Genomic DNA, 65343 nt, shown 5'->3' with positions numbered 1-65343 from the left:
CAGTGAAACCCACCACCCAAACTCTGCCCTGCCAGGTAAAATCCTGGGCTAAGTGGTCTAAGAGATTTATGCCAGCAATTTGGACAGAGACAACTGGAATCATGCCTTGTGCAAGGCATTTGACACTATCCCCCACAATATCAGTGTCTTTAAACTGTAGAGGCATGGGTTTGTGGGATGGGCCATTTGGTGGATAAGGAATTGGCTGGGTGATTGCACTCAAAGAGTTGTAGTCAACAGCTCTATGTTCAAGTGGAGAGCAGTGACAAGTGGTGTTCATCAGGGGTCAGTGTTGGGACCGACGCTGTTCAACATTTTTGTCGGCAACATCAACAGTGGGATTGACTGCACCGTCAGCAAGTCTGCTGATGACACCAAGTTGTGCGGTGCTATTGACACACTGGAGGGAAGGGATGCCATCCAGATGCACCATGACATGTGTGAGAGGTGGGCCAATGCCAACCTCATGAAGTTCTACAAGGGCAAGTGCAAGGTCCTGCATCTGTTTTGGGGCAATACCAGGCACAGCTGCAGGTTGGGTGGAGAATGGATTGAGAGAAGTCTTGATGAGAAAGACTTGGGGATGTTGGTTGACAAGAAGCTTATAATGACCCAGCAACATGCACTCTCAGCCCAGAAAGCCAGCTGTGTTCTGGGCTGCATCAAAAGGAGTGTGGCCAGCAGGTCAAGGGAGGTGTTTTTCCCCCCTCTACTCCATTCTCTTGAGACCCCACCTGCAGTACTGCATTCAGCTCTGGGGCACCTAACACGAGAGATGTGGACATGCTTGAGTGAGTCTAGAGGGCCACAAACATGCTTAGAGGGCTGGAGCACCTCTCCTATGGAGACAAGCTGAGAGACTTGGGGTTGTTCAGCCTGTAGAAGAGAAGGCTTAGAGACAGCCTTCCAGCACCTAAAGGGAGTTCACAAGAAAGCTGGAGAGGGACATCTTACAGCGGCATGTAGTGACAGAACAAAGGGGAATGGCTTTAAGCTGATGAGAGATTTAGTTCAGACATTAGGAAGAAATTCTTTACTATGAAGGTGGTCACGCACTGGAACAGGTTGCCCAGAGAAGCTGTGGCTGCCACATCGCTGGCAGTGTTCAAGGCCAGGCTGGATGGGACTTTGAGCAACCTGGTCTAGTGGAAGGTGTCCCTGCCCATGGCAGGGGGTTGGAACTAGATGAGCTTTAAGGTCCCTTCCAACCCAGACCATTCTGTGATTCACTGTCTGCCAGCTATTTTTATTTTCCAGAGGTAATATGCTGTTACTGTGAAGAGAAAGTACATGATGTGTACCTTATGTAAGTACATTATATCAATGGTAGGCAATCATACATAGCATGAGCATTAAGCTATAGCAGTGGAAGTTTCATTGCAGAAGAGGGAAACCAGCTGTAGCCTACTTCTTCCTTCCAAACCTGGACCAACCAAACAACCCAAAGCATGATTATAAACAACCTAATGGCAGCAGGGGTATAAGAGTGCCTCCTCTGGCACAGCACTGCATGAAATCTGGATGCAGGATCTATACTGTGAGGTGAAACATCCCAAAACTAGATAAGGCAGCCTTCCAGTCACTGTCTGACTCCGTAGCACTGCAAAGCATCCTTGAGTTTTGTCAAACTGCACTATAACCTGCTCTAGTCATAATAATGTCTGCTGCAAAATAAGTAGCTGCAGTCATAAAGACTATATACAAACAGTGTTTGGGGTTCCTTTTATCTTTCTTTTTAATGGCTCAATGCATTTGCGTAGCTTAAGAAGTAAGGAAAAATGAGAGGGACTTTAATTAAAAGAGGCTTCTTGGCATTTTAGTGTATCTGCCTTTTTGGTCTTTGAAAAATTAAACATAAAATGAAAACAATGTCATCGTAGATACTCTAATGTTATGCTTTATTTCCATTACAGATGCCAGGCACTAATTACTGCAGAGTTATGAAAATACAGAGCAGCAGCTTGTCATCCTGTGCTTTGCACAGTTACTAGGAGGTGATAATGTTGGCTTGTGTGAGGCCAGTTCAGTCTCATTTCTATAAACAGTTCCACATGAGGAAAGCTATTACTGCAGATTGCAGCAGAAAGAGACAAGCTAAATTCTTGCAGTAGGACTGCAGTGGGATTATGTGCAGGATGGGTCAAGACCCTCAGTCACAGCCTTGGTGGCCAACATGTGGAGAAAACACTCTTAACAGCCAACCTCTCTCATCTACTTGAAGGATCTCTCTTCCATTTTTAGTTTGAAGTATACGGGTAGGAAACTGGGAGGCAAGTTTACACTACTGACTGTCATCAAATAAATAGAGAATTTGATGGGAGTTTGGTCTTCTGCCTTTTTGAGTTGGTCTCTTTCACTTTCTTTGACTCTGACTTGATTCCTCAAAGCAGCATTTGTCTTTTCCTACTACTGTTGTTTTAAAATAAGTGGTTTTGGCTTGGTTTGGTTTGATTTGGTTTGAAATGGCAGGTGTCAATATAGTCTGATATCCAGGGATGTTCTGGGGGCAAAGAGGTTGTACCACATCTCATAGGTCCCTGTCACAGTAATGCAGTATTTCTAAATGCCTCTGGATGTAAATTCTTAACACTGAACACAGCTGCTCTAAAGAGTTGGAAACCATATTTTTTAAATAAGGGATCATCTCATAATTATAGTACAGACCCCTTTGTCAAGTACCAAAGTCCTAAACCAAACTGCAAAATGCTGTATCACTAGAAGCAGATACATCCTACCATGGAATATTAATATGCATAATAATGAAATAATTAAAACAATTTAGACTGACCTCAAATTATACCTCACAGACCAAACCTATGTGTTTTTTAAATGTTTTATTTTATTTGTGTAGTATTAGGAATTTACAGAGCCACAGTTCAAATCCAGCAAGTTCTAGTTACTAAGGATGCATCAGTAAAGTAAAAATTAATGGTTTATTATCAAACTACTTTGTCAGTACACATGGCTTAACTCCCTCTTGCTTCCTCTGGACTAGTTGAAACTGTCATTGCTACAAGGAACACCAAGGAGATGGAAAAAATTCAAATAAAAGAAAGAATAAATAAGCCAAAAGGGACATAACCTAAATAAAGGTTTCTCCATTTTCCTGGAAGACAATTGCAAGATACCATACATTAACACTTGTACTCAGGTGATCTGATCAGAATTAGTAATTGGAGAAAGTTGACTATTTTGAGGTTTTAGCTTGGGTTTCTTTCTTTTTACAAATCTAACTAGAAAAATAAAAAATAAAAAATTGTGCAACAAACATTAGGGCTAAAATTTTTAACTAATGCCAGGTTTCTGGTATCCAGCTTTTGATAGAGTTTCTGGATTTTTCCGTATTTCAGAGTTAGGTTTAAGTTATGTAAAACAAACTCTGAATAACTTTACTTGGTGTTCTCCCAGATATACTATTAATGATTCATTTTGAAGAGAATTAGCTGCAAATAGAGTAATATGACTGTTTTCTCAGGAATTCAAAAGCATAATTTTCACTGAAATCTTAGCATCAAAAACATGATGAAAGAGTATATAAAGTAATGCTACCAACAGATTGGAGCAAAAAGCTCACAGATTCTGTGCAAGCCTTCACAGATCGGTACTACTACAATATTCCCCCCCAAAACGTTCAAGAGACTATGAGATCTCAGGATTGTCACACTCAAAAGCATGTATCTTTAAAACTTGAACTAAATAAGTTTTCGGATGGCAGTAAAAAGTTCATGTCATGATGAGGTTTCATTGCTGTAGGAAGACATGATCTGGCATGCTGTATGAACATTTGGAGGCAGATTTCATTTCATTCTCTTGGGGTTCAGCTGCTCATAAATTTTGCAAGCGAGAACTGCGTAACTTTTAACCAAATCTGAATGCCAAGAAAATCAGTTGTCTACCTAGGAATCTCTAACAGTAGCCATACCTCAACTCCAGAGAGCAGCTGTAGAGCAATGAGCAATGTCTCATAACAACCACAGAAAACTTCAAAACCATCTCCCCCAACTCTTCCTGCTTTTCAGTAAATGAAGAGACTGGATAGAAAAAGTAAATCCACTGTCTAAAGTCATCACAGTAGCATGTAAAATGCCAGCAATAGAACACATCTTTGAAGTCACTGATTTCTCCTTTCAAATATTAAGAAAATTCAAATAAAGCTTTCAGTTCTATTCAACTTCTGCTTGACAGAAAAAGAAATGAAAAATGAAAAAAAAAAGGACATTAAAAAGAAATGGAAGAAAAAGAGAAACATGGAAAAACAGGAAAGGAGAACAGAGAAAGGGAAAAAGAAGATGAAAGAAGAAAAGAAAAAAAAAAGAGAGGAAAATAAAAGGAGGAAACCTTAGTTTAAAAAAATCCATCGATTTTGGGGTTTCTCTGTGCAGAGTTTTCTGTAGTTCTGCAACTCATCACAAAAGCCTTTGTTAAAACACTTAACATCACACTTGATATCCAAAAACCTTGTATCTTCCAAGTACACATTCATGTAGATGTTCAACTCAATTCAGTACAAATTTGGGATATAGGTTTGTATGTATTTCAATCCAGATTATTTCAGTTTCACATTCTGAAAGCAGGGTGTATTTCCCCTCCTTAGAATAGAATTCAATGCCAAAACAGTAAGTGTTATCAACAGTAGTTTAATATGCATAGTTTTATTATGCCAAAATATATTTAATGAAAATCCATAAACAAAAGAGTGATATGTCTGTGTGAACTGACAAGAGCAAAAGAATGTTGGATAAGTTCTATAAATATTAAATTGCTTTTAATAGACCCATGAGTGGCCTTTTGCTTTTTTTTCCTCTGTTTTTCAATATTTGAAATAACCACAATAATTGCAAAAAGACTTCAGGTTCCTTTATGGTCTTTCTCTGACAGACAGTATTTCTCTGGTGTAGAGTTAAAACATTCAAAGTTTATAACTCAATAGTAAACATATCAGGAATGACATCAGAAATGCAAAAAAGTTATTTTAGAAAGGGAGAAAGGTAGGGAAGAAAGAGATCTTCAGAATTCCTAGAAAAGAAGCTAATTAAACCTCTCCAAAGGACTTTGACTAATACATAGTGATTGAGCTGTTGTCTGAAGTTTAATTTCACATTCTTTTGAAATAATTATTACTGCAGGGAGGAAAGAAGAGATGAAATGGTATTTCTTGGTAGCAGCCAATCAGGTCTTCAATTCTGAGCTAGGTTTAGAATAGTTTGTCATTATTCTGAAGCAAAGAATTAGTTACCAGCCTGTTTTCAGACAACTTTCCCAATAAAACCTACCACCATTCCAATTTTCACAAACTAATGTTAGTATCAAAAAAGAGCTGGAGACTGAAAGGTCATGGTGTTTAGTTTGCTTCTGTAGCCCTTGAGTATTTCTTGGGGTTTTACAGATGGCTGCAGACAGAAATGCAGAAGGTACTGACCATACCCATAATACAGCTGGCATGATGTTCTGCCATGCATCTCCCATGTGTTGCCCCGATGTTTTCACCACCAAATTCTGGTCTGGTTTAATGTCTTTGTCCTCTTCAAGGAAAAACCTGAAAATTGACAATGCAAAAAGTTAGTGATTTTGGGGTGGTGTATTTTTTTCTTTTTTTTTTTCTTGTTTTGTTTTGTTTCTAAATTGAAACAATTAGGAAACATTTGCAAAAAACACACCCCCCACATTCACTTTAATTTAGATATTACTGTGAAGAACTCAATGAAAATATCTAGATAGCTATTTCTTACAAACACGTTAAGAAAAAAATATCTCTGGGACAACCATTCCAATCTTTCTTGTGAGCTCATACACAGTTTGGTTTACTCTATAGTTTTCTAGTGTTAACTTCTGATCAGTAGGCCTCTTATTTGCAGACTTTCTTGTGGACTCCCATAAACCTTTATTAAAACGTGTTGCTTGATTAAAATAGCTGCACAGAGCAATGCCGTGCTCTCGTAGATCATGTGAGGAGTCTGAGGTTACTGACCACTGGTCTAGTCAATTTGCCATATACAAGGGTTAGTAAAGGGAACAATAATTATCACATCAAGGAAATATTTTTTTAACTATTCATTTTCTGTTTTAAGTCTCTGATGATTAAGATATTTACTATTGAGTTTGGGTTTGTTTTTTTTTTTAGTATACTGAAATGACTCCTTTAAGGTAAAAGAGGTTGTGGAGATTTGTTGACTGAGATTCAAGCTGTTGGAAGGATAAATAAAATACAGAGGTCAGAGCCAATATAATGCACTGACAGATCATAGTTTTCTGTCAGTGACCACAAGGAAAAAGCAGTAGCCATGTTCCCAAAGCAGTTCCTATATTTCAGATGGAAACATGCCACATGCTTTGGGCTCCATGAGTTGTCCCTTCTGCCTGTCTCTAGCCCAGGCCTCATGTCAGAAAATAAAGTCTATATTGTCCAGAGCTCATTTACATCCATTCACACCTTTAAATGTCTGTTTCCCATTTAGATGACAGCCTTAAGGCTCTGTCCCTCTCTGTGCTTACTTGGGGAGCAATAGGGGAAAGTTAGTTGCTGACCTCTCCATTACCCTCCTCAGATTACATGATGTCACCTTGTATTAACACAGCTGAGGATGAGGCTGGGCACCCCACAGCTCTAGGCACTGAGGAAAGAGTGAACAGCACCCCGAGCCTCCAGAAAGAAAGATTTCAAATAACTGCTTGCTGTATCACAAAGTCTCTAATGCAAATGCTGACTGAGAAACAGCACACGACCTCAGTGTGGTTTTCAAGCCTCACATCTGTATCAGCATGGAGCTTTTATGTGGCTTGACAATACGTGTTCTTGGCCATGCCACTCAGCTGACCAACAACTCCAGCTGCAGATGATGTCTCTTAATCAGTCATCTGTGCTCGATTTATAGCCACAGCATGCATTTCAACTCAGAGGCTATGCACTTTTCACACATGGTTGTTTATGGATTTGATCCAGTTGCTTCTGTGACCCAGTCTGAACTTCGAACACAAAAAGCACAAAAAGTGTGGTGATTTCGACATGGAATAATTGTGGCTATCAAATTCCAGGAAGGAAATAAGCTGCTTCTAATTACATGAACCAAATATTTACCAATGGCAGACTTTGGTAGTAGTCAGGAAAAGTTTTCAGAAATAAAAGACTGGTGAATATATCATTAAAACTGCTGAGAGGCACTTTTCTGAATTGATTTTTCTTTTCAAATACAAAAACATGCAGTGGGACAGGACTAGAAAACTTAGCAATTCACTGTTTAAAGACCTGCACTAAGGTTAAGTTCAGTTTTCAGACTGCCCGAGACTTTTGATCCTCAGCAAATTAGTTAAGACCTGTTTCATAGTTTACAGAAGTTAATAAAAATCACTATTTTCAGGAACCTTGGGATCTGAATCTTTACCCTTAGACTTCTCATTTCCATTCTCTTAGTTGCATGCAAGGGATAACAATTTATTAATCCCCAATCTCTTTTCATATTTCTATGGTATATCATGATAAATATCTATATAACTCTTGACATACTAGGAGCCCAAACTACATCTTGGTGACAGTAAGCTGTAAGATTAAAAATAAACAGCAATCAATCATCTTATCTAAAAGCCACAGGGAATCCATATCAGACCAGACATGATTAAGCCTATCTGATTGACCACCTGTCTTTAAAGAATTGATGACTTTATTTATTAGTGGATAGGCAGTGATTTGTAAAAGCTGTCAGTACAGTTCTTGTGAGATCAGTTTCCTACCAGTTCCATGACAGAGGAGTTTTCTTGAGGTCTTCTGGATCAAAAGAAATATTTTAGCCTTTCATTGTCACAGGTTTTAACTCTTGTGACCACAGAAAGACAAAAGGATGACATACGTATGCATGAAAACAAACAATAACATTGCCAAGGTGATTATTGAGACTACCTTAAGACTTTTACAAAGCTTATGTTCAACTGCTGCATGGGTATGACAATGACTGACATTTACAGGACACACTAAAATGTGGCGACTTAGCTCAGGAAGAGATCTTATTTCACATCTTGAAAATAAATGTGTACTTCTGTATGTCATCACTAATTAAAGTAATGTGATGGTATTGCATAACTTGAACATACAGACATGCAAGTACCAGCTGATAAAAGCATTTTCAACTGACTTCTTTCTTTTACATGCATAGGGTATTCTTTAATGATAGTGTAGCTTGTAGCACTGGAGAGGAGAAGGAACACCTCTTTCTAGAACATGATGTTAGCTCAACTAGATGTCCCAGCACCCTGTCCAGCTGAATCTTAAAAGTGACCAATGTTGGGTAATCCACCACCTAGGGAGACTATTCCAATGGGAGTGACTTGAACCCATTACTCCTTGTCCTTTCCATGTGATTCCTTACAGAAAGAGAGTCTAAATACTGGAACATGCTGACAAGGTCTCCCCTAAACCTTTTCTCTAGGCTGAAGAAGCCCAGCTCTCTGTGTTCCCTTATATGGCAGACTCCCCAGTCCTCTATCATTCTCATGGCTCTTCTCCAGACTGTCTCCAGCCTGTCCACATCTTTTTTTGTATAGCACCTTGTATTTTTTCATGACTCTTGGGATTAAAAAAGAAAATAGAAATCAATAAAAAACTCCTATCAAAACCCAGTGTTCCTTCCTCTGGACTAAATGAAGTGAAAGAGATGTAGGGTAATCATTCTCATAGAAACAATATGTGCTCATAGAAACAATCAAGGTGCTTATTCAAAAGCAACTATTATTTTTCCCTAATTTTGTTGATTTAAAAAAAATCATGAACATTGACAGTACTACAGTAGATATGGGGGGAGGGGGGAGGGGGGGAGTTGACTCGTTTTGGACGCACTAAGTCAGCCAAAGGTTTTTGTTAGAAATCTTCTCCTAGTTGTTCCTCCCTGTTCAAACACCGGAAGAGAGATCCATACCATATTAACCTTATAGTGGTGCATTCTTTCTGCCTACTTCGATACTCTAAGTAAAGCATGAACTAAAAAATTACACACTTGGTCATTCCTTGAGACCAATCACATCCCTTTTAAAAATTCATTTATAATGTTTCTAATAGGAATAACAATAAAAATTGTCAGTACTGACTTCAAAGGCTCAAAAAAGCAACTCATGCTGAGCTACTTTTTCACAAAGCCTGCCACCATTTTGGGTCCATTAATTTGTTTTGCACTCTTCTATCTAAACTAATAACACCACTTAAGGTCTGAATGTTTTCTTTCTCTGCCGTTCTGTGTAGGCATCTTCTCCCTTCCAATTCAGTCAAAAAATTACATACTTGCCAAGTCAACAACCATTCTTTCCAAGATACTTACCAGAAGAGTTCAAAGTATGCTACTTAAATCAAGTTCTTTGGCATTGAGAGATTTATTTTCCCTTCCATATATTTCATCCAGTATTGAGCAAATAGCTAACACCAGACAGGGCTAGAGCACTAATACTTGGCACACCTCAAATTTTGGCATCTGTGCAGAAGAAGTCTAAAAGAAAATCTCCCTGTTGCTTGTTGCTTCTCTTTTCATCTGTAGAATTTTCCTGTGATGGCAGCATGCACAAATTTGCATCACTGCATTAGGGAAGTGTATTTCCTTATTATCACTCACAATAATGGGAATCTACCCTAGAAAGGGCTACAGAAAAGGATAGCTCTAGAATTAGCATCTTCTTATCACTATTTGTTGAAAGGAAAAGGATTGACTAAACAGAGAAAACATTTATATTCTTACCTCTAATGCCAGCTGTTTCTGGTAAACAAGAAAGCCTGTTGTCTCCAGTCACTGTATTTGCTGCTTCTCCTCTGACAATTGCTCCATGTCCATAGGAAATCAGTTAACCATTGAGCAAATATTACCTTGTATAATGCTTAACATGATTTCATACTCAAACAAAATTCTTTTGTGTTTTGGAAAAAAATAGTTGACTGGTGAGGGGAGGAGTGTAAGCCAAGTGAATTTTTAAATATAGCATGTTGAAAGTGAGCTTTGTAGCTTTCTCACTGAAATCACAGTTGCCCCAGTGTTCTTCTTTTCCTGTCCTCAGTGGACAGGAAAAGTCCTTTGCCCTAAGAAAAATCTTCTTCCAGACATGACACTGCATGCAGAGAACAGAAAATACACCCAATACCACATCTTTTCTCTGTCCTAATTGGCAGTGCTGGAAATCATATTGAATTGGATCCACAGGTTCATCAGTCTGAGAAATCATAATAGCTAGAATAGCGGTGGCTTTTTTTCCTGCCCTAAGAAATGACTGATGTTTCTTTTTTTCAATTTACATATCTAAAATGACCTAGTACATAAACTACTCCAGTGATGATTTACAGGAACAGTTTCTCAGCAGAAGGGAATGGATCTCTTTACAAGTTCACCTATAGCCACTAAGAAATATTAAGGAATATACCTGGGAATTGACAGATCAGGATTCTGCTTCAGGCTGTGCTGCAAAACTTCTGCCTACATTGGCATCAAGTTCTGACAGTAACTCTTATCGACCCCATCAGTATTCCTGAGCCTTAATTTATTGGGGAAGTTGACTTGCATGGTTCAAGTACACCTCAATCACATCCTCTGACATATATGTACTGTTTATTGGAAATGTAGTCTCTACATTTTGACAAAATCCAGGGAACTTCACCCTAGAAGGCCGAAACTGCACGGTTATCACACACTGAAAAGAGACTGCTCGCGTAGGTCCAGATTATTGGGATGAGGAGACCATAATAGGAGACATTATGGTCTGCTGCCATGCTTCAAAACCACAGAGGCAGGTCACTAGAGGTGAAGGTAAATGATAAATGTGTCTGTGTTGTAGTTACGCTGGCAGCTCTTTTTGGTACACAAGGCCTTGACAATTTTACTAGACAATAAAAGAAAGACAAACAGTCCCCTCCTCTTGCTCTTTAAGGTCAACTATTGCTTTTATAACTCCTTGAATCCCACGTGAAACTCTATCATGGACATCATTTCCACTATTCCCTCATATATATACTTCAGCTCTTTAAGCCCATTTTTTATTTTTAAATAGGGCAAATAACGTATGCCCTTATTTGACATACATATGTAAAATGTGTTTGATGGCAGGTTAGAAGTATTGATCAGAGCCACTCAGGAAAGATAAGAACTAGGTCAAAGAGCTTATACCTGGAAAAGTGACAAATATTTAGAATTTCAAACTTTTATCTATGAGAAGCCTTCTTTGCCAGATATATTTCCAGACTATTTTTATAATGCCATCAGAACAACAACAAAAACAAAAAAGTAGAAAATTCTAAGCCTGAGATACTCACCCAAAGGAATCTTTATAAACTTAGAAGGTATTTTCCTGAACTTTTCTCATAGAGAATTTTACTATGGTTGCATCTTTTAAAATATAGAATAGCATGGCCAGCTCTTTGATGTATGATGAAATAGATTTTACAAGAATTCCTGTCATCTTGAATATTTTCTAAAGGAAGCAGCAGGAAGAATTATGGCTTGAAGAAGATGCTGACATGATCAACTTTCTCTTCTGAATTTCAAAACAACAATGAACAGACTCTTTGGGGCCTTCATTCTCCTTGGTGTAACTCCAATGAGGCCCAGAGTGCTGAGCACACATAATTTGGCAAAAAAAAATGTTATTGGTCAATGCATGCTTTGGAGGGTTGGTGCAAGTTTCAGCTTTCTACCAATGCAAGAATTGTGTACTAAGCTTGCTCACGTCTGTGTGGTAGCAAGGTTGCTAAAGGAATAGCCAATGATGTTTCTGTTCCAATGTCCCTTTTCTGGAATTTTATTATTGTCAGAGAATGGTTCAAAACTGCGGAAAGCAACTGGAATATAAACAAAATTTCAAATGTTACAGCTGGAATGTGTTTCTCCCATGAGTTGACCCAAAAGACTAGGTCTGAACGTCCTTCAAATTTGGATCCTTTTCAGATCTAAATTCTGTAACAAGGTCCAGGTCAAGCAATACGGATACCTGGACTCACACGTCAGTAAACATGTAAACTAAGCAGAGTTCGAAGTCCAGGTCCGCAAATTTCCACACTCCTACCTTAACCAATTCCTTCCTCCCTAGCTGTTTGAACAGCTCTGAAGATTATATTGCACTGCTGAAGTAGCACAAAAGAGCTCAGAGATATAATGGTCATGATGGAGGGACTATGGTCAACAGGTTAGCTCTCACTTTTAAGAAAAAGGCTTTAGAAGGAGAGTAGAAAAAGCAAACACTAAAGAAAATAATTGGTCAAGAAAAAGCATTTTTTTTGTGGATTGTGAGAACAACCTAAAATGGCTTTCCCTTTGGGACCTCAGATGCAATGGCATTGCTGGCTGCCCCAGAGGACTCCCTTACTGAGTCTGGGTCATAGAGCTGCCTTCTGGGAAACAACTCCTGGAACCAGAGGGGAGAATGAACCACAGGGAGGAAGAAGTTAGCTGAACAGCCTGCTTGCAACCTTTGCAGAGGAAGGCAATACAGCAGAGCTCAAAAGATCATATAAATTCAAACCTTGGTACCTTCAGAGAATAGGATATCAGAGTAGATTAGAAAAACAAGTTTCCCTGCATATAATTAATAGTAAAATCAGATAATGGAACACTGCATGGGTAGACTGAATGCAGAGAGAATGGAGAAAGGAACAGTCAAGCATTCTTGGCAGTGCCTAGAAAGGGGAAAAGAAAACTAACACTTTTCCATAAATGGTTTCAGGCCTGAAGATGCCTTTGTTTTTTGCCAAAAAGTCTTAAAAAGTAGAGCAGTCTTTCCCCCGAAAGATGCATTAAAAAAAAAAAAAAAAGCAGAAAAACCCATGTACATTCCCACATGCCCTTTTGCTGACTGCTGTCTGAGCTGGTTCTCAGCAAAGGATACATTGGAACAATCCATCTCTGGTATGTACCCAAAGAAGTCAATAAAGCAACCCAAAAGAAGATAATTTTTCTATTTTATGTAATATGAAATATGTAAGTAGCCTACTGGAGAAAATGGAAAGAGAGGAAAGATCACCCTTCACTTCAGATGTCTCATTTAGATTCCGTGGACAAATATTTGAATATTTGCCAGCGTCGCTCCTGGATATAACTTAGATTAGGTTATAAAATAAAATTGAAGGAAACAATAACATTCTGTATAATTCGTTTCTTAAATCATGTTACTTGAGAAAACAAACTTACAGATATATCCACCAGCATTTGACTGGTTATGCATCTTGAGGATTCAGGATATCACTTCCAAAGTTCATTGGGTTTTCAAAATTCAAAGTGAAAAAATACATCCGCATCTTTCTGAGACACAGTATATTTCTGGTGAATTAGAAAGAATACACTCAGTTTGAGAAAGGTACAAGACACCAATTTAAAATTGTGCTGAAAACTTTATGGACCCCAAAGCACGCCTTTAAGCGTTTTTTATATGGAATCATTTCCACAGTCAAAAAAATGAAAAGACAAGATGACATTACCTGACTTTATCAGATCAGTTTATGGCTGAAAAATGGTTATGAATTTAAAATTGCCGTTTTAATTCTGGGACCCCCCTGCCAATAGCTGTTCCCACCAGTCGGTAAATCTGAGCAGCACTACCACCTAGTGGTATGGCGTTCTGGTCAGGGAGGTGGCCAACCATCAAAACTCGACAAGACAAAATGCTCTTCTTGCTGTCACTCAGCAGACTTTGGGGTGCCCAGCAGACAGTTCCCTCTGTTACGATTTGGTCCAAAGCCAAGTGACATCCATTTGTCAGTCTGGCCATGGACAAACTCCAGAGTGCCACACATTACAGCAGGCTCACACATCTGCAAGGAATAACGTAGGAGGTTACCTTCCAAGAAGGAAGTGAAGATGACATTTTTATAAGCATACAAAATGGTAGTAGATGGCATATATACAGCAGATGGTCCTGTAACAGGCTAGAAAACTTTTCAACATCTTGTGTAGGGAGCCACAGGGCTCTACATGCACCGCACTTAGTGCCAAAGAACACAGACTGTGTGAAAGTTAAGCAGGGGGGGAAATGGGATGAGGGAATTCCATCCTGAAAGAAATAAAATTGACAGGAAGTGAAAGAAATAGTTGACTTAAAAGTAAACTGAGTAAAGTCCTGCAAGGGTGCCTTAAAGCTAACCCCCTAAATGCTACAAAGGTAAAGCTGATGGATTGGAAGTTTGAGTACAAAATCTGAGCCAGAAATAAGGCCTTTTGTAATTGAAAAACCCATCTAGCAAAGTGAGGAAAGTCCATGTGTGGTAGCCCAGAGTCAATGCTGAATGCAGGTACATGTCTGGGATCAACACCCTCCTTCTTCACAGCACAAGAACACGTAACTACCTCCAAGAGTCCTTTAAACAGACATTACCGAAGCTAATGGGAACTCTGATCCTCTTAACACCTTACCGAGAGAAATACAGCTCCAGAGTCCTCTGTTACTCTTCATGAAACTTCCACTTCATTCTAAACAGGCATACAACTTCAGCAGCAAGGACTTAGATGGGGGAGTTCAGAGGCCAAGCCACACAAATAGATCCACAGGGAATGAGCCCAAACTGCAAACAAATCAGAGATAAATTGTCACCCTACCGATCCACACCACAACTGAGACTGGATGCATGAGTGAGGCAACACACTGCAAGGGACTGATACCAGTGGGACATGCTTAGTAATTAATTCCATTTACCTTTTGTTGCTACTTCTACTACCTTTCCTAAGACCCAATTTGATGACTGCAAACCCTTTCCCCTGCACAGGTTTTCTTGTTTGCAAACATAGCTCCACACACACCCAGCAGTGGAGAATTCCTGCAAGCTAGAGATCTCTAGCGAGATGACATAGTCAGTCTGAGCATGGTGGCATACCAGATTAGCTGATTTCAAAGGCACTATAGACAAGTTCAACACAGTTATTTAGTTGAATTTAATCACCTCATTAAATGTTAACAATCTGCACTATAATATGTATTAATAATAAGAGCAAGGCACCCATTTTTCTAGGAATACAGCGTATGTCACAGATCCAGTCACTGTATGATAAGATAGATAAGAACTCCTATGCACATTTCAAAGAGTAATCAAGAGGATGGGGGGGTGTCAAAAAGGTAATTTGTTCCACAGATATGAACAAGCACCAGTTATCTGCAGTTGCAACTAACTCCAGAAACGAGATTAAGGACAGCAGAAAAAAATAAGGTGAGGTAATTCCAGCTGAGCAGTAGGTCCTAATCTAAGCTTGCTATGGCCTCTTGCTTTTTAAAGGAAGAGTATACAGGTAGAAGATAAATCAATTCAAGGTGCAAAATACATCTCTGAAAAACTGACAGTTTAATGCTGCACTGAAAACTGAGCTGGACTTCATGTACTTAAAAGGCATCAAAAGGAGAAACATTTGCTCTGGCCACAGAGGCAAAATGCAAAAATGAGAAAAATGTCCACATCGGATTTACTTCGCATCAGATTGACTTTGTAGAGGAATGGGAGGGATTTAAAGAAAGTAAAAGGCCACTGTGAGTTGTCATCTGACTAGTTTCCAAATGGCAACTGAGGTCATGTCTAGTCAGCGTGTGAATAAGAGAAGTCAGTGAAGAAAACTGATGAAGCTTTTGTCACTGATGCTTGACTACTTAAGGCAGCACTCACTTCATTGAGGGAGAGTTGTAGAGGCTGTTCCCTCATCTGAACCCAAAAGTAGAGGGTTAGTAATTGAGAAGAGGGGTGCAGAAGACCAGTCAAACTGCAGCTTTCCTGTTTCTCATCAGACTCAAAAATGGTAGCTGCCTTAAAAGGCTTTTCCTTTTCACATACACAATTCATGTTGAACCTCTGCAATGTACTATATCTCACTCTTTTGACAAACACATTTTACTCCACGTTTCTAAAGTATGAAGAGCCCAGAAAGTAGTTCTGCTGAGAAGATGATCTAATGAGACAGTCAGCAAAGTTCTCTGGGGAACTGAGAAACAGTGACAAACACAGTGAAATGAAGGGTTGCCACACATCTACAAAATAAGAAGTCATGTTCGTCAATCTCTTGCTATCAAAACACTCTCACACATACAAATCTCTTTGCTTGCTTTTTTTGAAACTGTTTTAGTGAAGCATGATAAATGCTAGAGAGTAGATAACAGCAGGGACTAGGTGGCAAATTCAGATGGTGCAAAGCACATATATAATTCACAGAGACCCAATGGAACTATCTAATCAGAGTTTGGCTGAAGTACAGGCTGCAAATAACTACCCTGAGAGATCAGTTTCATGGATGTAGCTAGATAACCGCTGTAGTTTTGTTTTCCCCATTCTGCCTTTTTATTATTAAGGAAGGACCTATACACCTTACCATTTTGTAGGCAGTATGGATACAGCCTAATTTTGTATTACAAAATACAGATTTCTATTTGTTGTACTTTGGTTGTGGCTTGCCTTCAGCTAACCAAAAATGCTTCAGCTTCTAGCACATATTCTGCTGTCAACGTCAGAAAAAAACCCTCAGTTTGAAGTTTCCTAAAGAAACAGCATCACTAGCACATTGAGCTGCAGCAGCTCTGGGTGTAGAAAGACACACATTAAGCCATCAACACCACTTTCCTCAGCACCTGGGTGTTCTTTGAAAGTTTCACCATCCAGCTCTGGATCAGACCTGCCCACCTTTACCTTTTAAGCTGTGATGAATTTGCCTGAAATGTGGTCTGGCTTTTGTCCAGTACCTATTTGCAGTTCTACAACTTAATTGCACTCCTCCACTATCTGGGGACTAAATTACAAGTGCCTGAAGAGATACCTATCGGTAAGTACTGGATCAAGTAAATGGATCCCAATGCACTCCCATGCAGAAGGCAGACTGTGGAGATGAAAACTTAAGAAACTGAAGTACAGAGAGCATTTCTGAGTAATAGTGACATTAAAATGCTTTACATGGCAGTTTTACATATATATATAACTTTTATACATCCATATATATAAATATATATAATGATGAACTTACACACACAGACACACTTACATGGTTTCTAGGAAGAGATTCTTGGGAAAACTGGAAAGGCTAATCTAATTCAGGCATATTTTTCACATAGGTCATTTTAATTAAGATTGAAGTACCATTGTGTTTGCAGTATCTTTGGATGGTTTGGGGGGAAAAAAGGAATTGCTGGGGAGTCAGGTATGCTCTGGTTTGATAAGAAACCAAAACAAAATAACCAAAAGAAACACAACAAAAAAACAACCAACCAACCAAACCCAAAACTAAACACACATGCCCAGCATTTGCAGCATTTTACACAAGCTTTCCAATGCTGTGTCTATAACTGTTTCATAGAAGAGTTTCACAGCAATTTAAGCCTTTATTTATTCATTTATAATCTGTGGTTGTTACAACAGATGGAAGAATCATGCAGAGCTGGAAGCACATAATTGCTATACGTAGCTATGCACAAAGCCAAACTTTGTTAATACTAACCCTGCAGTCCAGAGGATACAGAATAACTTCTGTCCCTCTGCATCCTGACACTGGGCTGTTCTCAAGTTGTTAAAGAAACACTGAGGAAAACACAGAACCAAACGTTCTCCAGAAATGCTCTCATGCCTCAACAGCTCAAGTCAAGCTAAAGAAGGAAAATCCTCTGTGGTTTTAACACTTGTGTGGTAAGTACACCTCACACCATTCCCAGGGTGATGCTAAAGGAGCCATCTGAACAGGGTGAGAGAGAACCAGTAGTCAGTATGCAGTAGTAGAAAAACAGCACACAGGCAGTAGTCATCCTAGGCCAGAAAGAGCAGAATCCTCTACACCCCCTCTCAAATCTGCTCCATTGTTTATGTAAGGAAGGTTAAGGGATATGGGGGTGGAGACTTGGGTGAGTGCCCTATTAGAGATCCTGCCTTTGGCACCATATGGCTTCCATGACTTTCAGAACACTTATACAAATTTTAATATGAAATAGACATTTTAAGTTACCTTTATTCCTCATGCATCCTATACTCTGGGCTTTTCTGAGCTAACATCTTTAAGGGAAAGAGATAGAAGCTATAACCCTACAGTTATTTCTTTTTAGGCACACCCTAATGGAATATTGTTGAGCAAATCAACCATCCCTGACTCACCTCCATAGACACACACCAATTACCTGCCTCTACAAAACAGGCACCAGCACACTCTGTCATTAAATCAATCAAGCAAGAAGTATTTCCACAGTTTCTGTTTGGAGTCTGCTTCTTGACAGCCTCAGTTTTCCTCTTCCTCTGCTTCATTTCATTATGTGAAGGCTCACCTTTCAGGCCACCTCAGTCTCCACTTCATTATTGTTCTCAGATATTTTTGCCTTAGTCACCACCTCTGCCAGATTGTTGAGAAGAGCAGCCTTAACTGTAGAGATCTCCCACTCCCTTTCCCAGCCACTGTGGAGAAGATAGGTTTCCTTTTCTAACAGAAGCCCTCTATAATTTCAGCCTGCATACAAGCAGATTTACTTCTCTGCCTCTACAACTGAGGACTCCCTGGAAGGACAAGTGCAATCTTTTCTTTCCAAGTCAGCATGTAATTACATACAGTTCAGACATGGTCTGTAGCATCTTCACAAGTTATTTTTGACCTAGAAAGGGATTAGGCTGGGTACAGTACCATACAATGTATTCTAACACGGAGTAGGATCAGAGCCAAAAAGCACTGAAATAGAAGCCTCTGACTACTCTCAGCTTTAACTTTACCCTAGAGTCCATGGTAATTTTGCCACTCCCATGTTTCAGCTACCTGGGTTCCTTAAACTATTGTGCATTAGTGTGGTGCTTCCCTGTGAGATAGGAGCTACTAACATCTCTCTTTTGGAAATGAGCAGCCAAGGGACAGAATGAACAAGGTCTCTCTGTGAAACTGAACTGTAATTCCTTTACTCTTAATAAGCCATAACTAAAGTCCAAATGCTTCCACCACTGTACAGGAATCAGAGTCCTAAATAGTTACGTCTTGTGTTTTCATGGGTACTGCATTCATAAAAATAAAACAAACCAGCCTCTTCCTTCTCCCCTCGAACTGAAATGATTAACCAAAGAGGAGAACACTTGTATACAAAGCAAAGTACATTTTGTGCTCTTCTTTGATTTGAAACAGTTCAGACTGTGAATAGGGTCTCAAAAGGAAATCTAAAGATTAGTCTAAACCTATAATAAGAGATTGTTAAAAGCAAATTAATGTGAGGAGCAATACATATGGATTTCTGGAAGTATGGGAACTTCTATATTTCCTGTATTCTCTTTTGTTTAGAAACTTTCCCATCTCCCACTCCTTCTCCAGCTTTTGCACTATGTTTTCAATTTCATCAATCCTGAAATGTTACATGTTCCCATGTCCTCTACATAATTTTTTGGTTCTTAACTTAACTCTTGATTACAAAAACTGGAGCTGGGCACTGGTACCAGGAGCACTAAATCAACCCACTTCCAGTCTGGTCTTTACAGCTGGCATGACTGGAAAAATCATTGAATGTTTTTTTAAGTTACATCCTCATTTAAAATGACAGTGCTGCAAACAAAGTAAACCATGTTTCTTCTGCAAAATGGCTGGCGATCTCAACGAAGTTACTGAGGACATTCTGCTGTTGGGAGGATGTCTGCAGATCTAGTAGCAGGAACAAATAACCCAATCCTGGCAAAGGTGGTAAGACTAATAAATGTACATTGTTGGTCATAATTTGTTGCTATCTGATCAAGCAGCAGTTTCACAAAGAAATTATCATATTCTAACCTGGTTGTCAAGCACAGGTAGAACAAGTGCTTCATATCTTACTACGGATGCCAGGCTTTCATTGCTCAGAAACTACCCATGTGAAGACAGACCTTTCCACTCAGCAAGAGATCTAACTGCACACAGGGTCCCTTTGCACACAGAGCTACCAGTTTCAGCAAGATCATGCCTCAGCCTGTACTTCTTCAACATGCCGCCTTCCCCTTTCACCCTCTGGCTCTCTTCTCCTTCCCACGCTCTTTTGCCTCCTGTCCTCCCCACACCCTCACCTCCCCCTCAGGTATCAAAGCACTATTCAAGACAGTAGTTTATTTTGCTGACCAACTTGCTTTCTCAGTTTATCACTTCCTGTGGAGCTGCAGCTCCAAGACACTCTTTCTCTGGTGGACAGAATGTGGTCTGTTAGACCTAAGCTTGTTTATGCAAAAGCAGTATAACTGGTATTTATCTCATCAAAGGAAATGCCTCCAAAGTCTCATTTCCATAAAACTTTCGACAGGAACTCCATGTTACCCTCCTCAACTGAAGCAGCTCTGTGATACAATCAATGGCAGAAATCATCCAAGCAAAATTAAACAGGAGCTGTTTGAGTATACTTTTTCTTACGCAGTAGCAATCAGGCATATGCTCAAGAGAAGGTGATAAACCTCTAAACTGGCAGCCCTGATAGCCTCCTAAATAATAAACTATTTTTACTCCTGGCTGAGAGTAGCAGCACTTTCAGAAAAAGAGTGTGTGTGTATTTGTTTCACATCAAGACTGAATTAAAACTCCAGACCCAAGTGTCCTTAGACATTATGCCCACAGCTTCTTGTTAAGTAAGAGCAATGCAGCAAAAGAAGCATCCTCCATAACCTGGACATTTGTACAAAAACAAAGGATGAACTGAAAAGCCACAACAGACTGTGGTGGTTGGCAGTTCTATTGCTACAGACTCAATAAAGTATTTAAGGATTTAAAACACTTTCAGCCTCTCTTTTCTGCTGCTTGTGGTCAGTTTGCAGCAACAGCTCTGACCTGACAGCAAGAAACATCCAGAGCAGCTTTACAGCGTCATTGATGAAGAACTAGTTTCACCAGACAGCAAGCGGCTGCTCAGCCTAAGGTATGCTTGGAAATATGGTTTGACTTGCATAAAATGTGCTTCTATGAGAAGACAACCCATGTAAACTGTATAAAAAAAAAAAAAAAATAGGCTGCCTGGTGTGGATCCTGGAAATCCATTCAAACAAAAGAGCTGCTGTTGCAGCAGAGGCTCAGTACTTCACCCAGGGTTGTATGCGGATCACTTAACCCAAGCATTTCAATAAATGTAGAACATACTGAAACAAAAACCTTGTGCTATCCCATTAGTTAGCATTTAATTCTAATTTCCATTTACTCACATTTCTAGACCCACTATAGCCAAACCTGACACAGTGTTTGACTTTCTCCAGCATTTTCTGCATAACATATAAATGCCAGCCTTCTCACACTCAAAATACTCAAAACTAGGATTAGTTATGCCAGGCTGAAGAGCTAAAATACTGGAACTTGTGCAGATGAACAAGCACATTCATGGTCAGAGGCTTCCAAGAGTTTATTCTGAGACTTGCCACAGTTTTCAGCACTATCAGCGTAACTACCAGACTTTTTGAGAGATACTGCTACCGTTTTAAAACAAGGTTAATAGCTATTGTTGTTGCTTAGACTTTCAAACCAGATGTTTGCCATTTGCCCTTTAGTTAAATATAATGTACAATATTGCCGAGACTACTGTTTTTTACAGTCAGAAATACAAGGGAGATCACATCTATTGTATTGTCACTGCAATCTTCAGGGTAGCCCTCTCCAGCTCCTTCAGATAAGAAAGGGATAAGGACCAAACCACCTGGCATTAAGTGTACCTCTGGAATAAAGCTCACAATCCAAAAGCTATCTGACTTCAAAACTAGTTAAGAAATTTGCCGTAGCCTCAGGTTGAAAGCATTCTAACATACTGAGCTAGTTTCATGGAACCTCTGATTATTTTCTAAGGCACCTGTACATATAGTTTATCACAGAAGGAGCCACCTCTAGGTAGACTAGGATGCCTGAAGCTACTGAACAGAATTAACATCTGAGTTGAAGTGATCTGGAAAAGATTTATTCAAAGTTCACTGAAACCAATGCAGAGTCTGAGAAACAAGGGCATTCACAATCTAGTCCTGTTCAAGGTGGGGAATCTCGTGCTCTGAATTTCAGCTATTCTTAATTTATTAAGCACCTGCAGAGCGCATGTATTCAAATGCTTTAGAAACATGAACTCTCAGAAACCTATTGCCATTAAGAATAAGGCCATTGCTGTCACCCTGCATTAACAATAGTGCCTCCTGCAGTTCTAATGGCTAGCTCTGACTTCATCAGAGCTGAAATGTTAAAGTTTACTTTGAATTGCATTTTGAAATTCAGTGGACTATCTGTGGCTTCATCCATACACTAATCACCACAAATCACCATGTGTCAATTCTAAGAACCTCTTCAAAGAACATGCTACAAAGCTGCAATTCTAATTGTTTATTCTACACGCTTTCTGAAGAGAGTTTCTGAGGAAAAAAAAATGCAATTCGATAATGATAGAGATAAAGGGAGAAAGTCATTCCTCCCAATTACTTGCAAAGAAATAATTATCCTTTGGGTACAGCAGGTGCTAAGGAGAGACAGGAATTTGGTTTTTTTTTCTATATACACCCACACCATCTGTCCAGAGCACAGTGGAACATTTCCATTAATTTCCCTGCAGGATCTTTACTACTACACTGACTTTGAAGTCACAGAAAGAATTTTTAATGCATTTCATGCAGTAGTGCTGGAAATAAGACATATATTTTTATAGCTTGTCTATCTGAAGCAATATAAAAGGTCAGGACGACCAGCCAAAGAAATAGGGTTCTGGATGGAGGAGGAAAAAGGAGGTGTTGTGTTAATAACAGATGGATCACTGCCAGTCTTTGTAATACTCACCAATTACATGATGAGAGGTGGGAAAACTGTAAAATAGCCCTCTATGCAAAATGAACAATTTCTGTCCTAACAAATTGAACTGGTATTTAAAGCCAGTGATCACTGCTGAGCCACCTTGGTGACACATAAGCCAGCATCAGCTGTCTCCAGGCTAATCCAAAAATGAAGTTGTGTTTTACCACATCATCATGTAAAAGCCTATATGATTATAAGTGTAAAAGCCTATTGTGGTTAAGACATAATGGTGTACTTCTTTCTTCTTCACGTGATATGCCATTCTTTTAATTTCAGATTCAGCAACTAAATACGTCAGTGGCTTACAACAGTAGTAACTAAGGTTTTATATATGGTTCATCCGTGGGTTTCTCCTTTTCCTTCAGAAGCACTGCTTCCTCCACTGCAGCTGCTGCCAGAAGCCAGCCTAAGTCCTGTAACCAACAATATCTCTTTCAGAACTGGCTCATTTTCCATCAACAGAAAGAAAAAACTCAACCAACCAACCGCCACCCCACCAAGAACACAGAAAAAATAAATTAATTTTCCAATTCAAATTCTGACTCATGGCAAAAATAAAACACCTGAAGAGTCTGACAATACATACTTCCAAGCGTACTGCATATGCATACTACATACTGCATATGCATACAGTATGTATACTGCATACTACTGTAGCTGCCAGACCAAACAGCAGAGGAAACCGGTTTTAATTATTAGAGGCTTCTATCATCAAGAAGACAATAGGAGAAATCCAAAGGATGAAAAACAAAAGAATAAAAATGTAAACTGCCTCTGGGTAGTAGATAGTAAATGAAAACAGTCACTTATTTGGACTCTTTGCATTTACTAGCATCTCTCTAAAACATACAGATGTTAACTAGGACACATTAGACATGATCTAGAGGAAGAGCTTGTTGCAGTGCACATTTGCCAAACTGGATGACATTAATGAAGAATCTATGCTCTGTCCATCCTTCTCCTGCTCATCTTCCCCAACTTTGCACCTATAAATAATTCAGTTGAGAGGCAGTAAGGTTAGGTACAAGGCTGAGAGAATAATTAGGTTAGTTTAGGTTGTAGGTTAAAGAAACAGGTTAAATTGTGAGTGCTAACAGGCAACAGATGGTTGAGTTTGTGCTAGCGGGTAGGTCAGTGAGTGTCCAAAACTGAACTTTGGAACTCTCCAGCAGAAGCCTGATAACTTGCTAATTGCAACAACTACAGGCTATTGTAGATTTTGAAAATACCTTGACTAAACAAAAGTGTCACATCCCAGATCCTTCACTTAAGAAAGAAGCATGAGACAAAACCACCAATTCGGAGGTTGACCATACATTATGCTTCTTCATACACACTGTTTAGACTGAAACAAACAGGGATTTGTGGTTTCAGAAAGGAGTCCAAAAAGAAGAGTTTCTGCAGAGAAACAGTGATCTTGGAGAAGAGTGGTCTGGAAACAGAAAGGTGAAGATCCCAGATGAAGGAAGATCTTAGAAGTGGTGGAAGATCCAGGAGACCAATGAGCTGTGTGGAAACAAATGCTGGGGGAGGCCCAGGGAAGCTGGCTGGTAACACCTAAGACTGTCAACTGGAAGCAGAAGTGCAGTGTGAAGCACCACACACTTTCTGCCCAGCCCTCCCAGGTCAACAGCAGCTTCCTCATTGGGAAGGGGAGTTAAAACTCAGTGAATGTAACAATGGTGGAGAGAGCATGTGGGGGTGTAAGATAGTCAAGGAGAGTAAAAGTTTAAGTTTGTGGGTTTTTTTATTAACTACTTTACCTTTTAAAAAGGTAAAATTTTAAGAATCTTGGCAGTTCTTAAATAAACCCTAGTAAAACGCCACCATGGGATGTCGCAACAGTGATGTTCAATGTTCACTGTAATGTAGAAGAGACTCATCCACTACAATGGCTCATACTGGACACACAGGTTGTACCACAGGGCTGCTGGACATATCATCAGCATTCTCAATACTAGTGAGACTTTGACCTCATTTTCTTTCCCCAAGGCTACTCTGCCCTTTTTCAGCAATCTCAGGTTTCCAAAAGCTTTCCTTTCAGATCAACTGATCAAGTGACATGCGACCCCCTGAAGTAGCACAGACCAAAGGAAGGCAAGCACAGAAATCTGCAGCTGTGATATGCTGCTCCCTCCCCTGTCAGCAGAGATTTCTAGGACAGCATATGAGTAGGGGAGAGGTAGAACTACAGAGGAAGTTTGCCACTGGGGTGAGAATCCAAAATCCTATGACCATCTCCATCTTCTCTAGGGTAAGGAGTAGAAGAAAGCAAATCTCTAGATGGAATTGTGTATGTTGCTAACAACATGGCAGAGGAAACAGAAAATTTAACCCCTTTTTATCCTTCCCTCCTACTGCCCAGTGAATCTGCAGTGACTAAGATCATTGTCACTGTAATCATAGGAAAAAATTACATGTCAAATGAGTACGCCACAACTACAAGAGGACAGTAACAGAAATGCAAACAACTCTTAGGAGGTGGAATGCCTGATATCCTGTTCCAGTGCTAAGCCACATACTTGGGAAGAGCAGACATGATTGAAAACCTCTCAGATGCAAGCAATTCTCAGACTCCTACAATAAACCCTCGCACAGCTCAGCTGGAAAAAAAAATAGACAAACACCCAAACTACTGATGCATTTGCAGTGAATCATCTGGTTACTAGTCACTTTTCTATGACATAATTTGCATGGTATTCATAAACTGCTTTTTGTTATCTGATGTTCCAAGCCAGCAAACTTACAATGAGCAAAGCCTTCCGATTTCCACAGAAAACTTCCAAATTCCCTCACACCGTGAGACATTAGGTAGTGAGTGAGAAGATTCTGTTTTCCAGATGAAAATACCACTGCCCACTTTCCAAGTCTCAGTGTCTCAACCTCCATACCCAGTGTCCTTTGTTGGCCCTTGGGCGTTGATCACAGTCCACAGTTTGGCTAGCATCTGAGCCTGCCTAAATTTGCTTTTCAACCTGAAAAAAAATGTTTTATGCCAAAAATAAAAGCATATTACATTGCCTGACATTCTAATGAAACTTTGCTGCATACACACTATATTCACTTTGCATAAATTAACATGGAAGAAAAATAAAGTTGAGTAATAAGAAAGGATGTACCTTGCTGAGAAGCAAGATCAGCAAAAAACCCACTTCAAAGCAAATTTCTTTGTGAGTGCCAGGTCCTTACTTTCCTGTAAGCCTATTTAGAGAAAACAGCATTTGAAATAGAATCACAGATAGTCAGGGTTGGAAAGGACCTTAAGATCATCTAGTTCCAAATGCCCTGCCATGGGCAGGGACACCTCACACCAGACCATGTCACGCAAGGCTCTGTCCAACCTGGCCTTTTTAGACAATCTTGAATACTGAAAGATTATGGATTAATGTGACTTTAGGATTATAGGCAATATGCTAACCTCACAAAATACAAACTTCAACAGATAAGTTATAGCTTCCTTCACTGACGAGCTATTTATAAAGCACCCTGAGAAATAGGGTTAGATTTTAAATTTAGCACTGTTCTACAAATTTGGCCACTTGTAAACTGAATTTGGGAATCCAAACTAGTTAATTAAGTCCTTCATCAAAGTTCTAAAACATAATTGGGTGAGATTAATTTCTTAATAATTCAGGATGCATTTTTTATATGAATGCCACCAGATCAATTAATTCATGATTTTAGAAAGAGGTGACAGCAACCAGCATGTTTAGAGTGTTACTTTAATGGAGACAGAACTGCCTTTTTGTTGGTTTGTAGGCTAGTTTCTTTAAGGAAGTTGAAACAAGAAGAAGGGAATTTAACTCCATCTTAATACTTACCTACCATCAATTCTGGAGAACCCAGAATCAATTCTTGTGACACTGGCTACAAACAAACAGCTAAATAGATTATGCTCATAGACTGACTCAAAGCAAAGAAGTGCTTTTTGACTTCCATCCACCCCATATGGGATCAACCCACTGCATCACACAGTTGTCTGCAACACAGTTAACTGAAACAGCCTAAACCAGAGCAAGAAAGAGTGAATAGTCAAGGATTGCTGGGAATCAGAGGGTTGGAGCAAGAACTCCCTCTCTTTTGTTTAACTGTATACACATACCCATATCCTAGGACTCTCACTCTGATGCTTAGGCAGGTGGTGCTGAAAATAGGTAGCTTGTCTGTATTTCCCTGACCATTCTTCTGCTAGCTGTAGTGTAAATAACATCAATAAAAGTTTCTTTCAAGATATGCCCAGGCTGCATTAACAAGAATTTCAGGGAGACAGTGGCTGCCACACAGCAGAATGGTGAATCAATATATTGAACTGTCCAGAGCATTTATATCATGTGGGCTGATGATAGTAACAGAATAACCAATTTTGCAGAATGTTTTCATGTAACAGGCTGCAAATTTGACCACTGTTGCAAATAAGAGAATTGGCACTAGGATTTTAACCCCTTTGCCATAGCCAAAACCATAAAAGTAAATTCATTCCAATTTTCCCTTTCCAGTAACTGAACCATAACTAACTACTAGCCCTGTGCATAATTCCATTTCATGGTCCATGCACTTATTTGTACTCCTACATGAAATGAGGAAGAAAGAAAGGACTTCTGCAAAGCAGTCACTTCAGAGCTGCTAGCTATGCACCATCAAAGTAATAATGGGATTGTTCCTTCCACCTGCAGCTATGGGAGATGCTTACCTATTCCCCCTGCAATTTCTTTAACTCAGCAGCCAAAAACATTAGGGTTCATTCAAGCTTCAGCATAGTCAAAGGCAAAATGCCACTGACTCTCTGGGGAATGAACAAACCATTAAAAAGATAGTATTTATGTCACATGTAATAGGTATATGCCCGCTATGTGGTGTTGCCTGGAGGTTATCACAATTTAAAGCACCCTTGGAAATTCTGCTGCAATCAACTTAGAATACATTAAACAAGAAAAGGATTCACTGGGTGGAAAGGGGTAGAAAACCACTCCTATGAGCATTTACAAGCAGGATCCCTAAAAAAGCAACCAAGAAATACTCCAATTTACCTGAACTGTGACACTAGTGCTCTTTCATGTCTCTTTCTGAATATATGAAAGCTTTTGTCCTCTTCTGGTGAAAACAGATACTTTTGAGACAATTGTATGTGACATACTGGACACTAAATGCTTTCTCACTTTCTCTCTTAAACTGGACTTTTGCCAGCTCATGTGTAAAAAAAAAAAAGGAGGATCTCTGCTTTGTATTTTTCAATATGCATGTAAATACGTATGTCTTTAGTGTTTCTTGCCCCATAAAAGTTTGAGGTGTTTTGGGGAGAGAGGCAAACAGGTAAGAGTTACATACGCTTCATATCTGTAAGTATTAATAGGGATAGTAATGGGGATAGACAGATAAGAAACACTTCTTCTGTGGCTTGGAATGTGTTCATTCCCCATCAGTCATCAGAGTACCACATAGGAACACTCTCCCTGAAAAGCGCCTCTGTAAAAAGATCTTTCTAGATCCAGCCTTTCCGAAGTCTTGTTTGATTTATAAATGCAGCATTCAGGTTATTTAGAAAACAATCTGTTTCCTATCTATATCTAAATATATTTCAAAGTTTAGAAGTTAAAAACAAAAAGGGGGCATTTTAGTGTATTTCTTTATCCTATTTCCCCTAACATATGCTGTCTGTGCTGTCCTCCCAACTTCCAGATGGTAAGCCATTTCCAAAAACATATAATTCTTTCTGGATGTCTTTCTAAAATCCAGCCCAACCAAAAGCTACAAGTTTGATTCAGCTATTAGTGGCTGGATTCTTTGGCTTGAGTTATGCAGAAGATCTGATTAAATTATTATAATGGCCACTTTTGGCCTTAAAACAAAAACAATACAAAACAACCTATAACATCTAATTCCCCTTCCAAAGACCACAAACAGCTTGGGGCTAACTTTTTTCTACCAAAAGAACCCTAACAGTATATGTTTTGGGTACTCCAACCCATGCCAGTGAAGTAATCTGATTTGTTCCATCCCCAGTGATTGCACAGTGTTTCTGGGAAGTGGAGCTCTTGGCTTACAAATCAAGACCCACAAATGTTATTCTTCCTGTTACATGAAGCTCTGTGCAATATGTGATGGTCAGAGTCAGCAGGACTTCAAGCTTGCAGACTGGTTTGCTTGTTGTACCTGCACCTTTACTTCTACAGGAGGACATGAACCAGTTTTCTCTGCTTTCAGGTCTAACTCCAAGTGTGATTCAGGTGTTCTGGGAGTAGCTCAATGAAGAATCTAAAACACTTGAAGAGGACACCTGCTAGGAGATGGGCACCTCTTTTCTCTGACAACCCACCTGAGATGAAGTATAAAAAGCTGTCAGCTTCACCTGCTTTCCTGCCCCATTTCTATGTTTAGGTTTCATTAAGTCTGTTCATAAACTCAAAGTCACTCTGCCTGGCATTATTTAGCACCAGCTGTATCATTCATGTGGCAGTGTGGTATCTGGGGATTAATATAGAATACAGTGCCTTAATGCATGCTATATGAACATCCAGACAGAAGCATTTTGAGAAACTGCACAGAGAAGCAGGTTATTGTGAAATGTTGTTAAAAGCAGCAATCCAGGATTTAGAGAGCAAGTAAAAATTAAGCCCTTGTGTAAGGCAGCTGGATTTCTTTATTCAAATGGCCAGATTTCAATTGGGCAGAAATCAATTAAAGTCCATTTTGTGGCCCAAAGCTTCCCAAAGACAAAATCTCATCAAAGCATTTGCTTCTTCATAGGACTGAAAAATGCATCCTGGCAATTGCAATGCTGGAAAAATACCAAACAAACCTCCTGCTGACTCCAAGTCCAGCTCTGCACTTACTCCAAGACATTGCAGTTACTAATCAGCATCAGTTTGATTTCACACTGATATCCCAGTTATCTTCATGATTTCAGTTGCTGAAGACTTGCTACCAACTCTGGCGTGCATACAGTGGCTGGAAAGGCATAAAATCGGTAAGAGTATAGGATAAACACATAGGTGGTCATTTATTATAGTATGTCTTACCATATCCATAACAAACCACTTCTTGCCAAAAGTAAATGCATGTAGCACTATGCTTTCTATATCTTGCATCTGATTTTGTCTTCACTAAATGTTATCATCAAAACCATCCCAGAAGGGCAAATTTATTACTAAGATTTATACCACAGGGCGAATTCTCTTCATTAAATTGGGTGCTGACTGGATGAGGTTCAGGGGAAATGTTACTTTTAGTAGCATCTTTGGATCTAGCACAAGCATTTGACTGACAAACAGACAATTCTTAGTTCATTTTGATCCCTCAGACTGAGAAAATAAAAAGCTTTTTATAAGCTGCCAGGTTTATTTAGTCAGGAGAATAGATTTACCTTACAAATATTTATAAAGGAAAAAGCTCTTCTTGCCATTCTTCCCTGTTTTCTGTGCCAGCACTTTCCTGTTAACTGGATTTCCCAAGACAAACAAAATTTATTAGAGACAGAGGGTGCATACACATGCCTTTTACATGCAAATGTGCTGGTGGGCCACTATGCCTGGTGAAAGGTGATCAACCCACAGCCTTAGGGAAGGGAAGGAAGGCTTTGTTCTTTGAACCATAGTGGAAGAGTTTGAGGGACTTTCAGAGAAAAGGAAAGCCTTTCCCAAATAGAGTATCCAGACCAATAGGAAAACTAACCGAGCAGCAGGTGAGCTTTGTCAAATGAGAAAATTGTATTAAAAGGGGGAAATATTGACACTATCCACTATACATTAGTCAGTCAGATTCAAAGAAAGGAAAAATTGTAACTTAGATACAGTGTCCTTCAAGGTGTCTACATATTAGCAGTAACAGATGTAGCTGGCAATTTATATCAAGCTGAGCTGGTTTGCTCAGCTCTGACAGAGTTAGCTGTATGTCAGAAAATGAAATAATTAAAACCTCTTTCACCAAAAGTTTCCTAGTTAATTTTAAGTAAGTACATACATAGATTAAGTCTTTGCATGAAGAGACTGGTTACAGATCTGTTAGTTGGATGGCCTCTGTGAAGTAAACTGATAATTCATTTACTTGGCAAGACCCCTTCCACATAGTGTTAATATACTCACACTAATCTAATCCCAAGTATCAGTTTATAATCTGCATTATGTTTACTGATGCAGTTGACAACATTTCAACCAGAAAGATAAGCCATCTGCTGCCAAAGAGAGTGTAAAAAATTTAACATCCAGCAAGGTGATTGGTGAGAAATGAGCACATCTCTCTTGTACTGAATTTGTTGATGTTAGAGAAGTCCTAAGAATGGCAGAACCCAAGCAGATAAATTCAGGACTGATCAATCCTTTTCTCTTTCATGAAATCCAAGATAAAATGGTTTCAAGGTTTGGACTTTGTCATTTATTTCCACATGATTCTCTTATTTTTTTGGCTCTGGCTGGGACCAAGACCAAGGGCAGAATGCTCTCATTTTTCCAGTCTGACTAGAAATGGGAAATGACAGAAATCTAATGAAAAGCATGTCCTCTGGAGATTTCCAGCCGAGTTTTGCAGACGCACCTGAAGCTCAGGTAATCAACAGGACTTCCGAGTGCTTTATTTAATGGAATTATTTGGTTGCTCTGCAACACTAATTAAAGCATATATGAGATAAGGTTGTTGTTGTGCATTAAAGGAATCTGTTGCTACCTAAAATCTGTATTTTCAGTTCAATTTATAACATGCTAGTACTCAACACACTGATGTCCCCAACTCTCACCAGCACCACTCATTCTCTGAATGATCTGGCCCCTAGAGAGCAGCACTCAAATAAGTTTGTTTTGCTTAAATAGACCCACCATTGAGAGAAACTGCTCTTTCATTTATGATCTTAGAAAAGCTGTTCAGCAGGCAATTAACCTATGCAATCCAGCTTGTGTTTTGCTACAGTTCTTTACTTCCCTGTCCCCTTTTCTACTGCTAGCTCAAGTATCTTGTTGCCTGGCTAGATTGTACAAGATAGGCCAACATACTGTCTGTCTCTGGGAAATGAGACAGCTCCCCTTTTGTAGAAGCCTCCAGTGCAAGCAGCCCAGTATCAATTGCAGAGTCTATGGCTGCATTGTGCAGAAGGATTCCACTGGAATCAACACATGCACTAAACACAGTGTCAAATGGAGTGGAGAATTTTGCCCTTATTTAGTGAAAAAAGCTTGGACACATGTTGAACTGATGAGCTCAACTGGGTGTATAGCAAATAGCCACAGTCATTTGCCAGGCTTTACTTAACACAAACAGGTTTATTTTGTCAAAGCTGAGCCATTCTAAAGCCTTTTGACTTAGGATCCTGTGTGCAAATCATCTTTAAGTACAGAAATATATGAACAAAAAATCCATACAAAGTATCTGTAAACAGATACTAGTGATAGCAGTGTGATCTGTGATTATTTAAATGGATTCTCTAACACATTCTTGCCTGACATAATTATCTGTTATTCTGTTATACTACATTAACTATCCATATGTTAGCTGGCCCTTTTTTTTAATTACTATTCTTTTTAATTGTTTAAATCTAATACAAAACATACATTACATGAATAACTTACCCATATATTACCATAATAAATTGATATTTAGATCTAAACAACACAGTAACTTTACTAATTAAATGTCAAATATGCCCAGGAGTGCAGCTTTTCAACACTGTAAATGTCAAAAACTGGTAAACAGGCAGAATCATCTACAACTGCATTTCTCCAGATTGCAAGCAAATTCTGCCATGCATCTCCCATGACACAGTGGAGAGAGACAAGAGAAAGGAGATGGAAGAGAGAAAGCAGGTGGTAGGACCCGCCAGCAGAGAGGCAGCCTGTTCCTGCAGCACTCTGCTAACACTCATTTTCCCTTTATTCCCTGATGGCCATTTGCACTGCCAACTGCAGAATACAGACAGGGGACTTAAACCTGAGTATGCTGTTAGAGTTTGACACCTTTGAGCTCAGCATCATCTGCCAGTGAGATTGCCTAGCATTAGAGGTCTTACATAGTGGTCCTTACTTATAGCCACCAATCTTGATTTTAATGGGTTTGAGTTATTCTTTAGTCCTGTTGGGTTTTGGGTGGTTTTGACAGTGCCAGGTCTGTAGCAAAGAGAAAAGCCTTCTGTCAGTCACTCCCTCCCCTGAGGAAGAGTAGGAAACTTCTTAACAGGGTTTGCTAACCTTTTACACAGGAATCCACCTAAGGTTTTGAAAGTAAAATTTGCTATTTCTTTTCACACTCTTTGTTGAAGCAATTCTAGTTCCTCATCTTCTAGAGATAGCCTGGTCTCCATTTCCATAGAGCAATTCAACCTCAACAGTTTCTACTTTTCAAAGTTATCTTTGTACTTCTTGGTCTTAATCCTCCTGAATCCACCAGTGTTAAATCCCAGCATTTTAATGCCAGATCAAGATGATAGATCAGGCCCACATAAATTAATAAATCAAGATGCATTCAGCTGACAACTCTAATTGAGTAAATTGATATATGATTTATCACTTACTCCGTGGCGACATTGGCCAGATTTTCCACTGCCATTATTGCTGAATTTTTTTGCTGTTCTGTCTTCAACGTGCCTTTAAAAAACTACTTATTTGTAAAACATAGACTTGTGTAAGAATAATGTCAAGAAAATGTAACTTTATGCTGTAACTGTAGGAATTTTTAAAGTTTCTCCATTCTCAACACTGATTTTGTGGAAAACCTAGCACTTAAAGAGTCACCCAGAAATCACAAACTTCCCTGCGACAAAACTGCCCTTCAACTAGTAAAAGGGGCTGTATTTGCAAAACTACTCTGCACTGCCATCTTGTGACACAGAGGAGTGCTCAGCGGGAGTTCGGCTTTGCGGGCTCAAATCCGTCACCACAGCAATTGTGAAAAATGAAAGATAATGTCTGCAGACACCTCAGACTAAAAGCTGCTTTGCATGTTTTGATGAGACAGGTCTTAAAACACTGCAAGGTAAGGCTCAATTTCTCAGTGCAGTGCCAGCTTTAAAAGGCATACGTAGTTACAGAACGGTCTGCAGAGTTATCCTGGCTCCTCTTTCTGACATTGTTATTAGATATTATTAATTTGCAAAATGAACTTTGGGAAAGTCACCTTTTGACTGTGTCTGTCCTCCAAAACTGTAACTACTCCAATATACATCCCTACAGAAAACTTCATCAGCTCTTGCCTAATCCTGTAGAAAACCAACCTTAGAGCTTCTGTGTTCTTCCGTAAGCACTTGAGTTGCCCACGCTGTATCCATCACGTCCAATACGCATTCTTATGTATAAAACAAGTTTTCTTCTACTCATATTCCATGATCCAACGGGTCTTTGCAGAGCACACAAAATGGAGTGAGCTCTGCCCCAGATAGTTTTGAATCAGAACTTAAGGTTGCTCCTCTTTGCCCATGCAAATAGGGAGAATTAGTTACCTTCTGTTTCAACTTTTCTCCTTATCTCAATTTAGTTATTTTTTGACCTAAAGGAGAGAGTGAACATGACTTTTACCCAGTTTTTAGAGAACTTACTTGGTACACAGGAGGGTTGTGCTGTAGTTTCACTAAATAATCAACATGAAATAGTGACACCAGAAGTCTAAGAGAACCACTCACATAAGGCAGGAGTTCAATCATTTTTCTCAGATTGAATTCAAAACACAAAAGAGAAATTAACTTCTCTAGCAAATGTATCTTCATTCTTTCAAAGAAAGCTATCCAAATCTACTAGAGTGCCCAAAACTAACAAAAAAAAAAAATCTAGTAACGTAACAACCCTTAATATCTTTTACTAAATAACTAGTGTTCTACTGTTGGAATTTGCTCTTTTTTTTGTAGGAAGCTTCACACCTAATTTTGGATTTTGGAGTACACATTCTGCTAGGCAACCAGATTGACTAAAAGTGACCGTCTCTTCACTTCACCACTTTTGTGATGTTTGCAAACTCCCCCAGCTATAGGAATGACCTAGTAATATTCTCTAGCCACACAGGAGTATAAAGAAACTCATGTCTTTGCTTTATCAATAAAGAGGCTTTGAAGACTTTAATGAAAGATACTGCTCAAATGCAAGTCACTCTGCAGTGTACAAAATTAAAATAGGATTTTATTAGGAATGATCTTTGGGGGAAAAAGTTTATGGAAAATGCTTTAGTGCTTGTCTGAAATAAAATGACAGGAAAATAATTCAGGTTTGGCCTTCTTTGATACAATCAAACTATGACATTTGACATTAAATACATTCTAGGGTAAACATTCATTTCCTCATTATAATTTCTATAGTTACAGAAAATAAAACTATTATTGATTAAACAGACTGAAATAATTTAATAGCTTCTCTTGTCAAGAAAAAGAAAATAATCCAACTCTTCCTTTGTCATAATTCCTTGAATAAATGTTAGCCATCTGTGCTCTGGAGAGAGAGATAGGGAGATTCATGCCTGTGATAAAAACGCCCTTAAAATAAATGAAACAAGACCTGCAGGCATGACACTACAGTTGCTGGAAGTAGAACAATTCTGCTGAAAGCCTTATACCACGTCAAGGCCACTTAATGCAAGTCATCAATGGAAACTGGTTTTGGTCCAGCCCAACAAACCAGTAAGCAGCTACCTGTTCTCTCTTAACAGAGGGACAGAAATTAAAAGTGTAGCTTTTCTAGACAAAACCCCTTAGATTTGAGGCACGTAGTTTTCAAGGCTTAGTATTGCTTTATTTTTCAACTCTACAAATACACATAACCGAGTTCACAATTTGAATGTGTTACACTGCTTTTGGGGCTACATCATCCCTCAGGTAAAACTTACCCTTCAATGTCTACAGTAACTTCCCACAGAAATTCCAGCTTCTGGTACTATTGACAGGAAAAACAAACAAACAAACAAACAGGCCACCCCTTCTTTAATGCCTACAGAATCTTGAGGGGAATCACCCCCCCCAAAAAGTGTTCAGTATTTGATTTTTAGATGAAAGAGAGAATGCCACTAAAAAAATTCTCATCCAAATAAAACTGTTTCTCTTGGCAGAAGGATTTCTTCTATAGAAGGTGAAAATATAAGATTTGTGTGGCCCATTGACAGTTTTATATTTAGTTACCTTGAAGATAAAACACTGCTCAGTCTCTAGATTTATGTTCATCTATGAATGCCCTGACATTGCTGGCATCTTAAGTTCAACTCATCACACCAGTTTGATAGTTTCAAGCAAGCAAGACCTTACATAACAGTGGAGTTGGATAGAGTAACCATGATTTGTGATGCTTCGCTTCATGTCAGAGGGTGGCCAAAAGCAGCTTGCTGAGCAGTTAAAGATATAAATAACCTTTAAATTCTCTCTACTTGTAACAAGATGGCAAAAACAAAGCTATGCAAAATTTATTTGAATTCTTACCATTTTATGATGAAAGAACACTCATCTCACACTCTAGGCAGTGTTGACAAATTAAAATTACATGTATAAACAAGCAGCCATTAACCAGCTAAGGTTCAACTCAACCCAGCACAAACACCATCAATCTGAGAAAGCTGATTACAAGTCCTGCAGTCCTCCACTACCACTTCAACTCATTTTGCAGCTCTGTGGGATTTCCCTTTCTCTATGGACTTGGAAGAAGATCCTGATTTCTACAACTGGATACTGAGGGAACCATGCTCCTACACAGGAATATAAAGCTTCCATCCTCCATCTGAGCCTCATGTTACAGAGAATTGATGTCTAACAGATCTTATACCAGCTGCAATAACTAATTCCAAAGAAATAGGTTTGTTGTTTTTTTTTTAAATATGAATGTCAGGTGTTCATGTTGACTTCTAGCAATTTCCCCAGCATTCTTTCCTGCTATATAATGCAACATATTTAAGTCAGAAAATTAGTGTGGATATTTGATATATTTCATGAACAAACTTCTACAGAGGTTTAAAAAAAAAAGCTTTGACCTCCTGACGGTCTAAAAAAAAAAAAAACAGGAAAAATCAGGAAAGTTTAAAAATAATTCCAGTTTACCAAAGGCTTTCCCATATCCCTGACAACTTCTACTACTTTGACTTGTTTTCGAGCATGGCTTTCATAATGGAAGACAGTTTGGCTTTTGCTCAGCTTCTTTCTTCCATATTAATTTTATGGTCAGATGTTTCCTTTTCCAACAGTCGATGTTGTATTTTCTACTCAGATTTATTTTCAGCACTTGATAATATGCCATCAGAAGTCTTAATTCATCCTTTCTATCTGCTGGTGTTTGTCATCATCAGAAGACTGCCTTCAAAGCTTTAGGAATGCAAATGCAGAAACAAGTGTAGAGACAGGCCAGATCCTGGTGCTATCATCTACAAGAAAAATGTGCTCTCCAATGACACTGGATTTATAGTAGAAAGCAGGACTTTCTATTTTTGTATTTTTCTGAGGAACATTAAAATGCCACATGACGCAGGAAAAAAAACCAAGCCCCATGCAACATAAGTCATAATATTAACCAGGTAATTTGCTATGCACAATTATTTTTGAGGGTTTTTAATCAAAAGTATTTTTACTTTTCTTAGGCCTTTGGTTGTTATTGAATTCTGTCTCTTTAAAAAAAAAAATTAAAACCATGCCATTCACCTCAGTCTGCCTTGGAGCAAATCCTGGTACAGATGGGCTTGTGTCAAACATTAAGCTCAGGAGAATCTGGGCCACGGAACTGATTTTTGCAGCTAAGGCCCATTTTACAAGCTGCGTAAAAGCTTCCAAGCTGGTGTCAATCATACTCACAGCAAGTCAAACCCTCTTCCAAAACTCTCAGTGAGAAAAATGATTTGCCTATTGGTTTTGGCCAAGTGAAATTACTTTCTCACCCTTTTCATTTAAGTAAAAAAGTAATTAATTACAATGTACAGCTACTGCTGTGTTCCTTTAAGGATGTTTTGGTTAACTAATCCATATTGGAAAAAATCCCTAATGTTTTCATTTGAGAATTTCCCTATTATGCGCTTAAATTTATTTATTTTTAAAACTAATATGTAGCCACAAGAATTACTCATTTTTCAGAAGCTTTTGTCCCTGGCATGTCAAAGTGTATATGGATTTTTCAGAGAAATAAATGTCTCATTTATTTTACTATCTTAAGTGCTAGTTTCCTGAGTCACAGACATGACCTATGTGTATGTATTTTCTAGTATGTGCTGCTACCTGTTTCAAAAACTGCCAGGTGCACAGTGCCTGCACATCACCCACAATTCTAAATGTCAGAAAAGTACAGCATTTCTTGGAAGTGATTAGGTAACTGGATGGAAGAAAACCATGTTTTTTTCCATGCTTTTTGGTCAGGTTATATCTTAACATACAGTGGTCCTTACTGCATTGTGAAAGAGTCCTGTACTCAGGGCCACAGCAAGTGCAATGAGGATGTTGCATAGAGGGCAACATAACACCCCTTCAGAAAGGGACAGGACAAGCTTTAAGCCTTCAGAGGCAGAAAACAGCCCAAATCCCAGAGCCTGCTTCCTTTTGAGCAAGGCCACAGCCAAAGGATTTACAGAGGGCAAGGGTCACAGACCACATATCCCAGCTAGGAAGCATTGAGGGCACCTACCAAATGCTGAATTTAGGATCCCGAGTCTGATTTTTGTCTTGATTTTGTGCATTTTGTTACAGAAAGTTATAACTTACTGTTTCAGGTCTGTGTCAAGCATCTCTGGCACTTTTTACCTTCAGACAGAGCCAATTTTCTCACCTCCCACTTTCAAAGAAAGACTAAGGTACTTTTTTCCTTAGGTAAGGGGCAGCATATGCTCAGGCTGCTGATCACACAGCTCCAGCCATTGACACTTAATATGCAAAGCTATTCTCACAGTAACTACTCATGAGAAACTTCCTGGCACAAAGCTCCTTAGCAAAAGATTAGCACCATGCTGACCTGATGTTCAATAGGTGTGCTTGATAATAAAGTTAAATAGAATAACTGTGCTTCTCATGCACACCAGCAAGAAGTTATGGATATAGTAACAGGCCCCACAAAATACATGTTTGCAAGAAAGACTGAATTTAAATATGCCTGCAAGAGGTTCTTTTTTAAAGCGAATATGAATAGAATTAAGAACTGAAAGGTAAAAGGAAAAGATAATCATCTAGGCATTCTGGAGCTCTCTGTATGTAGCTCTCTATATTTAATGCATTACTTTTAGAAAAACTCGAATTATCACTTTGATATTACAGAAATTTTTAGAGTAAATCCAGTACAAACAAATGGGAGTCTGCATCAATCCAGTTAATTTGATTCAATACATTTAAAACAGATATTTCTGACAAGATTTCACTAGAAAATGACAAAGAAATGGAAAAAACACACCTTTTTCTTCAGAAGCAGAAAACAGGCATTACCGATAGCTTAGTCTCCTAGAAAACCATGTAAAACTAAAAAATTCACATTTTGATATAATTTTAGCAAAGAAAGATATGCATTTGCTTTACAGGCTTTTCTTATCTTTGTTTTTAAATCAAGAAATGAGAATTGCAAAATGAGCAATGTTTTCATTAGATATGACAAGGTTTAAACTTGCATGATTTTTTAACCACTCCTAAAACCAGAGACTTAGAAAGAGTTAGAAATCTCTTATAGGAAACACTAGAGATTTCCAACCCAAGATTAAATTAGCAAAAATCAATAAAGATACTATCTATCCAAACCCTAGTATCCCTAAAAAATTTAGCTGGGATTAATAGAAATCAGGCAAGTTATCTTTAGTAACATCTCTAAGCAGACACATTCTTCTAGATAACTTCAAGAAAAATTGCAAAGATTTCTTTTTCCCTACATCTTATATCCTGTTAATCCTTTCACACTAGAAACACAGTTTTTCAAACTAAGTTAAGATCTTATGTGTTGGGATTCCTTCCCGCATTCATACCATGCAACTGAAAACCTAGGAGATGCTCTTTCTGGTGTCAGCTTTCTGCCTAAATGCAGAGCAACTTCTCTTTACAGTTCTACAAAATGAGAATAACCATCCATCCCAATTCAATAAAGAGCTGAATGATAAAGAGAGAGTGGGATGAAAACCAAGGTATGCTGATGTAAGACCCTGTCATCTCCTTGTAAGTACCTGCAGGGCTGCAGTATTTGTTCCCTGGCACATTTTATCTAAAATTTAAGTGATTAGGTCTTGGCTGCAATAGCTTGTTTGAACTGAAACATGTCAGTGGGGACTCATTTGAGCTACTTGTCTGGCAGCAGGCGATAAGCAGCTGGTGTTGTAGCTTCTTCTACCAGCGCAGCCAGGCCCTGGAAGAGGCTGTTTGTCCACAGCTGAAGCCCTGAGACAAACAAATGTTGGGCTGGTCTGCAGAAAGCAGATAGGGTCACAAAAGCCATTGGCTTTCTTTTGTGCCATGCTGTCAGATTCCAAAATGGGGCCCAGCCATACTCTGATGAATAACCCCACTAAGCCGTATGATGCATATGTTAAATAGCTACAGTGCAGAATTAGTACTGCATGCTCAGCATGAGGTTAAAAGGTTCTGATAACTTTAAATGAAATGACGTGTTGCAACAGTGATTTGCCTGAGGTCTGCAGTAAGCCTCCCAGCATACACTGCCAACTCAGGGAAGTGTTGCAGAGACCCTAAATGCAAGGGAATGCAGTGGTATTCTTAGCTTTAGCTATTAAGTGAGACAGGCCAGATTCAGACAATGCTCCAGAGAGGTCCCCACCTTCCCCTGCTCACCTCTGGGTTTCTGGTGAGCCCAGCAGACAACGGGACAGCATACTGAGGCTGTGCCATATGCCGGGGTGCATACCTGCCTGCAGGTATGCCCTAGCTCTTTTCCCCAAGGGACAGAGAAAGATGCCCTTATGGACTTAAAAGGTCTGCTGGCACCCAGGTAGATTGCATTATTAAGCCCACCCCAGGTGCTGCTGGTTTCACCTCTTTTGAAACAGAAGTGATTTGAAGACTGACAGTGCTTTAAGCAATGAAAAACAGAGGCAAAAGATGCAACAGAGCATCTGCAAGATGCAACACAGCAGAGTAACAGAAGCAGATAAATGAGCCATGTGAACATGCCTCCTCTGCACTACAGTCAAGGTAAGGAGAAAAGGAGAATAACAGAGTCCAACATTAATTTGTTTTGATTGCTTGTGCAAGTAGTTCTCTGAATTTCAATGGATTTTGATGCTACCTAGAAGGCATCCCAATTCACCTTATTTCTCTTAAGATTTGGACACTCAACATTGAAACTACATGAAAAGCCTTTTCAAAAATTGAAATACATAAAGGTTTGTTGTTTTGATTTTTTTTTTTGCCAAATTCCTAATCATCACTCAACATTCCGATGGTCTTATTTCATGGGAAATGGGAGGAGTAGAGTAAGCGATGTTGGTTTTGAATATGAGCACATCTGGCATGGCTTCTCTTCCTAGTGTATGGTAATAGTTTATGGTTTACTTAAAGAGAAGTTGGAGGACAATCATGCTCTATTAGCATTTTATTATATCAGAAGTTGTGAACTATACAGCACTCTAAAATCAGTTGCCTTCTTTTTTTTCCCATCTCCTGAAAGCAGTAAGTTTTGTATCCTTGTGAGATGCAATCAGTAAAATGTCCCCAAGAGTTCATGAATTAAAGAAAGGCAAAAGACAAGCAATTATCTCTTAGGATACCCAGGCTTTAAAGTAGCATTACCTCCATTGACAGATGAGACATTACAGACAAAAGAATTTATGGAGGGTAATGTTAAGCAATTGGAAGGATCACAAGTAGGATAGAAATATATTTTAGATGAAAGAGTTCTGATGAATCCTTCAGGATACTGCCCACCAAAGATCAAATATACATCACTGATTTGCAACTTCTTGTGTGCTTTCATTGTAAAGCAACCTAAACAGTGATGTTTCACATACCCATCTGTTGCAAATGATGCATGACCTTGCCTAAGGTTATGGATATTTGCTGATCTACCCCACTACTGAAAGCCTGGGACAGAGAGAAGCCTCTATTCTCAACTTACAGAAGGATTTTCTAAAACCATGTTCTGAGTGTGAAGGATTTGGTTTCAGCTCACTAGAAAATGAGAAGTCAACTGAAGTTAGCAGGTCTATTTGGAGGCATTGTGTAGGTTTCATATTTTTCCAATTCACTTAGACTTAGCTTTGATACACTTGATTTTTAACTTCAATAAATATTAAGAATTTGCATGTTAGGTTTTCCATTTCATTTGCAATGTCAGAAAGGATGTCTGCACAAACAGGAATAGTACCGAGCCTGTATTAGCTAAAGCCTATTATCTCTATCTCTAAAACTGATTAAAAATACAGAACCACAAGGATTCAAAGACAGTCAGATTCTGGCTGGTTGAATCACACCAGCCTCAAGAGAGGTACAACTCCTTTGCACAAAAGCTGACATCAAAAGTGATCTTGTATTTTTTCATCTCCCACTCTTAAAAATCTATGAATCCTTTCTTCAAAACTGTAATAGTGAAAAAACAAACAAACATAAAAACAAAAAAATAAAACAAAACCCAAAAAAACTGTCCAAGCTCAGCAGCATGCAGAGTAGCATAATTCCTATCTAAAAATAACACTGACTGAGCAGTGAAACTGGAAGATTCACCTCTAGCTGGGAAACAGCAGAGGTACTTGTTGTGAAATCACAAATTTCTAGTCAAAATTCTGTGGAACAGAGATTTACAAAAACACTGTCCTGACTGGGCTGTAAGACAGCTTTCTCTGGAAGGAGACACTCTTTTGACAGTGACCAAGACATCACTGATAGCCCAGAGGAAGCACACGTTACTAGTGGCACACTGTTTTCTGTGTTGGCGAGCGTGCCTTCCTTGCTTACAGACATGTGAAAGCTTCATGTGAGCCTATCTGCTGGGCTCTGCCTGAGCCCTGCCATCCTTGTGTCTGCTGGCACAGGCTTTCCTAATGTTCTTTTCTCTACTTTTCTCGAAGTGAGACCTTAACAACTTTCCTTGTTTATTTCTGCTGCTGCCTATGCTAGAAACAGTTCTAGTACTCCAATTGCTTTTACCAGAGGGAATACTCCTATAACAACAAATCACTATAGGTTTTCAGTTTGAAAGCCATTCATTGTAGAACAGCCGTGTTCTAATTCTGTTCTGTTCTAATGCGTTTTTTAAAACTTTGCACATTTAGAGAAAGGTCTGCCCCAAATTAAAATGCACACAAGTCCATTTCACCTGGGGGGGGGTCGGGTCTGTTTGAAACATAAGAGAAACTTTTGAGTGCAGATCCTTACTTACTGTAAAGCAGTGTGCATATTAATACTAGCAGAGTGATGTGGATCAATACAAACTGTTTGGTGGTACTGATTGGAAAGGAAGGAGAGTATTTTAATGAGCCTGTCATCTCCAAGTCAAATTTGACATTTCAGCTGCAGACATCAGAAAACACAGTGCCTTGTTATAAAGCACCGGGTGTTGGGTTCAGCACTCAGGAAACAATGGAAGCAGAGGAGATAAATGTTAAAGCAGAAGTAAAAACAATTGCTTGGAGATGGAAGAATTAATATTTAGTGTTGATTTTTTTCTGCTGTGCAAATCCTTACTTAAAATACTACATGAAATACCATATACAAAGGTATTTTTCCCTTTTAATTTGGCCCAGACCCTTTGTTAGTATCCTGTTTAAGCAGAGAAAAGGTTTTGTTTTGAGAGTTCAGAGCTCAGTGACATTTTTGAGGTCTGTGCTCCTTCTCAAGTTATGCTCCAAAGAATGCCTAGGTTTTGGTGGTGAGATTATGAAGTTTGAAAATATGAACAATCAGATGAGGAGAAAAATAAAAGAGAACTAGCTGTAGGAGTGACTCTGCAAACTGAAGCCCTGCTGCAATCCAGCATCAGGGGATTGAAAATTAGAGTGGAAAAGGGAGCTATAGGAGAGCTAAAAAACAACCTAGGGAAACATTTCTGTTTATGAAATAAAATCTGGGAGAGGTAAGAGGCAGAAACTTCTCTGCAGAAAAATTAAAAAGATAGAATAAGCTTGCTCCAAGTCAGAAGGAAGTAAAATACAGGAGCTGTGAATTCCAGAGAAAATGGTATTTCCGTATTGCTTTTGCTGCAAGCTGGGTCCCTTTTTTCAGAGCACCAGTCTTTGTGCCTTTACAGCCTCACTCTCCCTACATCTGTGCTCTCAGATGTATTTCACTATTGCCACAAATCTTCAAATTAACCAGAGAAATCAGAGAGGGCAGAATGGCACCAGTTTTGTAAAGTACCACCATAATTCCCTGATTCACTCCTTTTAAAGCACTAAAATGCCATCATTATCATCCACTGAGGCATTTCAGACCTAGTAACTAGTCCATGTCCAGGTATAATCAGAGGCCCATTGAGAGAGGACTGAATGAGTCACCAGACAGAACATCACTACCTCCTCACAGTGGAGTAAGCCAGCAGTTACCCTAAGATAAAGGATAATCAGGTCTTGAAAGCTGCTGTCATTTCCTTCAAAACATATTTGGCCACAAAAAAAAAAAAAAAAGGAAAAAAAAGCCCACAGTAAAAAAGGATCATTGTAGTAATCCCTCCTGACCTCTTGGTTAAGAAAGCATGGACCTTTTGACCTGCTTCCCATGTCAGGGCTTTAACAGCTTTTATGAAAAGATCTAGAAACACTCAATTCAGCATCTTCCAAAAGCGCAAAGCCTTGAAGATGCTGACCTCTAGAAGAAGAATAACACAGCTGATTTGGGTTTATTTACATCATCAGAAAAACTGTACAAAGTTAATGCACTCCTTTGATACTAGTCAGGCTTCAGAGGCACACGGCAGCCAGGCCTATAATGTGTTTTCTATGAGTAGCCAGGAAGTTGCATATCTATTCCAAAACTCACTTATCCAAATTACAGAAAACCATGCCAAGCTTGGAATCACTTTGGCTCCAAATGTTAAGCTTATTAACTGTGGTACTAAACAGAACACAAAATGTGTGCAATGAGATTTACCACACAATTCTTCAAATCGTAAGAGCTTTTGGGAAGAGAAAAAAAAACCCTTCTCAAAATTATTTCCTTTTTACAATTCAGCTCCAAAAGAGCTAGCATGTCCTCAGTCTTCGAATACCAAAAATTCAATACTAAAATATTTTCTAAACACAAATGTATGTGATTTATGCTGGGATATGAAAATATATTCTTTCACAGGGCTCTCCCAGAAAACAAAGACAATCTTACTGAAATAAAGACAATAACAGTCTAGACAAGTCTTACTGAAATAAAGACAATAACAGTCTAGACAAGGTGCTATATGTTCCTTCTGTTGCAGTCATCATTCAAATGTAATCTTTGCAGTTGTTTCCTTACAAATAATCCTTGATGAATAATTATGACTGTAAGGAAAAAATCCTATTTTACTTCTCCATATACACCTCTGACAGGAGAAACACAGTGTTAAAAAACAGGAAATGTGGTAAATTTTATAGGATTTTGGATAAATAGGAAATGAAGTATTAAATAAAGAAACCAAATTCATTTTCCTAACATCTGGATCTTCTTCCAAGCTGAGGAAGAGGCTCTAAACCTCTAACCCCACAGCTAATCATTGTGAAACTTCAGTGACCTGAAATTTGTAAACTGTACACAAATACTGAGCCTGTTTCTGTTCAAAGAATAGCACAAGCCAACAGTGATAAAGAAACTGGTACCTTTTTGGTTTGTTTGTTCTGCTTACTTACCTCATTAGGGATTCTGAACACTTGCTCTGCTAAGGTTTTGTACTTATTTACTGTTGGAAATAAAATTTACTTGCATGGGCAGAAGCTCTTCATGCCACATTGTGGCTTCAAAACAGCCACATCAACATAGAAAGTTTAAAATACAATCGCTGTATTAAACAAACAAACAAAACCAATAAAGTAACCAACAAACAGAAATTCTTCTTTGCCCGCAACGAAGAACGCATGTTTTGGGATGCACCATCACTAGGAGTCTCCCTTAAGATTAGCCTAATCCTTCTGAAAACCTGATCCTTCTAACTCCTTAGCAACCTGCAGCCTTTCCCCACCAGAGTAAACATGAGCAGATTAAAGACTAGTAGACTTGCACTACCCCTTATACACATGGCACAACTTAAAGTCTTTAGCAGCAGCCCCTCCACAACTCTTTGGACACTCAGATATTTTCCTTCTTTTTTTTTTTCCGCAGATTTTTTCCAGCTCAATTTTGTAACCTTTCTACTATTAGGCTTCCTCCAGGCTTACATGACTGTCCCATCAGCACCAGGCAGGAGAAAAGTCATCCCATGCTGCTCTATCAGACCTTTCAGATTCAAAGCAGGCACTGCTTTTCCCTTTCTGTACCAGGTGGGGAAAAGGCAGCATTTCATCCTTTGACCTATTTGCAACATGCCTTGGTAACTGGAAAGCAAATGAAAGTGTCAGGAAGTTTTATAGGAGCTGGAAAATAGAAAGGAAAAGAAGTCATAGAAAACAGAGAGAGAATCCAATGCACAGCCACAGTACAACCAAAAAAAAAAAAAAAAGAGAAAAAAATCCAACTCACTGAACTGTTGCATCCTTTAAAAAAATAATTTTTGCCATGTACAGACAAACTGAAGTAAACCAAGTACAAAGCTTGTGATTTTGGATATGAAATTCATTTCAGTAACCAAAAAATGGAGCCAAAACCCAACAATGCCAGTAGCAGGATCAGATACGCATTTTGGATACAAAATTAAGAAAATATTATTGGACAGCCAACAGAAACACTTGTCCACTGTGCTGAATTTCATGAAATTAATTTTATTTTCTAGCACTTGAAAAAAATGAATTTGGAAATTCATTATATCCAGAGATAGCCTTGGAAAAAATAAAACCACGTCAGCACATGGTTGATTTTTTATTTGAAAATATTCTAATGCATGTGTGCACAATGAAGACTGCAGAGCCCTCATGGAGTTAAATGTAGCAAGGATATAAGCAACACCTCTTTAGACTTACACATTCTTCATCTTAGCACCTAAGATCATTCTGGTTTAGAAACTACCAAATTATCATCAATCTACATTGTCCTAACTTCCCACTTATAGAAAGTAATCACTGGATAACCCATTGAAATCACTGGAAATTAATATTCTAATTGCTTTGACTTCAGTAGAGAGCCCTGTCTTTGCAATTTAAAGAAAATTGGCTCCAAAACTCATACTTTTTAATCTAGGTCTTTATGTGCAATTATCAAAGTTGGAAAATATCCACTTGAAAAAAGTTGGTTATGGTCAGAAGATTGACATTACAGAAATATCATCTTCTTGATTCCATATCTGATCTGGGGGAGCTTTGATTCTGAGTTGCACAGGATGGTGAAACAAGCATTTCTTTCTCTTTGCATTGCTGGGCCTTGGCTGGAACAGAAGAGGTAGCTGACACTAGGAATCATTACTGAGGCTGTTAGCAAAAGTCATGCTGAATAATCCTTATTGCAGAGTGACACAAGAAGCAGAAGGTATCTTTGGCATTCCAAACCGGAACGAGATTTTAGGCTGATAGATAGTGTGCTACATACCCCTGTTTGCAAGTTAAAAGACTGTTTCACATAAATAAGAGTGAAAGAGGATAAATAGAACATCCCACTGCCATTTTCATGAGATATTTTTAAACTATAATTCCATTTGGCAGTTTAAGATTGACAGAAGTTTTAACTGACATTGGCCCAGGGAAATTTCTCACCCTGACATACAGCATATAGTCTCCTTAAGACACTAATGAGGCTGGTCTTTTGGAGAAGAAATCCGAATCGCTGACTGTTCAGCACAGGCTTGTAAAGGTAAACGGCTATTTTGCAAAACCACAAAGAAATCATAGGAATAGTTGCAAGTGACAACAATTAGATACAGCTTTTAAATATAAATTTGCTTTTTCTCCAGACATATTTTTTTTTTTTAACTGGTTGATCTTGCATAATAATTATTTTGCCATTTGTTTCACATGAGGCAAGGTCAGATTCTGGTTGGTCTTTCTTCACAAAGAATGCGACTCAATGATTAGTGACTGGAAGAAACTCTGGCTGTGATTTTTGCCAGACTCCCAAAGCTACCTATCCTGATTTACAAAGAGAGATTTATGAAAGATACATTGCCTTTCTGGACTGATGCAAAATGATAGATATGGCTATAGCAGCAGCTTGTGAATGCTGACAAATACTTAGGTAGAAGTTTATTGGGCACATAAAACAGTTCTGCACATTTCTACAGAGAAGTTCTCATTGTTTCAGTGTGATATTAAGAAATCCTGTTCTGCATCTTAGTGACAGCTTTGTTTCAAATAGTAGAAGAAAAACAAACATTATTGTTACAATTTAATGAGCTTATTCAAAGGTCACTGAAATCAGCAGGAGTCTTTCCACTTACACCCACAGGCTTTAGATTTGGCCAGCAGTTTGAGAAGTATTCTGGGACCCTTTTGGGTGAAAACATCTGCATAAATGAAAACTTAATTATCTCTAGTGACGCACTATGGATATCAAATTGCAGAGAGTCCTCAGACAAGAGATGAAGAAACCTGATTATGTATCTTTGGAGGTGTAGCCATCTTTGTATCTTTCAAAAAACGTTGCCAAGAAATACAGTTACTATTTTGCTGAAGCAGAATTACCTGAAACAGGAAACTGCATCCACATGTTCAGAAAGAAAGAGGAGTTAACTGACAGGTACAAGCACTGATGGGCTTTGCTAAGCTCACATTGCCAAGTGGAACTATGATTATGAAAATATAATATCTAGTAGCTTCAAGCGTGGTTATGCCCCATTGACAAAGGGCAAAACTGATTCCTAAATCTAAGAACGTTCTCATGTCACCATTTAAAAATTACTTGATGTGATTTGGCCATTATGTCTAAAACCCACAGAATCCAGTAGGGCAACACCATCGACACTTTTCCTTGCTACTTACAGTGAGAAAGTGAACTTCCAAATAAAGAGGATGATAACTAGATAAAGAAGTCATGGTTTATATAAAATATTTTTAATTGGGTTTTCTCTGACATTCTTTCCCGCAATTAAGCGGATCAGATGACTTGAGGTTCACATGTAGGAATGCACCACAGAGATTTTATTTTCAGTGTTCTTTATCTGTCAATAGAATCTGTCTCCTCGGTGCTAAATCAAACATCTCCATGTGTGTTTTTCCCACAGTCAAATTTGGAAAATATTATGAATTTCAGGTTGAGTTAATATAAATTACACAACGTGATCGTAGGTTACATTTACATTAATGTATTAGAAGTGGATTAGGAGATCAAAGCAGAGTGTCAAGACCTATACATGTGCACCATAGACATCTCAGAACTTTAGTGTAGTCTCTAAACCATACTATACATTTAGTTCAAAGGAGATAATTACGCTATAAACCTTTGGGTTTTTTTGATACAAGCCCCTTCATGGATCACTCTAGGAAGAGCTATTCAGTCTTTTGTCTGCCTCATACAGAGAATGCAGCACACTGCTCAGTCCCTGACACTATCACCTACCTAAGGCCTCACAAACATATGCAGATCTCATTTCTATTCCTGATTTTGCTCCTGTTCTATTTCTTTCCCTCTCTGTAAAAAAAAAAAAAAAAAAAAACCAATAATTTAAAAGAGTGCTTAAAAGCACAATCGTCAATATATGCACTGAGAATCCTTCTATATAAATATGACAAAAAAAAAAAATCTGAAAAATTACTAGGACATTCAGTCTAATAAGACTGAATAGCTTAAAAAATAGCTTTTTTAAGCATACAAAATAGATCCCATGGATTCCATGTACATCTTGAAATACTTCATAAACTGCCAAGAAGAAAATAAGAAGGTATCAGTAATGGGCAAAAATCTCAGGTCCAGAGAAATTCAGATCACAAATCTGAGGAATCCCACAGAGGTCCACTTTGTATTTGATGACAAAAAGAATTATTAAAGTCAGGGGAAGGTTTAACATTCCCAGTTAAGTAGGGACTCTCACCTCTTCCTGGTGAGGAAGCCTAAAGGGTCCAGAATTCAGACACTTTGGGGCCAATGAAGAAAAAGAAAGATCTACTTCAGGGTCTTCAGTTCAGCTTTATTTTCCCCCAGAAAGAAGAGGTAGTTTATACTTCTCTACTTATTCTGGAGACCTACCCTCCTAACACTTCTTTGCATATCCTTTTTCTCCTAAGGACTCCTACCATCACTCTACTCAGCTGGAGCAACAAGTCCGGCTAATTTTAACTTGTTAGAAGTTCCATCACACTTGTTTCAAAGAAATACTGAATGTACAGTGAAATAAGACTGTTTAATCACATTTGGTGTATATGTTACCTAAATTAAGGATTTTGGAGACTTGCTTCCCACCTATCTCAGCAATTTTATTCATAGTTTACCAGCTGTTAATCTCTGTAGTGAAAAATGGTGTGGAAGGAACTGATTTTTCCAGCTGATGACTAGACGGTAATTTGTCAAAACACCCACACGCTTGACAGAGGAGAAGACGGGGAGGGAGATCCAGGTAGCATTTCCTGGCTAATAAAAATATGGAACATATTAGGGCTAGGGAGTGGGAAAGAAATAAATATTAAATGGCAAGAGGATGGAGGCATCTTCAGTAATCCTATCGCCTTCAGAGATTATATGGAAAGGCTGAATGCCTAGAACCAGGGAAAGTTGGCTCCCTCTTTCTAGCTAGCTGCCTGAGCATTATACCCCTGAGTACACTTCAATACCTCCCTTTCCAGATGCAGTCTTGGGAAGCTGACATTTGTCTCATCACAGTTCCCCAGAGGTTCCTCCTCATGCTACTCATTTCACCATCTTCTGCTACACTTTCAACACTCCCTCATTTTCTCACTTGCCCCTAGGATGAAATTTTCTAGCACAACCACACACAGCAGCAGCCCCATTTTTAATCTGTATCTTAGGTGGCAAGAAACTTCCCCACTTTTCTCATCCCACCATGACTGAGGAATGATTTGGGCCCCTGCCAGTGAGCTTGCTTCCTCAGCCATTTCCCTACAGGATGCAGTGTCACAGAGCTGGTAACCTGTCCCTGCTCTACCACAATGACTCACTATCTCTCTTTTGTGGATTTATTTCACCCACAAAAATCATGGTGCTGATGTATTTACCTTCATTCTTTGCAAAGCCCTCCGTGCTGAGGGTGACTCCCCACCCACAACGGGGCTCAGCACTCTTCACTGCAGTTATCTGTGGGAGGAGGCTGATGGGACACACTGACAGCAGAGCAGGTGGGCAGCCAAGCTCCCGGCAAGTCAAGGAGGGAGCCAGTTCCCACACCCTGCAAGAGTAGGTGAGGGCCAGACTGCCCTATAAGCACACAGCTGAGAAATAGGGATGAAGCACTGCACTAAGGAATTCACTGAAGTACAGACCCCTCAGAGGAAAAGTACTTGAGTACAGAAAACACAGATCTTAATAAACCCTAACAAATATTGTTTTAATGCTAAGAGCAAGCTTAACTAGTCCTCCCTATCATTTTGTCCCCAAGAGTGTGTACATTAGGACAAATTCTGATGCAAGCTAATTGAAAGAAGTTTGGAAAAATAAATGAAGAAAACAAAATGAGAACATAACAGTAGTGTGTGTTGACCGCTTCTTTTCAGCATCTTTTCTAGATTCTTTTCCTTGTCAGTGCTTATAACTCTGTTACCTATGAAGAGATTTTTATATATAGATGAACACAGAGTCAATAAGAGAGCAGAAGGGAAAACTGCACTGAAGAATGGCTATTACCAGACAGCTTTCAATAAACCAGATCATCATCATTTCATAAAATATATTCTTATCCTCAATTTTTATTTAGATTTTCATTATTGAAAATTGGTTTCTGAGCAAACAAATTTTAAAAGCATTTTCTTCCTCTTTTCTCTATATAAACAGTGAGATCTAGACATATAACCAAGGTCAGGCACAGGCATAGATGAGGCAGGCAATGCAAAGGGCAGTGACCTGTTAGGGACAGCAAGATGGACATGTCCCTGATGCCCATTTCATCTCTTGCAGAAACAAACTTCCTGTGGCTGCCATTGATGCAGAGGACAGAGCAGGTGAGCTTCATTCAACAGCACCCACTACCTGCACCATCAGGGTAGCAAGTTCAACTTTCCAGCATTTTGTCCTTCCCTGTGATGGAAGAAGTCACACTTAAAGCACTGATGCTTAGCACTGAGAAGAGGTGACTAACAAAAACACCATATTACCTGATACTGTAGGAAAGGCAGAACACAAGAGCAAAGATAAAAGGTGAGACCTTGCCTCACATGGATGACCCCTCCTCAATCCTTGCTTGCCATGCCTTTGGAATTAGATCTTTTAGATCTTCATTCAAATTCATCAGCCCTATGCCATGATCTGAAGATTTGTATTTTGCTGCTAGTGCCAAGGGCTAATCCCCTTCTGACTAACGGCTCACCACAGTGGTTATGCAACGATGAAACTGTCCTGCAGCACACAGGCAGAAGAACCTTCTTTGCTTTGTCCACAAAGCTAAACATAGACAAAGATGGGCACATCGTGCCTATCTTCGAGGTCAGACATATTCAGGATTTTGGGCATCCTGGCTTTGCGTCTGACACTTGCAGGAGCAACCTGCAAAAGCCACCTTCAAAGTCCCATATGCCTTTCTGCTGATCTGGTAGCTGGGTGGAACAACTTCTCCCACCTATCCTATCCCCCACCCAGCACACCACTTCTGGCTCTCCCCTCTTGCTGAGAAACACTCTTCTGATCAGATCACAGCATTTAGTGGAGTATGGGGCACCTTCAATATCTAGCTGGCAGTATAAAGAAGCTGTAAATACAAATGCAGCTTTCCAGGACAGTATTTTAATATGGTTTTAATCCCAAAGTGATTGTGTCTGGGATTTTTGGAATTGGAAGACACAAATCCAAAGTTTATATGCACACAGGTAAAACAGACTGATTTTAAACCTGGGATTAGCAAATCAAGTAGAGAGTAATAAGAGATTCACACTGGAATTTAAATGTATGCTGCTTGATGTGAACAGCATTGCCTATAATTTCTCTGAAAAAATAACAATAAAGGGATGGTTCTATATAAAAATTTGAATTTTTTTATGCTGAGGAGCACAATGAATTATCAGTCTGTAAGCTGACATATATATAAGTACACAGACAACTCATTTTTGTCATGCTATTTCAGTTTCTCAGCCTCTCTGTTTCAGAGTTTTTACTTTGAAAGCATACTTCTACAAGAAAATAGTCCCAGAACCTCAATTTGTTAGATTAGCTGGACAAACACAAAAAATTATCATGAATGGTAGTAAATTTTTATCTCATACAGCATTAGACGCTAATAAAAACAGCATAAATTCAGACAGGCATTTTGCAATCACTGACCATTTGATGTCCTTTTTGAACTTAAGTCTATGTTATTTATTCATCTTCTTCTGTGCATAGCAAGAAATTACTGCAGATATCTCAGAGCACAAAACTCCAATGGAATGATGAACAAGAGTGTTTCCAAACCATACTTTTAACTGCAGCAGAAAAAGAAAAAGCAACAAACCTACCCAACGCCAAAATATAGTACTGTATGTTGACAGCTCTGCACTGGAGAACTTTCTGTTCTTCAGGGTTATGAGTAAAGCACTCTCATTCCTTTTTTATTAAGCAAGCCTCTTTTTGTTTCTCATCAAAACCGATTGCTACCATAGCTGTATAATAAAACTGGAGAATACAGTACGCCCACCTTTCTCCATTTACAGAATATTTTTTATGATCAGCCCTACTCCTAGCCAAGGATGACAACACACCTTAATACAACAAATGAGGTACCTTAGTCAGGGTATGTAATGTTTATGCCTACTTTACAAGAAAAAGGAAAGTCAAGGGAGAGACATACAACAACTGTCCTGCTACCACACAGCCATCAGATTTGCCGTGTGGAAGGAAGCACGCTCCATTCCCATCCTTTGCTTCAAAGCCTGCCCTGAATCAAACCCTCTGGTTTCCATACCAGAGGTTCAAGCACAAGTGAAAATGACGTAGTTGCACTCAGAGACAACACAGCTTAAGTCAGTGAGATAGCAGAGGGATGAAGAGAAGAGCTCTGTGGCCTTTTTCAGGTGATTGACGTGTTGTAAACAAAGATGATTGAAATCCTAGGTCTGAGTAGACACACGGATGTTAACAGCAGGCAAACAGGGAAATAAATATCTTTGATTCATTTTGCATCTGTATTACTGGCAAAGCTCTATTGTGTTTTCAAAGATACAAAGTATCTTTACAGATCTAAGGGGAAAATCCATAGGTAAAAGATTATTTGTTTTTAAAGTCTTAAAAATATCAGAATGCCAAGATTTATCTTCTTTGTTATACTAGGAAATCTAGTGAGAAGGCAAGGAACTGGGACAGGGACCATGTACTACTTAGATGGGGAAAGTAGTAAAAAAGAAATATATATATATAATTTTGTTAATGTTTCCTCCTTCTTACCCCAGTACAAGACTCACACAGATAATACTGGAAATATTCCCATCCCTGGAAGTCCTCAAGGCCAGGCTGAGTGGGGCTTTGAGCAACCTGGTCTAGTGGAAATTGTCCCTGCCTGTGGCAGCGAGTGGTTGGAACTAAATGATCTTTAAGGTCCCTTCCAAACAGGGACCTTCCAAACCAGTCCTCAAGTGGTCAGTCCTGAGGCCACAACAGCACAAACAAGCAGTGGGTAACTGGAATGACTTCTACCAAAGTATAAATACAGAGTACAGCAACACCTTTGCTGGCTGACACCCAGAAGTTCTGATCATTATTTCCCTCACTGAAGCCTAAGTTTCATCTGGAGGTAACAACCTGGTTCAGTTTTCTATTCTGCTGCAAAGATAGGGCAGATGATAGTGCTGGAAAACAAGATTGATATGCAGAAGGTCAAATAGCAGAGTAAACAACAGTATCCTACACCCTGCAAACTAAACACCAGCACAAGAATACTAAAGCAGAATTCTGTGTTTATTATCATAGCATCTGCAAACAACAAATCCCTACATCAGGGTGGCAGAGAAGTTTAACATGAGGATCTAGCAAAACCAAAATACAAATGATTCAGCTGATGGTTTGGGTAAGGCAAAGAACAAATATCAATCTTTATTCAGAATTTCTCTATTTACAGCTCACATGGTTCCTGATATATTGAGAACATAACAGAGCAAAACGACCCAGGGTTTAGCTTGTCTAGCAGTAATTTTTTTCTCACATGGACCTCCAGTCCCCAGAGCATAATAGCATCTTTTTCTCCATAAGTTTAGAATTTTCTTTGTGACTGCAGTGATGAGGAGGATAAATATTTCACACCTTTTTCACAAGAGAGAACAATTCACTTTGCATCTTTCAAAAAAAGACAAGTATCCCCCTACACATTGTCAATTTCATGTGTACTATATAAAGAAACTGTTCAAGTGGTTCTTGTTAGGAAAAGCCAAATATAACAATTCCTTTATGAATTTAAAATGCTGAAAGCCTCTGTAGCTAAAGGAGCTAAAATTAATTGTAAACTATTGAGACAACAAGAGAGTCGCAATATTTGTATGAAATGCCACTTAGAAACAGCTCTCTCCCCTGTCTTCTATTAGTAAAGCACCAGAAGATAAAAAATACAAGAAAATATGAATTCAATAAAGGAAAAAAAAAATAGAAGTTCAGATAAAAAAGCCTGCTATCAGGATGAGTGGATGGATTAGCAGGCAGAAATCCAATGATTGCAAAATTAAATATGTTTTTTTTCCTTGGAAATACCTCCTTACAAGACATTTTCCTTGTCCATCTGATAAACTGATTTGCAGCAGTCCTTTATTCCTCTGGAGTCTGCTGAAGTTCACTTATGGCCTGTATACAGGGTAATATTTGCTGATTTGAAGTCTGTTTCACAAAAAGCAGACACTGAAGGAATGGTGCTGAGTAATTTCCCAGGTAAATGGCTTTGCATGACTTACATGTAACAGATATCTGTCACCACTCAGGCACCTTTGCATAATATGAAGTAGCTGCAGCAGGGCAGGAATATAGAGTATTATTCTAATTCTACTTAACCCTAAAACTAGCACTACACAATTTACCTGGCTTCTGACCCACTATCTCCTCACTCCCATCAATGGCTTCAAACCTGCAGATATTTGTCCTCCAAGGGGCTCCTTGGGTGTGTGTCTAATCATGGGCCGAAGTCTTTACCTCTGTTTAACAAATACAAAATTATCCATGAATTTTCATGGGAAAAATTGGAGGCTGCTTGAAGAGACTGTGGAGTAGTACTTGGAGCAAAGAGAGACTATTTCATAACTAAGACTTTTTTTGGGCTCAGACTTGTAAGTGAAACACAGAAGGGACGGTTACTTGTGCTAGCTAAGTGAAAAAGGCTAAGTTTAAGCAACAGATTTAGTCAAGAACAGAAGCAAGATATTTGTAGTAATTTCTATTGAACAAGCCATGTGATTGGGAAAATTACACCAGTTTTCAGGTATGCAAGCCTGAAATAGAAACAGCAGCTTTCAAAGCTCCATGCAAGCTGAGAAATGCATCGCTCAGAGTTTAGCTAGAAGAGTAAGTGTAAGATCATTTTTTGAGAGCAAAGGTAGTTAGCATCCCTGTGGAATAAAGTAATGAAATGAGTGTGAGGAAGAAAGAAAACGGGTGAGATAATTTCACCCTTGGGAGAACAAAGGCTGGTCACAAAGACAAGTAATGTAATCTCCTATGGACCACACAGATTTTAATGAACCATAAACCACTCAGTAGGATCCACATTTCTGGAAGCTAGTAGTGTCCTGAATTTTAGTTTTTAGGCTCATCTTTGGGTATTTTTCTAGTAAGGGGCCTACAGGTCTAAGGATGAGGACCACGGAGAGTGCTTTCTACAAAATATTTACTCCTTGTCAGTATGGGTTTTGTTGCCTTTTATCGATTGCCAATGAGAGCTTACTCTGTTACAGTACGGTTGCTTAGCTTCCTCCCTACTGCAAAAGCACTTTGGGTACATTCCTGGAAAGGTAAATGCAAAATTTGGAGATGGCAACAGCATTTCTGTAGGGAGCGTTTGCTGTTGTACAATAGCAGAGATGAACCTGCAAGTTCTATATGTTTTTCTCTCAGCTATGTTTTAGGTGTATTATGAAGGGTAAAGAGCTTTGTCTGTGCTCAGGATAATACAAATGTGGATAGGTATGAGGTCCAACACAGATGGTTCTGGGAAGGTTTATTTCAATACATAGGCTTCTTTAGTACAATCTTGAGTTCTTCATGAATTTCATGCAATACCAAAGAAGGATGTTGTATGACAACCAAAGTTATAAGACTAGAAGAGCTTCCTTTGTACTGAAGTAGCTCTTTGTAAACTTCAAGCAGTTCTTTCAGAAGCATGCATCTTTCCCTAGGAAAGCATCCCTCACATGTAAAAATCCCCTTATTGAAGGCTCTCTTTAGAGAAGAGACAAGGGTATCTGATCTTAAACTATGATATCTATCTTATACATATTGTATATATAGATAGATATATATATTTAGATATCTATATATATTATATATATCTTGATACTATCATTAAGTTTGTTGAATTTAACAGCTGTGTTAGCTGTCAATCTTCTTTATAGGTAGTTAACCTGTACCCTTATGTGGTTGGCTGTATTAAGAAAAGGGATGTCATAGAATCAAATTTATAATGGAGATTCAGAAGCAAGGAAGCTCCAGTGTCTGTTACTTGCAATAGCACTATATTCGTCTGATGTTAGATACATCACAGGCATAGTCATACAATTTTTAAGAAGTGTTCTTCTGAGCTAGCCCATGACAAAATTGATAGTGTGGTGCCAGTGGAGATGCAACTAGTTACTATAATGCGGGAAGGAAGTTTTTATTTATTTATTTTTATATATTTAAAGCTGCTGCAAGTGAAGACGAAGTGCAGAAGATCAATGGTAGCTTTCAACACAGTAATCTGAATGCTGTCTCTCTTGTAAGCATGCAGACAATTTGCATCAGCATGGTCCAAATTGCTAGTGTAAGGGATAGTGGAACTAGATATTTCAATATGTAAACTGTCAAGGTAAGAGTACAAAACTGTCAAAACAAGCATACATAAAGCCAACCTAATCACAGTGACTTTTCTTACTCTTGACAAAATGCACACTCCTGCACAGATATAAGATTGGCAAGATGTTCCTGTCTTCTTTGGGCTGAGGAAGAGATTTGAGGGCATTGCAGTTAGTTAGTCCTGCAGTTGTCCCTCCAGTTTTAGAAGGGATCTAAAATTAAGGTGCCACTGAAAGGCACATCCAAGTGAAGGCAAAGAGAGGGGATTTAATAGAACCTGCTAAATGTTAAAGCAGTGCTTAGTTCAGTACCATTCAAATCTACACCTTGCATTCACTCCTGCAGAGTTCCACGGGAAAAGAGTCTACGTATTTTCAAGAAGCTATAGACTAAGGATGTTGGTTTCTCATCTCAAAGACTCATTGGCATAGGCATCATGCTGAGCTGCAAGCCTTGATGTCTAAATAGAAATAGTTACCAGAAACCAGATTTGAATCCTTTGTTTGAGTATAGGAACATTTTCAATAGCAGCATTCAACCGCAAAACATATTATTAACATCTGAGCTGGTAACTTTTGTTTCATGATTAAAGAGCATTAAGTGTTGTACCCAACTGGCTGTTATGGATGCCATGACAGAGCTAGACTTGACTGTGCAACTGCTCCAGCAATCTCTTCTATATATTTTAAATTCAAATTGCAAATCAAGAGGAACATTTGACTAATATTACTACTTATCTAATACGAGCCCCTTCAGGAGCTGTCTGTGACTGCAGCTTCATTTACAACAGCAATATCTCTCTAAGTATACTATTTGGCACTGGAACCAGTCTGAATTGGAGTTTAATAGTTATCCTGAGAGGACAAAGCAAGGCTTGAGCTTCATCTGCTAAGAACTAACTTCAGGCTTCTTTGCTGCTAGGAACTAACTTCAGGCTTCTTTTCCTTGCTTTGTGCAGCTGCATAATTTGCACACAGCTACCAGGAGAAATGTCAGTCTACAACTCAAGTTGCAAGCACTACACATTACATATGCCAATAGCCCAGAGTCTCCCCAGGACCTGATCATCTCCTCTTGACTTTGTGTTAAGATACTGTCAGAGAAGTCTGAAAAGTAATAGGCAATGGAGAAGCCAAGGAGATCTCCCCTATGCATTTCTAATCAAAAAGGGCTTGAATTCTGAATACTAGACCAAGGCACAACAAACAATTGAGGCAGCATCTGCTAAGAAATGGGAAGTCATTCTGCTTCTAACTCTGGGCAAGTTTATTTCAAAGTTGGCTTCCACAGCTGCATGCCATCTCTCAGTTAGCAGCAGCTACAAAGAAAGTGGATCCCAGCTGACAAGACCAAGATGACTCTTTAAGCAGAGGTTGAACAGGGCTTAATGAATATGTAGATCCTATTAGTAAAAGATCTGTGTTTGCAAATTTAAGAACTATGCTCCAGAGGAGAGAAAGTACTCTGATGTTGACTGAGAGTCCAAGCTAGAACTTGGAAACAGCAGAGCTTCACTGGCACTCGGTGAAATACAGAGCAGCAGCACCCACAATTATGCTGTTGATACTTGTCAGTTATTAGTTTCAATTCTTATAAAGCCCTTCCCACAACACTCTTAAGTGCTACAGAAACATCAAACTTTTATTGCTGCAAAGAGAGACCTATGTCCTTCTTGCCTTTTGGGAGATGCCTGCAATATTTCTGCCATCTTTGGCTCAACTTGTTTGTTTTTTTTTATTTCTGATTGTGTTCTTTGAGGCTGTGAAGCAAGGTGTCAACATGCAAGACCTAAATAAGTGTCTACCATTTTATTATATAAAGTTTCCTTCCACTTCTCCTTATATCTCTGGGCTCTCAAAATGATGCTCAGCATAGTAAGTTGATAGGCCATACTATTTTGATTAAGGTCCCATCACACTTCATGGAACAGTTGCAGTAACAATCTTTTTTTTCCCTGAAAAATAGGTTCTAGAAGAGAGGGAAGCATTGCCTCACTTATAGGTGCAAGCTCATGCTTTACTTTGACCACCAAACTCTACCATTATGGAAGAGACTAGGAATTCAGAACCAAGCTAAAAATACCATGAAAGAGAGGTTGATGCTCCAGGTGGCACATCTGATAGATAAGATACTCTTTTGAATGCATTGTTCAGCCTCTCTCACCTGGACTAGAAAATACTCATAAGCACACTTGAAAAGACAAATGAAAAGGAACCAAGACGCACAAACTAGCCCTTCTCCTTTTTTACTTGTGCATAAGACCATTCATCTCAGACTGCAGAAGCTTAGCTAAGTGAACAGAACAAAAAAGTTGTCATTCTTTAGTTCAGAGAGAGAGATCAAACACGAAGAAAAAAGTGATTTATACAACTTTATCTGTCTATCATTATAAAAATATTTTACTAAAGACAAATTTGAAACATATATCCAGGGTCACTTCTCTTTAATCTTATAATAGCAATTACTTTTCACAGCCAAGCTGGTTTCCCTCTCACAGACTCATTTCTACTGACATGACTACTTGAAATCACACACAGTCACCCCTCTTACTAGCCTTCTGCCTATCATTATGACAACGAATGAGATGAATACTACATTTCCCTCCACTAAGACATCCCTCTGTCAAACTGAAAACATTTCGGAACCAGCCCACTTTATGGATGCATATAGGTTGACAGATGCCAAAGGAACAGAGTTTGAACTTAAGGAGTATCAGCACTACCTATGAGGTAGACAAGTAAGCCAAAAGCTAGCGTATTATATACTTGCCTAAATCTTCACCTTTTTTATCTAGAAAAGAGTACTCTATCAGCTTTTCACATTTATCTAGCACTGCTTCCTTTCCACCCATTGCTACCTGTCTTATTCCTGGCTCTGTAATGACACTAACGCTGTCAGTGATCTGTTTGGTGATCTTCATACTAACATGTACAGCATTTTCTCTTCTAACCTTATCTTCTCCAGAATCTATCATTTTAGGACATGGAAAAAGCAGCCAACAGTGAAGTCCCAGCACAGTGACTAAGAGCACCAGTTACATTCCTCAAACAAGGAGCTTCATTGCACTTAGCCTATAGATTTTAAATAGCATCTCACCTTGGCAGACAGAGGGAATAGTTCCCTCTCCTCCCCCAGAGGGGTAGCAGCTCTGTCCTCAGATATTGGACTACAAACACTAAAAGCCAGGCTAGTCAATATACAAGCTAATATAGTATCATAGTCACTACCAGAAAACATAGTTTAAGAGAAAACTTTTCCATTTACAGTATTTGACTTGCATCATTGCTGTCAACATGAGATGGAAGAAATTACTTTATCAGGCCTTTGCTGAACAGCTGGCAGATTCTCCTGCTTGCTTAATGCAAGCTAAAGTGTAATTGATCTCCATAGAAACAGTAGGAAACAAATATACTCAGAAAAGGGTGGACAATCTACTAACATGGGAATTATGTTCAGCTTATATCTACACTGTAGACACATTTTAGTGCTAACCAGGTCACAGCTGGGCAATAGCAGCTATAAATCTACATGCTTGCATTGTACACTGACATTCTTTCGACTTTCCATCTTTCTTCTTGGAGTTTAACATCTCTTCAGGAGAGCGTCTACAAAACATTAGAACATATATCTGTATCTCAGCTGAATATCTTCACCTGGCTTCCAAATAGGCTACCTAACCTAAGCCATATCAGGCTTTAGCCATTCTCCTCCAATTACACTTCTTACCATGAAGTCTTAGTCATGTCTGCCACAAGAGTTTCCTTACCCAAGACAGACTGCTACCTCTCCTCCCCACCCCACTCTTGACACTCACAAATCTGAGAAGGGTCCCAGCAGACCTCCTCCTAAGTGGCACCTAGAGGTTGCACAAAAATCCTCTTAACATCTTATCTATCAAGATCAACGTGCTCTTAGCAGCAGGTGAGTGTCATGGTTTAAAACAAGCCAGTAAGTACCACACAGCAGCTCATTCACCCCCTACTTCCTTCCCAAGTCAGGATAGGGAGGAGAATCAAAGGAATGTAAAACCCTCAAGTTGAAATAAGAACAGTTTAAAAACGAAAATAAAGCACAATACTAATATTACTAACCATAATTCTAAAGGAAATAACAAGGGGAGACATTATAAAACTCAAAAGGGGAAAGAACACCAATAAACACATGTGATGCACCATGCAACTGCTCACCACCTGCTGATCAATACCCAGCCCAACCCAAGCAGTAGTCTGGGCCTTCTTGGTGACTCCCCCCAGTTTATATACTGGGCATGATGTGCTGTGGCATGAAATACCCCTTTGGCTAGTTTGGGTCAGGTGTCCTGTGTCTGCTCCCTCCCAGCTTCTTGTGTCCCTCCTCACTGACAAAGCATGAGACTGAAAAGCCCTTGATCAGGGTAAGTGCTACTTAGCAACAACTAAAACATCAGTGTGTTATTAGTATTGTTCTTGGGCTAAAACCACAACATAGCACTGCACCAGCTACTAGAAAGAAAATGAACTATCACAGCCAGAACCAGGACAGCATGTGTTCTGTCATCAGATAGCAAACAGAAAATATGTCTGAGTTTACAATCCTCACCAATAGATTCCTAATGCCGTTCTAAAATGTTTCTAGGGATATCATCTTTCAAGTAATTTTCCTCTTTATCTGAAAGGAGTAGCATCCTAAACCCTACCAGATGGCTGGGGCAAGTCAGACAGCATGCAGTAGCCAGTAAGGTATGGAGATCCTTCAATAGTTCTCTCAAAGTCATTGACAACAGGCCATGAAACCATTAGACAAGGCAATGCTACTTGCAGCAGTTATTTCTGTGGCTATTTCCTCATTCTAAAGAGCAATAAAGTACCAGATTAAACACTGAAGCTGGCAAATTGAATTGCACTCACCTTTAGAAATGTCTTTTCGCGGTATGCTCACCCTGCAAATCCAGCCTATTTGGAACTACTGGTGAAGAGACTTTCTCTACTGCACCGGAAGGGGACTTTACAAACAGACTCTCCAAAAATGTGTAGGTAGTAGCATCCATTCTATAAACTTTGGTTACTAAAGATAAAATGTTCTATACTGTAGCCAGTCTTAACAAAGAAAAGGACAGCCAACAACTCAAAATAGCGGCACAGATTGGGTGTAAAGCACTGACTTTATGAACTGTTAGTTCTTAGAATATTTTATATATTCCATGGCCTGTAAAAGACTGGTGAGACTAGAAACGCAACAGCTTCTTGAAGAGTTATTAAATTAACTACTTATAAAAAGTAAAATGTATCAGTGTTTTCCTGTATACAGCAGGACATATCATCAAGATGTACACAGAGTAACAGGTATGCAAGCAACAAAAACTTACCTTGTGCATATGTTCCCCATCCTGAGATGTAGTCCTATGCATTTCTTTTCCAGTAGAGTTCCTCTGAAAAAGAAGTGAAGTTACACATTGCAGCCTTGTGCCACTGCAGGGGCCCAGGGCCAGCCAGTCAGTGCAGAAGCCCTGCAACATCTTTTCATCATATGTACATTTAGAGAAGTTATCTTTAAGGAGCAAAATCATCTTCATCATCTTTAGGCTACAGCGGTGTAGCACTTGGTGCTCCAAGTGGTGGGCTTTTACATTCCCTTTTTATTTCCACCACTACCATTAAAATATCTTTTCACAAGTTCAAAATAAATAAAGAAGCCAAGTCACATGCAGAAGGTAACGTATTCCAAAAAACACCCTTGCTCACCTACGTTCAGCTAAAAGCCAAGCTCTTTCCTCAACCAAAGGAAAACAAATTTAGAAAAGACTAACTTCCAGAGCCTACCAAGCGTTGTCCTGGCTGCAGCTTTTCAGCAGCACAACTATGTCAGATATTCACATACAGAAATACTATGTATTAATTATGTATTTTGTATATAAACAAAAACTTTATGAAACCCTACTGAAATATACAAACTACTTCAACACCTTAAATAAAACTAACTCCAAACTCTTCATGCATAAGTCTGATGTCTTAAAGTAGTCCCTCTAATTACTAGCTCAGAGTTTATATAGCCTTGCTGATGACTGACGTTAGGTTGAGAGCTCAGCAAGGCAATAAAAATAAAGCATTGCCTGTCCTTAGCAATAAGAGAAAGTAATTTAGATCTCTTTATAGACTTCATGGCTCAGCAATAAGCACTTCACCATGTCTGATTGTAATTAATACCTCTGATTCTCTGATTAGCAGCAGCATGTCATTCAGGTGACTTCACTTGAAAAAAAATCGGTATTTTGTTAGTAAACACCTGTGTAAGAAGGGCTTCTAAGTGCAAGTGGTTATCCTTGATCCTTCATTAAGGAAAAGGTGGTAGAGTTAAAAGAGGGGAAGGCATGGGAGGGAAAGAAAGAAAACAAACACTCCAAACCTGAAAAAAAATCAAAACCAAAACCATCAAACAAAGATAAAGAACAAAAACACAACTCAAAAAATCTGGAAAAAGTTTTAGGTCTAACATGAGTATTTTTCCAGGAAAAAAAAAAAGGCAATCAGTGATAAGTCTGTCATGTTTACTTGCAAATGGGCCGCATCACAATTTTATACACCCTGGGGAAATCCTGCTACCTTATTATTCTGTGCTTCACTAACAAAATGGGTATAATAGTACTGCCTTGTTTCATGAGCTTAGAATAAAGATAAATCTGCTTTTAAATGTAGACAGGCACAGGGAAAAAAAAAGCACAGAGTGACATTATCCCAGGCCATTAGAAGATAATGTGGCATTTCCAGTGCAATTGCCAAACACAAATATCCACATGCCCATTGTGTGCTTGACAAGAGTCATGAAAAGACCAGCACAGAAAGATACTTCTGACACTACAGACATGGCATGAGGCTGGTCAGATTGTCTGCTGCTGCAAATTGTGAGACCCTCACAGATAAATGAGCTACTTTTTATTACCTGATGCCTACTTCCTACTAGGTGGTAAGTAAAATTAAGTACTCATCTTTCTTTCATTTGGGACCGATATCAGAAGCAGCATCTCAAATCTTCTTCTAATTTGAATGCTAATTATGACATGCCAGTGCAAACCAGAGGCTAGTGTTGAGTCTCATCTCCTCCTAGATGGGCCCATTTGTTTCTCCTCTCCCTTACAAGTCTGTGGAAGCCACATTTGGATCTGCCTTCTCAGAAGATGGGGAGCCAACATTCATAATTAAAAGTACAAGGGAAATATAGGGCAAAGTTAGATTAGCCTTTTAATGATCTTAGATAAAAGAAAGAATACACATTTCACAGTGAATTACAGCACAAAGTGACTTATATGGAACCAGATCCTCATCTTACTTTCAACAGCAAAAGAAAGTTACTTTAGAGATCTGACAATCTTCTTCTCCCCTTCTGAAAGTGAGGGGACTTTTTTTATTAGTATTATTTTTATTAGTATTATTTTTATTTAGAAATGAATCAGCAAAGATGCGGAGGAAATGAGCAGTCAGGAGAAAGGTCTCACCTCCGACACTGAGAGCATTCTTAAGAGTCTTTGTAAGTTATATCCTCCTATTATCACTATCAATTTAAATGATTATGCATGATGAAATGGCATGATGAAAGCAGGGCTTGAGAAGGGACTGCACACCAGCAGGTGGGGTTTTTTTTCCAATTCAACTATCCAGGTAACTGGAGAGCAACTACAACCAATTAATCAGACCAGTTAAGTCTCCTTAAAAG

At 38.9% G+C, this 65343-nt stretch overlaps 1 long non-coding RNA gene across 1 annotated transcript; it reads right to left on the bottom strand.

Moving 5' to 3' along the window:
- Positions 1–58583: 58583 nt before the first annotated feature.
- Positions 58584–63787, bottom strand: LOC134162461 (uncharacterized). Its single transcript, XR_009964335.1, has 3 exons — positions 63615–63787; positions 63002–63064; positions 58584–61262 (listed from the first exon to the last, which is right to left on the bottom strand). It is a non-coding gene; the product is annotated as an uncharacterized LOC134162461 (long non-coding RNA).
- Between the last annotated feature and the right edge of the window lie 1556 nt (positions 63788–65343).

The sequence above is a fragment of the Pezoporus occidentalis genome, unplaced genomic scaffold (genome assembly GCF_034315485.1).
Source record: "Pezoporus occidentalis ecotype Australia unplaced genomic scaffold, CSIRO_AGI_Poc_V1 ctg19, whole genome shotgun sequence".
Lineage (NCBI taxonomy): Eukaryota > Metazoa > Chordata > Aves > Psittaciformes > Psittacidae > Pezoporus > Pezoporus occidentalis.
Note: the sequence above shows the minus strand (reverse complement) of the source record. Positions and strands in the feature narration are given on the sequence as shown.